The 71,921-nt window shown below is 45.0% G+C and overlaps 4 protein-coding genes across 4 annotated transcripts; 1 reads left to right on the top strand and 3 right to left on the bottom strand.

Annotated features, from left to right (window-relative positions):
• Positions 1–20,732: 20,732 nt before the first annotated feature.
• Positions 20,733–25,455, bottom strand: LOC147976647 (tRNA (5-methylaminomethyl-2-thiouridylate)-methyltransferase). Its single transcript, XM_087518952.1, has 10 exons — positions 25,014–25,455; positions 24,856–24,930; positions 24,691–24,744; positions 24,515–24,593; positions 24,286–24,413; positions 24,030–24,113; positions 23,862–23,945; positions 23,600–23,751; positions 23,293–23,443; positions 20,733–22,850 (listed from the first exon to the last, which is right to left on the bottom strand). Exons 1-10 carry the CDS (start codon positions 25,344–25,346, stop codon positions 22,533–22,535), a joined length of 1,458 nt encoding a protein of 485 aa, XP_087375078.1. The 5' UTR covers positions 25,347–25,455; the 3' UTR covers positions 20,733–22,532.
• Positions 25,456–28,965: 3,510 nt separating this feature from the next.
• On the top strand, positions 28,966–32,243 carry ADSS (adenylosuccinate synthase). Its single transcript, XM_087518950.1, has 4 exons — positions 28,966–29,297; positions 30,425–31,117; positions 31,191–31,502; positions 31,750–32,243. The coding sequence occupies exons 1-4, from the start codon at positions 29,010–29,012 to the stop codon at positions 31,918–31,920; spliced, it is 1,464 nt and encodes a 487-aa protein (XP_087375076.1). The 5' UTR covers positions 28,966–29,009; the 3' UTR covers positions 31,921–32,243.
• Positions 32,244–32,392: 149 nt separating this feature from the next.
• On the bottom strand, positions 32,393–33,971 carry LOC147976645 (Integrase-type DNA-binding superfamily protein). Its single transcript, XM_087518951.1, has 2 exons — positions 33,728–33,971; positions 32,393–33,621 (listed from the first exon to the last, which is right to left on the bottom strand). Exon 2 carries the CDS (start codon positions 33,601–33,603, stop codon positions 32,641–32,643), a length of 963 nt encoding a protein of 320 aa, XP_087375077.1. The 5' UTR covers positions 33,604–33,621; positions 33,728–33,971; the 3' UTR covers positions 32,393–32,640.
• Positions 33,972–47,491: 13,520 nt separating this feature from the next.
• On the bottom strand, positions 47,492–52,551 carry LOC125552794 (exostosin family protein). Its single transcript, XM_048716477.2, has 14 exons — positions 51,817–52,551; positions 51,642–51,735; positions 50,697–50,883; positions 50,339–50,594; positions 50,021–50,233; positions 49,843–49,929; positions 49,590–49,724; positions 49,403–49,516; positions 49,072–49,319; positions 48,911–48,991; positions 48,602–48,833; positions 48,395–48,493; positions 48,123–48,314; positions 47,492–47,888 (listed from the first exon to the last, which is right to left on the bottom strand). The coding sequence occupies exons 1-14, from the start codon at positions 52,135–52,137 to the stop codon at positions 47,793–47,795; spliced, it is 2,355 nt and encodes a 784-aa protein (XP_048572434.2). The 5' UTR covers positions 52,138–52,551; the 3' UTR covers positions 47,492–47,792.
• Between the last annotated feature and the right edge of the window lie 19,370 nt (positions 52,552–71,921).

Below are 71,921 nucleotides of genomic sequence, written 5' to 3'. Positions count from 1 at the left end.
ACGGCTGACATGCTTCTTCAATCTCTGATCTTCCTGCTCCAGCCACCTAAACTAGCGCCGGCGGGACTGCCTGCTCCCTCCTCTTGTGGCCCGCTGTGATGCCGCGCAGGCTTTCCCGGCCCACCCTACTCCCTCCGCTGGCCTAGCCGCACGCAATCAACTGCCTCCTTATTACGCAAAAAAAAGATTCCTCCCACTGACATCTAGGGCGCACCGGTTGGGAGGCTGACCTGTGGGCCTACTAAGTTGACGCGTACGCAGGGCTTGTCAACTTAGTCAACAAACAATTCTAGCAGCAGTAACCATTGGATTTGAATCGAACGGTCCTGTTGCTTCTTCAATCGCTGCTCTTCTTGCACCATCCGCCCAAACCAGCGCTGGGGAGACCGTCTGCTCCTGCCTCCAGTGGCCGGCTGTGCTACCGTTGAGGCCTCATCGCCCCCTACTACTCCCACCGCTAGCCGGGCCCTGCGGCGACGGCAGCCTCATACCGCAGCCGAACCAGTGAACCCTCATACTCCTCTCCGCGTGGCATCCACTGCCCCGTCTTCCCTGGCTCCGCGTCGTCCCCTCCTAAGCCTCGCCTTCGTCCACCGCCTTGGTGCTCTCGGCGCGGCGTGGTCAACGTGGTCAACGACATTCCATCAGAAGAGTACTGTACGTGGAGAGGCTGGCAGCTGGGTCCACGACCATAGCCCAGTTTTTTTGTGATTTGCCAAGTAAGTCGCTTTGTCAGGCCTGTTGGGCTGCAAATCTTTCAAGACGAGGAGAGCTTTCATTCGGCTGGCCGACAAAATGGCCCATCAGTAATGAGAAATGGGTTGTACATTTTTAAAACACATCAAACCGGCAACTATTTTCAAATATCTTTATTTTTCATTTCGAGATTTTAAATTACATTAATTTTTATGCATGGATAATTTGTTGGATTTATATTGATATACATTTATTTTTAAAATCAGTTTGAATGTGAGTCGAAATTTTGGGATTAAAAACAATTCGGACCGCACCGAAATATGCAAAATTTCGTATAATTTTTTAACCGTGGCCACAATATAGGCTGTAATGCTAACAAAAAGAATATGGGCTCCAAAAAAACCTTAATAATTAGCAAGTGGGCTGTAAATTATTAGAAATAATGGCAGATGGGTTGTATGCTGTTTTCCACAGATTTGAGGCTTTCCTAAGAAAAGGTTGACGCACAAGCAGTGACTGTTGGATGGCCATCCAACGGCCGTCGTGCTTCTTCAATCTCTGCTCTTCCTGCTCCAGCCGCTCAAACAAGCGCCAGCGGGACTGCCTGCTCCCTCCTCCCCGCGGTCGTCTGTGCTGCCGCGCAGGCCTCACCGCCCCACCGTACTCCCATCGCAGGCCTAACCATCCCTCTACTCACCCACACCTGTTGTTATTCTTCGGCAACGGCAGACGAACCAGTAAACCCTTGTACAATCGTACTCCCCTCCACGTGGGAAACAACTGCCGAGTCTTCCCTGCCTCCGTGTCGTTCCCTTCCTAGGCCTCGCCATCGTCCACCGCCCTGGTGCTCTCGGTGCGGCCTGGTCAACGTGGTCAACGACCGACATGCATCTGAAGTGGACTGTACGTGGAGAGGCCGACAGCTGGGTCCACATCCACACGCAAGGAAATACCTCCTTATTACGCGCAAAATAATGATTACTCCACCTGACATCAGGGACCCACCGAAAGGGCCTCTCTATTTCACGAAAAAAATGTTACCGCCGCTGACAGCTCGGACCCACCAGCTATATCTTCGCACGCAAGGAAGTGTCTCCTTATTACGCACAAAAAATGAATACTCCCCCTGTTAGCTGGGACCCAGTATAGTGGCAGGCTGACTTGTGGGCCTACTAAGTTGACAGGGACGGAGGGCTTTGTCAACTTAGTCAATATGCACGATTCTAGCTCCAGTGACCGTACGATGTCCATCCAATGGTCGTAGTGCTTCTTCAACCTCTGGTCTTCTTGCTCCAGCCGCCCAAACCAGCGCCGGTCGTGCCTCGTGCTCCTACTTCCCATGGCCGGCTGCGATGCGGCGGAGGCCTCACCGCCCCCTACTACTCCCACCGCTGGCCAGACCATCCCTCTACTCACCCACACCCCCTGTTATTCTGTGGCGACGGCAGCCTCACACCGCAACGAACCAGTGAACCCTCGTACTCCTCTACGCGTGGGCATCCACTGCCGCGTCTTCCCCGGCTCCGCGTCGTCCCCTTCCTAGGCCTCGCCATCGTCCACCGCCCTGGTGCTCTCGGCGTGGCATGGTCAACATGGTCAAGGAACGGCTTCCATCGGACGTGGACTGAACATGGAGAGGCTGACAACTGGGTCCACCGGCCGCAGCAAGGAAGTGCCTCCTTATTACGTGCAAAATAACTATTCCTCCACCTGACAGCGGGGACCCACCGGACGGGCCATCGTATTTTGCGAAAAAAATGTTTGCCCCTGACTGATGTGACCCACCAGCTACATCTTCACACGCAAGGAAGTGCGTCCGGGCAAAAAAATGATTCGCCCCCCTAACTGCTGGGACCCACTAGCTACATCTTCGCAGGCAAGGAAGTGCCTGACAGTCGGGACCCACCTGGTCGAAGCGTGCGTAGCGTTGTCATTCTGGTCGTGAACGTATACTGGTGGATGTAGAGGTGCGCACGTGTCGTAGTAGAGGCACGCACGTAACATGTACATGTACGTACAGCGGCTAGGGTGCAAGAAAGAAAATACAGCCACGTATGAGTACATACGGGCGGGGTCTCGAACGCCTACTCGCGCATATGTACGGCCAGGGCTCGTGTACATGGCTGGGTCAGAACGGAGAAACAGCGTCGTCGTCGTGTTCATGGGGAGGCAACGGAATGCGTCGTGTTCATGGGGAGGCAACGGAATGCGTCGTGTTCATTGGGAGGCAACGGAACGCGTGGGAGCCAACCGGCTGGGTCGGAACGGAATGCGTGGTCGTGTTCATCGGGAGGGCTTGGATGGAACAGGCGATGGAAACGAGGCCTGGCGTACCGCAGAACAGAGGAAACGGACCTCCTACGGTCGAAACGGGGGTCCTGTTGATCGGGAGGGGTGTGGCGTACCGCAAAATGGAGGAAACGCACCTCCTATGGTCGAAACGGGGGTCCTGTTGATCGGGAGGGGTGTGGCGTACCGCAAAACGGACGAAACGGACCTCCTACGGTCGAAACGGGGGTCCTGTTCATCCTGAGGGTGTGGCATACAGCAAAACGGGACTCCACGGGATATTGTTCATCTCCAGCGTCGACCTCCTCCAGCCTCCACGGGCTACCGTCGATCTCCTCCAGCCTCCACGGCCTCCTGTTCATCCAGCCTCCACCGCGCGCTACTCCACCGACTACTGTTCAACCACCCCTCCACGGGCACCCCTCCACCGTCTACTGTTCATCCAGCCCTCCACACCACGGGGTCCTGTTCAACCACCCCTCCACGAGCACCCCTCCAGCGTCTACTGTTCATCCAGCCCTCCACCACACCACGGGGTCCTGTTCATCCAGAGGCAACGCCACCGCTCACTGTTCATCTAACCCCCCCCCCCCGCACAACACTCACTGTTCATCCAATCGATCGGTGTTAGTTAGCAGCAGTAGCAAAGGAATCGCTCGATCGGGTTCAGTTAACAGCCATCGATCGATCACTTTCAGTAACACGTAGCCTGCAGTGCAATCGCTCGGGTTCAGTTAGAGCCAACGCCTCGCACACACGCGCGTACGTGTACGAGAGAAACGCGCATCGCTCGGCCCCCGACCTCCCACCGTAACTGGGAACTCCCCGAAATTTTCCTCGCCCTCTCTTCTACCACGGTTTTTTCCTTCATGGACGGCCCAAAGAATGTCATGCAGCTGCGTCTCCGGCCCGCCCAGGACGAAAAGCCCATTTTCTGTCATGATTTTTTGTCATAGAAGTAGGAGCCCACCACATCTATGATGATACCGGGTTTTGTCACAATTATCGTCATAGAAGTGTCATATGTATGACAGAAAAAAATTCGTTCGGCCCAAAATGTCACGGATGTGTCTTTTTTTGTAGTGCCCTTGGGGCGCGCCTAGAGAGGCCGGGCCCCTCCCCCTCCTCCACTCCTTTATATACGGGGGAGGGGGCACCCCATAGACACAAGTTGATCATTGATCTTTAGCCGTGTGCGGTGCCCCCCTCCACCATAGTCCACCTCGGTAATATCGTAGCGATGCTTTGGCGAAGCGCTATTCCGGTAGCAACATCATCACCGTCATCACGTCGTCGTGCTGACGAAGCTCTCACTCAAAGCTCTACTGGATCGTGAGTTCGTGGGACGTCACCGAGCCAAACGTGTGCAGATCGCGGAGGTGCCGTATCTTCGGTACTAGATCGGTCGATCGTGAAGATGTACGACTACATAAACCGCGTTGTCATAACGCTTCCGCTTACGGTCTACGAGGATACGTAGACGATACTCTCCCCTCTCGTTGCTATGCATCACCATGATCTTGCGTGTGCGTAGGATTTTTTTTGAAATTACTGCGTTACCCAACAGTGGCATCCGAGCCAGGTTTATGCGTAGATGTTATATGCACGAGTAGAACACAAAGGAGTTGTGGACGTGGGTATATACATATTGCTTGCCGTCACTAGTTGATTCTTGATTCAGCGGCATTGTTGGATGAAGCGGCCCAGACTGACATTACGTGTACGCTTACGCGAGACTGGTTCAACCGACGTGCTTCACACACACGTGGCTAGTTGGTGTCTGTTTCTCCAGCTTTAGTTGAATCAGATTCAATGAACAGGGTTCTTTATGAAGATCAAAAAGTAATCACTATACCGCGTTGTGGTCTTTGATGCGTAGGTAAGAACGATTCTCGCTCAGCCCATAGCAGCCACGTATAACTTGCAACAACAAAGTAGAGGACGTCTAACTTGTTTTTGCAAGGCATGTTCTCATGTGATATGGTCAAGACATGATGCTAAATTTTATTCTATGAGATGATCATGTTTTGTAAACATAGTTATCGGCAACTGGCAGGAGCCATATGGTTGTCGCTTTATTGTATGAAATGCAATCGCCATGTAATTGCTTTACTTTATCACTAAGCGGTAACGATAGTCGTAGAAGTAATAGTTGGCGAGACGACAACGATGCTTCGATGGAGATAAAGGTGTCAAGCCGGTGATGATGGTGATCATGACGGTGCTTTGGAGATGGAGATCAAAGGCACAAGATGATGATGGCCATATCATATCACTTATATTGATTGCATGTGATGTTTATCCTTTATGCATCTTATTTTGCTTAGTTCGGCGGTAGCATTATAAGATGACCTCTCACTAAATTTCAAGGTATAAGTGTTCTCCCTGAGTATGCACCGTTGCTACAGTTCGTCGTGCCGAGACACCACGTGATGATCGGGTGTGATAAGCTCTACGTTCACATATAGCGGGTGCAAGCCAATTTTGCACACACAAAATACTCAGGTTAAACTTGACGAGCCTAGCATATGCAGATATGACCTCGGAACACTGGAGAGCGAAAGGTCGAGCGTGAATCATATAGTAGATATCATCAAAATAGTGATGTTCACCATTGAAAACTACTCCATCTCACATGATGATCGTACATGGTTTAGTTGATATGGATCACGTGATCACTTAGATGATTAGAGAGATGTCTATCTAAGTGGGAGTTCTTAAGTAATTTGATTAATTGAACTTTAATTTATCATGAACTTAGTGCCTGATAGTATTTTGCATGTCTATGTTGTTGTAGATAGATGGCCCGTGATGTTGTTCCATTGAATTCTAATGCGTTCCTAGAGAAAGCTAAGTTGAAAGATGATGGTAGCAACTACACGGACTGGGTGCGTAACTTGAGGATTATCCTCATTGCTACACAGAAGAATTACGTCCTGGAAGCACCGCTAGGTAACAAACCCGCTGCAGGAGCAACGCCAGATGTTATGAACACCTGGCAGAGCAAAGCTGATGACTACTCAATAGTTTAGTGTGTCATGCTTTACGGCTTAGAACCGGGACTTCAACGACGTTTTGAACGTCATGGAGCATATGAGATGTTCCAGGAGTTGAAGTTAATATTTCAAGCAAATGCCCAAATTGAGAGATATGAAGTCTCCAATAAGTTCTATAGCTGCAAGATGGAGGAGAATAGTTCTGTCAGTGAACATATACTCAGAATGTCTGGGTACCAGAACCACTTGACTCAACTGGGAGTTAATCTTCCTGATGATAGTGTCATTGACAGAGTTCTTCAATCACTGCCACCAAGCTACAAGAGCTTCGTGATGAACTATAATATGCAAGGGATGGATAAGACGATTCCTGAGCTCTTCGCAATGCTAAAGGCTGCGGAGGTAGAAATCAAGAAAGAGCATCAAGTGTTGATGGTCAACAAGACCACCAGTTTCAAGAAAAAGGGTAAAGGGAAGAAGGGGAACTTCAAAAAGAACAGCAAGCCAGTTGTTGCTCAAGTGAAGAAACCCAAGTCTGGATCTAAGCCCGAGACTGAGTGCTTCTACTGCAAAGGAACTGGTCACTGGAAGCGGAACTGCCCCAAGTATTTGGCAGAGAAGAAGGATGGCAAAGTGAAAGGTATATTTGATATACATGTTATTGATGTGTACCTTACTAATACTCGCAGTAGTGCGTGGGTATTTGATACTGGTTCATTTGCTAACATTTGCAACTCAAAATAGGGGCTACAGATTAAGCGAAGATTGGCTAAGGACGAGGTGATGATGCGCGTGGGAAATGGTTCCAAAGTCAATGTGATCGACGTCGGCACGCTACCTCTACATCTACCTTCGGGATTAGTTTTAGACCTGAATAATTGTTATTCGGTGCTAACTTTGAGCATGAACATTATATCTGGATCTTGTTTCATGAGAGACGGTTATTCATTTAAATCAGAGAATAATGGTTGTTCTATTTATATGAGTAATATCTTTTATGGTCATGCACCCTTGATGAGTGGTCTATTTTTACTAAATCTTGATAATAGTGATACACATGTTCATAGTATTGAAGCCAAAAGATGCAGAGTCGATAATGATAGTGCAACTTATTTGTAGCACTGTCGTTTAGGTCATATTGGTCTAAAGCGCATGAAGAAACTCCATTCTGATGGACTTCTGGAATCACTTGATTATGAATCACTTGGTACATGCGAACCATGCCTCATGGACAAGATGACTAAAACTCTGTTCTCCGGAACAATGGAGCGAGCAACAAAGTTAGGAAATGATATATACTGATGTATGTGGTCCAATGAACATTGAAGCTCACGGCGGATATCGTTATTTTCTCACCTTCACAGATGATTTGAGCAGATATGGGTATATCTACTTGATGAAACATAAGTCTGAAACATTTGAAAAGTTTAAAGAATTTCATAGTGAAGTGGAAAATCATCGTAACAAGAAAATCAAGTTTCTATGATCTGATTGTGGAGGTGAATATTTGATTATGAGTTTGGACTTCATTTGAAACAATGCGGAATAGTTTCGCAACTCACGCCACCTGGAACACCACAGCGTAATGGTGTGTCCGAAAGTCGTAATCGTACTTTACTAGATATGGTGCGATCTATGATGTCTCTCACTGATTTACCGCTATCATTTTGGGGTTATGCTTTAGAGACAGTTGCATTCACATTAAATAGGGCACCATCTAAATCCGTCGAGACGACACCTTATGAACTGTGGTTTGGCAAGAAACCCAAGTTGTCGTTTCTTAAAGTTTGGGGCTGCGATGCTTCTGTGAAAAAGGTTCAACCTGGTAAACTCGAACCCAAATCGGAGAAATGTGTCTTCATAGGATACCCAAAGGAGACTGTCGAGTACACCTTCTATCACAGATCCAAAGGCAAGATATTTGTTGCTAAGAATGGATCCTTTCTAGAGAAGGAGTTTCTCTTGAAAGAAGTGAGTGGTAGAAAAGTAGAACTTGACGAGGTAATTGTACCTTCTCCCTTATTGGAAAGTAGTTCATCACTGAAATCAGTTCCAGTGATTCCTACACCAGTAAGTGAGGAAGCTAATGATGATGATCATGAAACTTCTGATCAACTTACTACCGAACCTCGTAGGTCAACCAGAGTAAGATCCGCACCAGAGTGGTATGGTAATCCTATTCTGGAAGTCATGTTACTTGACCATGACGAACCTACGAACTATGAGGAAGCGATGATGAGCCCAGATTCCGCAAAATGGCTTGAGGCCATGAAATCTGAGATGGGATCCATGTATGAGAACAAAGTATGGACATTGGTTGACTTGCCTGTTGATCGGCAGGCCATAGAGAATAAATGGATCATCAATAAGAAGACTGACGCTGACGGTAATGTTACTGTCTACAAAGCTCGACTTGTTGCAAAAGGTTTTCGACAAGTTCAAGGAGTTAACTATGATGATACCTTCTCACCCATAGAGATGCTTAAGTCCGTCTGAATCATGTTAGCAATTGCCGCATTTTATGATTATGAAATTTGGCAAATGAATGTTAAAACTGCATTTCTTAATGGATACCTTAAAGAAGAGTTGTATATGATGCAACCAGAAGGTTTTGTCGATCCAAAAGGTGCTAACAAAGTGTGCAAGCTCCAGCGATCCATTTATGGACTGGTGCAAGCCTCTCGGAGTTGGAATATACGTTTTGATAGTGTGATCAAAGCATATGGTTTTGTACAAACTTTTGGAGAAGCCTGTATTTACAAGAAAGTGAGTGGGAGCTCCGTAGCATTTCTGATATTATATATAGATGACATATTGTTGATCGGAAATGATACTGAATTTTTGAATAGCATAAAAGGATAATTGAATAAGAATTTTTCAATGAAATACCTCGGTGAAGCTGCTTATATATTGGGCATCAAGATCTATAGAGATAGATCAAGATGCTTGATTGGACTTTCACAAAGCACATACCCTTATAAAGTTTTGAAGAAGTTCAAAATGGATCAGGTAAAGAAAGGGTTCTTGCCTGTATTACAAGGTGTGAAGTTGAGTCAGACTCAATGCCCGACCACTGCAGAAGATAGAGAGAAAATGAAAGGTGCTCCCTATGCTTCAGCCATAGGCTCTATCATGTATGCAATGTTGTGTACTAGACCTGATGTGTGCCTTGCTATAAGTTTAGCAGGGAGGTATCAAAGTAATCTAGAAGTGGATCACTGGACAGCGATCAAGAACATCCTGAAATACCTGAAAGGACTAAGGATATGTTTCTCTTATATGGAGGTGACAAAGAGCTCGTCGTAAATGGTTACGTCAATGCAAGCTTTGACACTGAACCGGATGACTCTAAGTCACAAACCGGATACGTGTTTTTATTAAATGGTGGAGCTGTCAGTTGGTGCAGTTCCAAGCGGAGCGTCGTGGCGGGATCTACGTGTGAAGCGGAATACATAGCTGCTTCGGAAGCAGCAAATGAAGGAGTCTGGATGAAGGAGTTCATATCCGATCTAGGTGTCATACCTAGTGCATCGGGTCCAATGAAAATCTTTTGTGACAATACTGGAGCAATTGCCTTGGCAAAGGAATCCAGATTTCACAAGAGAACCAAACACATCAAGACACGCTTTAATTCCATCTGTGATCAAGTCAAGGAGGGACACATAAAGATTTGCAAGATACATACGGATCTGAATGTTTCAGACCCGTTAACTAAGCCTCTCTCACGAACAAAACATGATCAGCACCAAGACTCCATGGGTGTTAGAATCATTACAATGTAATCTAGATTATTGACTCTAGTGCAAGTGGGAGACTGCAGGAAATATGCCCTAGAGGCAATAATAAAGTTGTTTATATTTCCTTATATCATGATAAATGTTTATTATTCATGCTAGAATTGTATTAACCGGAAACTTAGTACATGTGTGGATACATAGACAAACAGAGTGTCACTAGTATGCCTCTACTTGACTAGCTCGTTGAATCAAAGATGGTTAAGTTTCCTAGCCATAGACATGAGTTGTCATTTGATTAACGAGACCACAACATTAGAGAATGATGTGATTGACTTGGCCCATTCCGTTAGCTTAGCACGATGATCGTTTAGTTTGGTTCTATTGCTTTCTCCATAACTATACATGTTCCTATGACTATGAGATCATGCAACTCCCGAATACCGGAGGAACACTTTGTGTGCTACCAAACGTCACAACGTAACTGTGTGATTATAAAGGTGCTCTACAGGATTCCCCCCTTTCCTAGTTGGAATAGGATTCGGGAAGGGGGAAAGAGGAGAGAGAGAAGGAAGGGGGGGCGCCGCCCCCCTCTCCTTGTCCTATTCGGACTAGGGGGGAGGGGCGCGCGGCCTAGCCCTGGCCACCTCTCCTCTCTTCCACTAAAGCCCACTAAGGCCCATATACCTCCCGGGGGGTTCCGGTAACCTCCTGGTACTCCGGTAAAATCCCGATTTCACCCGAACACTTCCGATATCCAAATATAGGCTTCCAATATATCAATCTTTATGTCTCGACCATTTCGAGACTCCTTGTCATGTACGTGATCACATCCGGGACTCCGAACAAACTTCGGTACATCAAAATGCATAAACTCATAATATAACTGTCATCGAAACCTTAAGCGTGCGGACCCTACGGGTTCGAGAACAATGTAGACATGACCGAGACATGTCTCCGGTCAATAACCAATAGCGGAACCTGGATGCTCATATTGGCTCCTACATATTCTACGAAGATCTTTTATCGGTCAGACCGCATAACAACATACGTTGTTCCCTTTGTCATCGGTATGTTACTTGCCCGAGATTCGATCGTCGGTATCTCAATACCTAGTTCAATCTCGTTACCGGCAAGTCTCTTTACTCGTTCCGTAATACATCATCTCACAACTAACTCATTAGTTGCAATGCTTGCAAGGCTTATGTGATGTGCATTACCGAGAGGGCCCAGAGATACCTCTCCGACAATCGGAGTGACAAATCCTAATCTCGAAATACGCCAACCCAACATGTACCTTTGGAGACACCTGTAGAGCACCTTTATAATCACCCAGTTACGTTGTGACGTTTGGTAGCACACAAAGTGTTCCTCCGGCAAACAGGAGTTGCATAATCTCATAGTCATAGGAACATGTATAAGTCATGAAGAAAGCAATAGCAACATACTAAACGATCGGGTGCTAAGCTAATGGAATGGGTCATGTCAATCAGATCATTCATCTAATGATGTGATCCCGTTAATCAAATAACAACTCTTTGTCCATGGTTAGGAAACATAACCATCTTTGATTAACGATCTAGTCAAGTAGAGGCATACTAGTGACACTCTGTTTGTCTATGTATTCACACATGTATTATGTTTCCGGTTAATACAATTCTAGCATGAATAATAAACATTTATCATGATATAAGGAAATAAATAATAACTTTATTATTGCCTCTAGGGCATATTTCCTTCAGTCTCCCACTTGCACTAGAGTCAATAATCTAGATTACACAGTAATAATTCTAACACCCATGGAGCCTTGGTGCTGATCATGTTTTGCTTGTGGAAGAGGCTTAGTCAACGGGTCTGCTACATTCAGATACGTATGTATCTTGCAAATCTCTATGTCTCCCACCTGGACTAGATCCCGGATGGAATTGAAGCGTCTCTTGATGTGCTTGGTTCTCTTGTGAAATCTGGATTCCTTTGCCAAGGCAATTGCACCAGTATTGTCACAAAAGATTTTCATTGGACCCGATGCACTAGGTATGACACCTAGATCGGATATGAACTCCTTCATTTGCTGCTTCCGAAGCAGCTATGTATTCCGCTTCACACGTAGATCCCGCCACGACGCTTTGTTTAGAACTGCACCAACTGACAGCTCCACTGTTTAATATAAACACATATCCGGTTTGCGATTTAGAATCGTCCGGATCAGTGTCAAAGCTTGCATCAACGTAACCATTTACGATGAGCTCTTTGTCACCTCCATAAATGCGAAACATATCCTTAGTCCTTTTCAGGTATTTCAGGATGTTCTTGACCGCTGTCCAGTGATCCACCCCTGGATTACTTTGGTACCTCCCTGCTAGACTTATAGCAAGGCACACACCAGGTCTGGTACACAGCATTGCATACATGATAGAGCCTATGGCTGAAGCATAGGGGACATCTTTCATTTTCTCTCTATCTTCTGTAGTGGTCGGGCATTGAGTCTTACTCAACTTCACACGTTGTAACACAGGCAAGAACCCTTTCTTTGCTTGATCCATTTTGAACTTCTTCAAAACTTTGTCAAGGTATGTGCTTTGTGAAAGTCCAATTAAGCGTCTTGTTCTATCTCTATAGATCTTAATGCCTAATATGTAAGCAGCTTCACCGAGGTCTTTCATTGAAAAACTCTTATTCAAGTATCCCTTTATGTTATCCAGAAATTCTATATCATTTCCAATTAGTAATATGTCATCCACATATAATATCAGAAATGCTACAGAGCTCCCACTCACTTTCTTGTAAATACAGGCTTCTCCAAAAGTCTGTATAAAACCAAATGCTTTGATCACACTATCAAAGCGTTTATTCCAACTCCGAGAGGCTTGCACCAGTCCATAAATGGATCGCTGGAGCTTGCACACTTTGTTAGCTCCCTTTGGATCGACAAAACCTTCTGGTTGCATCATATACAACTCTTCTTCCAGAAATCCATTCAGGATTGCAGTTTTGACATCCATCTGCCAAATTTCATAATCATAAAATGCGGCAATTGCTAACATGATTCAGACAGACTTAAGCATCGCTACAGGTGAGAAGGTCTCATCGTAGTCAATCCCTTGAACTTGCCGAAAACCTTTTGCGACAAGTCGAGCTTTGTAGACAGTAATATTACCGTCAGCGTCAGTCTACTTCTTGAAGATCCATTTATTCTCAATTGCTTGCCGATCATTGGGCAATTCAACCAAAGTCCATACTTTGTTCTCATACATGGATCCCATCTCAGATTTCATGACTTCAAGCCATTTTGCGGAATCTGGGCTCACCATCGCTTCTTCATAGTTCGTAGGTTCATCATGATCTAGTAGCATGACTTCCAGAACAGGATTACCATACCACTCTGGCGCGGATCTCATTTTGGTTGATCTACGAGGTTCAGTAGTATCTTGTTCTGAAGTTTCATGATCATTATCATTAGCTTCCTCACTAATTGGTGTAGGTGTCGCAGAAACAGGTTTCTGTGATGTACTACTTTCCAATAAGGGAGTAGGTACAGTTACCTCGTCAAGTTCTACTTTCCTCCCACTCACTTCTTTCGAGAGAAACTCCTTCTCCAGAAAGTTTCCGAATTTAGAAACAGAAGTCTTGCCTTCGGATCTGTGATAGAAGGTGTATCCAATAGTTTCCTTTGGATATCCTATGAAGACACATTTCTCTGATTTGGGTTCGAGCTTATCAGGTTGAAGCTTTTTCACATAAGCATTGCAACCCCAAACTTTCAGAAACGACAACTTTGGTTTCTTGCCAAACCACAGTTCATAAGGCGTCGTCTCAACGGATTTTGATGGTGCCCTATTTAACGTGAATGCGGCCGTCTCTAGAGCGTATCCCCAAAACGATAGCGGTAAATCAGTAAGAGACATCATAGATCGCACCATATCTAGTAAAGTATGATTACGATGTTCGGACACACCATTACGCTGTGGTGTTCCGGGTGGCGTGAGTTGCGAAACTATTCCACATTGTTTCAAATGTACACCAAACTCGTAATTCAAATATTCTCCTCCACGATCAGATCGTAGGAATTTTATTTTCTTGTTATGATGATTTTCAACTTCACTCTGAAATTCTTTGAACTTTTCAAACGTTTCAGACTTGTGTTTCATTAAGTAGATATACCCATATCTGCTTAAGTCATCTGTGAAGGTGAGAAAATAACGATATCCGCCACGAGCCTCAATATTCATCGGACCACATACATCTGTATGTATGATTTCCAACAAATCTGTTGCTCTCTCCATAGAACCAGAAAACGGTGTTTTGTCATCTTACCCATAAGGCACGGTTCGCAAGTACCAAGTGATTCATAATCAAGTGGTTCCAAAAGCCCATCAGTATGGAGTTTCTTCATGCGCTTTATACCGATATGACCCAAACGGCAGTGCCACAAATAATTTGCACTATCATTATCAACTCTGCATCTTTTGGCTTCAACACTATGAATATGTGTGTCACTACTATCGAGATTTAATAAGAATAGACCACTCCTTAAGGGTGCATGACCATAAAAGATATTACTCATGTAAATAGAACAACCATTATTCTCTGATTTAAATGAATAACCGTCTCGCATCAAACAAGATCCAGATATAATGTTCATGCTTAACGCTGGCACCAAATAACAATTACTTAGGTCTAATACTAATCCCGAAGGTAGATGTAGAGGTAGCGTGCCGACTGCGATCACATCGACTTTGGAACCGTTTCCCACGCGCATTGTCACCTCGTCCTTAGCCAATCTTCGCTTAATCCGTAGTCCCTGTTTCGAGTTGCAAATATTAGCAACAGAACCAGTATCAAATACCCAGGTGCTACTGCGAGCATTAGTAAGGTACACATCAATAACATGTATATCACATATACCTTTGTTCACCTTGCCATCCTTCTTATCCGCCAAATACTTGGGGCAGTTCCGCTTCCAGTGACCAGTCTGCTTGCAGTAGAAGCACTCAGTTTCAGGCTTAGGTCCAGGTTTGGGTTTCTTCTCTTGAGTAGCAACTTGCTTGCTGTTCTTTTTGAAGTTCCCCTTCTTCTTCCCTTTGCCCTTTTTCTTGAAACTAGTGGTCTTGTTGACCATCAACACTTGATGCTCCTTCTTGATTTCTACCTCCGCAGCTTTTAGCATTGCGAAGAGCTCGGGAATAGTCTTATTCATCCCTTGCATATTATAGTTCATCACGAAGCTCTTGTAGCTTGGTGGCAGTGATTGGAGAATTCTGTCAATGACGCAATCATCTGGAAGATTAACTCCCAATTGAATCAAGTGATTATTATACCCAGACATTTTGAGTATATGCTCACTGACAGAATTGTTCTCCTCCATCTTGCAGCTATAGAATTTATTGGAGACTTCATATCTCTCAATCCGGGCATTTGCTTGAAATATTAACTTCAACTCCTGGAACATCTCATATGCTCCATGACGTTCAAAACGTCGTTGAAGTCCCGATTCTAAGCCGTAAAGCATGGCACACTGAACTATCGAGTAGTCATCAGCTTTGCTCTGCCAGACGTTCATAACATCTGGTGTTGCTCCAGCAGCAGGCCTGGCACCCAGCGGTGCTTCCAGGACGTAATTCTTCTGTGCAGCAATGAGGATAATCCTCAAGTTACGGACCCAGTCCGTGTAATTGCTACCATCATCTTTCAACTTTGCTTTCTCAAGGAATGCATTAAAATTCAACGGAACAACAGTACGAGCCATCTATCTACAATCAAACATACATAAGCAAGATACTATCAGGTACTAAGTTCATGATAAATTTAGGTTCAATTAATCATATTACTTAAAGAACTCCCACTTAGATAGACATCCCTCTAATCCTCTAAGTGATTACGTGATCCAAATCAACTAAACCATGTCCGATCATCACGTGAGATGGAGTAGTTTCATTGGTGAACATCACTATGTTGATCATATCTACTATATGATTCACGCTCGACCTTTCGGTCTCCGTGTTCCGAGGCCATATCTGTATATGCTTGGCTTGTCAAGTATAACCTGAGTATTCTGCGTGTGCAACTATTTTGCACCCGTTGTATTTGAACGTAGAGCCTATCACACCCGATCATCACGTGGTGTCTCAGCACGAAGAACTTTCGCAACGGTGCATACTCAGGGAGAACACTTCTTGATAATTAGTGAGAGATCATCTTATAATGCTACCGTCAATCAAAGCAAGATAAGATGCATAAAAGATAAACATCACATGCAATCAATATAAGTGATATGATATGGTCATCATCATCTTGTGCTTGTGATCTCCATCTTCGAAGCACCGTCGTGATCACCATCGTCACCGGCGCGACACCTTGATCTCCATCGTAGCATTGTTGTCGTCTCGCTAATCTTATGCTTCCACGACTATCGCTACCGCTTAGTGATAAAGTAAAGCATTACAGCGCGATTGCATTGCATATAATAAAGCGACAACCATATGGCTCCTGCCAGTTGCCGATAATTTGGTTACAAAACATGATCATCTCATACAATAAAATTTAGCATCATGTCTTGACCATATCACATCACAACATGCCCTGCAAAAACAAGTTAGACGTCCTCTACTTTGTTGTTGCAAGTTTTACGTGGCTGCTACGGGCTTAAGCAAGAACCAATCTTACCTACGCATCAAAACCACAACGATAGTTTGTCAAGTTGGTGCTGTTTTAACCTTCGCAAGGACCGGGCGTAGCCACACTTGGTTCAACTAAAGTTGGAGAAACTGTCACCCGCTAGCCACCTTTGTGCAAAGCACGTCGGGAGAACCGGTCTCGCGTAAGCATACGCGTAATGTCGGTCCGGGCCGCTTCGTCCAACAATACCGCCGAACCAAAGTATGACATGCTGGTAAGCAGTATGACTTATATCACCCACAACTCACTTGTGTTCTACTCGTGCATATAACATCAACACATAAAACCTAGGCTCGGATGCCACTGTTGGGGAACGTGGTAATTTCAAAAAAATTCCTATGCACACACAAGATCATGGTGATGCATAGCAACGAGAGGGGAGAGTGTGATCTACGTACCCTTGTAGACCGACAGCGGAAGCGTTAGCACAACGCGGTTGATGTAGTCGTACGTCTTCACGGCCCGACCGATCAAGCACCGAAACTACGGCACCTCCGAGTTCTAGCACACGTTCAGCTCGATGACGATCCCCGGATTCCGATCCAGCAAAGTGTCGGGGAAGAGTTTCGTCAGCACGACGGCGTGGTGACGATCTTGATGTACTACCGTCGCAGGGCTTCGCCTAAGCACCGCTACAATATTATCGAGTACTATGGTGGAAGGGGGCACCGCACACGGTTAAGAATATGATCACACGGATCAACTTGTGTGTCTAGGGGTGCCCCTTGCCCCCGTATATAAAGGATCAAAGGGGGGGTGTGGCCGGCCAGGAGGAGGGCGCGCCAGGAGGAGTCCTACTCCCACCGGGAGTAGGATTCCCCCCTTTCCTAGTTGGAATAGGATTCGGGAAGGGGGAAAGAGGAGAGAGAGAAGGAAGGGGGGGCGCCGCCCCCCTCTCCTTGTCCTATTCGGACTAGGGGGGAGGGGCGCGCGGCCTAGCCCTGGCCACCTCTCCTCTCTTCCACTAAAGCCCACTAAGGCCCATATACCTCCCGGGGGGTTCCGGTAACCTCCTGGTACTCCGGTAAAATCCCGATTTCACCCGAACACTTCCGATATCCAAATATAGGCTTCCAATATATCAATCTTTATGTCTCGACCATTTCGAGACTCCTTGTCATGTACCTGATCACATCCGGGACTCCGAACAAACTTCGGTACATCAAAATGCATAAACTCATAATATAACTGTCATCGAAACCTTAAGCGTGCGGACCCTACAGGTTCGAGAACAATGTAGACATGACCGAGACATGTCTCCGGTCAATAACCAATAGCGGAACCTGGATGCTCATATTGGCTCCTACATATTCTACGAAGATCTTTTATCGGTCAGACCGCATAACAACATATGTTGTTCCCTTTGTCATCGGTATGTTACTTGCCCGAGATTCGATCGTCGGTATCTCAATACCTAGTTCAATCTCGTTACGGGCAAGTCTCCTTACTCGTTCCGTAATACATCATCTCACAACTAACTCATTAGTTGCAATGCTTGCAAGGCTTATGTGATGTGCATTGCCGAGAGGGCCCAGAGATACCTCTCCGACAATCGGAGTGACAAATCCTAATCTCGAAATACGCCAACCCAACATGTACCTTTGGAGACACCTGTAGAGCACCTTTATAATCACCCAGTTATGTTGTGACGTTTGGTAGCACACAAAGTGTTCCTCCGGCAAACGGGAGTTGCATAATCTCATAGTCATAGGAACATGTATAAGTTATGAAGAAAGCAATAGCAACATACTAAACGATCGGGTGCTAAGCTAATGGAATGGGTCATGTCAATCAGATCATTCATCTAATGATGTGATCCCGTTAATCAAATAACAACTCTTTGTCCATGGTTAGGAAACATAACCATCTTTGATTAACGAGCTAGTCAAGTAGAGGCATACTAGTGACACTCTGTTTGTCTATGTATTCACACATGTATTATGTTTCCGGTTAATACAATTCTAGCATGAATAATAAACATTTATCATGATATAAGGAAATAAATAATAACTTTATTATTGCCTCTAGGGAATATTTCCTTCACGGCCCCCTCCCCCTCCTCCACTCCTTTATATATGGGGGAGGGGGCACCCCATAGACACAAGTTGATCATTGATCTTTAGCCGTGTGCGGTGCCCCCCTCCATCATAATCCACCTCGGTAATATCGTAGCGGTGCTTAGGCGAAGCCCTGTTCCGGTAGCAACATCATCACCGTCATCACGCCGTCGTGCTGACGAAGCTCTCCCTCGAAGCTCTACTGGATCGTGAGTTCGCGGGACGTCACCGAGCCGAACGTGTGCAGATCGCGGAGGTGTCGTATCTTCGGTAGTAGATCGGTCGATCGTGGAGACATACGACTACATCAACCGCATTGTCATAATGCTTCCGCTTATGGTCTATGAGGGTACATAGACAATATTCTCCCCTCTCGTTGCTATGCATCACCATGATCTTGCGTGTGCGTAGGAAATTTTTGAAATTACTGCGCTACCCAACACTAAGTGAATGGCTTTTTAAACTAGTAAATGAGGAGGGAATATGGTATAATTTACTTAGGAGGAAATTAAACACATTAAGGTGCACTAGAATGGTGGCCAACTAGCTACGCCATGTGGCACATGCTGGTTGGTCACAGTGAGAAAGTTTTCTTTAGAGTTTTTAAAATGGTAGGGAGATTTCTTTTTTGAGAAAAGTTTTTCTAGGTTTTTTCTTTTTTTTTCCTTTTAAGATGATTGCGATGTCCACGTGACACGAGAATATTTTTTAAAAATTTCGATATGATGGTGAGGTGCGCATAGCTTCTTCTCAAGCGGCCCGCAATGGCGGGCCCCAACCACTAGTACATTAAAAACAAGACTACAACCCAAATGGAGAAGAAACCAGGTGAAACTCAGTTTGAACTAGTTTAATGAAAGTTATAGATTTGTTCTTAGGTATATTATTTCTGGTGTTCGTTGTACTGCCATGATTGAAGATGGATAGATCAAAAGTTTTCTTGCAAAAAAAAACCTCCATGTACAGAGCTGTTATTGATGTTGGACATGTGGAACAACAAGACACTATGGAAACTAAAAATGTTGTTAAAAATCAAGATCTTTATGTGGTATTTAATCAAGGGAGTTGTGTTGACTAAATATAATCTAACTAAACAAAACTTGGAATGGCATTTAAAATGTAGTTTATGCAGTAACTTAGAAACTATTCATCACTTCTTCTTTGACTGTTGCTATGCTAGATTCATTTGTAGACTTATTTACTTCAAGTTTGGCATAAAACCTCCTAGAAATGTCAATCGTATGTTTGGATCTTGGCTTAATGGCTTTGACATGAGACTAAAAAATTCACATCTTAGTAGGTGCATCAACTATGTTTTGGGCTATCTTTCTAACTCATGATGACATTGTTTTTGACAAATCTCCTATGAAAACATGCATGCAGGTGCTCTACAGGGGCACTCCCTGGTTACGCTTCTGGGCACAACTATTGAGGCGTGATGAAGGTAGATACTTGATCCCCAAGGTATGACGTGATCCAAATAAGCAGGTCGTAGCCTGCCAGGGTGAAGGTCGAATACTTTTCATTTCCATTATCTAAAATCGAGAATTCAAGCCAATCCTGGTTGTTGCTTGGGTTCTTCGAGCATCAAGCTCTAGCGACGGCTGGGTGAAAGGGTTGAGGATGAAGACTAGAGGTGGTGGCGATCCAATTGCCGCCCAAGTCGCCCATGCGACGGTTGAGTCAAATTTAGAGAGAGTCTTGTATTTACTAATTGGAGACTCCTAACTTTGAGCCCCCCACATTAATCAGGCTAAAATCCTAAAAATTCTCAAAAAAAAAAAGCAAAACATCCAACCATTTGTTTTGATGTCCGGAAATCTTAACCATTGATCAAGAACTAGACAAATTCGTCAAGAGATTCGATGCACATGGAAACATTTTACTGTGAAACAACAGTAGTCCTAATTTTGAGCAACGGATGGGCTCTTCATAAAGTGACATCGTAGTTTTTTTTTCGGGAAAAACTTTCAATCTATTCATCTTCAATCATGGTAGTACAACGAGCACTCGAAATAATGAAAATTACATCAAGATCCGTGAACCACTTAGCGACGACTACAATCACTGAAACGAGCCGAAGACGAAAGAGGCGCTGTAGTTGGTAATGACCTCTTGTTAGCTCATTGATTGCTTGACTATTAACTTATGATGCATACTTATAATTCCGAAGTGATAGCTATACCTTGAAGCAGTGGGATCCTCCAAAGCGGAATGCAGTGCAAACATAAATATTTATAATTCCGAAGTGATAGCTCGGTATTGCTTGAAATAAACATTATAACTACAACTTAAATATAATTTGTATTTAGAGTTGGATGTTGATAACAGACCACCAATACCAATACTGCAGGAAAATAAAGAGAAGCAAGGACGCTGGTTTCTCCGCGCGGATCGGTGACCCTATCCCAACAAATCCCGACTCAATCCGCAACAGTCTTGCACACATCCTGCAACAAACCTAGACTCGACCAACAACTTGAACCCGACTTACTCAAAACGATGCGCCACGAACAGACTCGGCGCGACACACACAGACTCGCTCGCTCATGCCTGGGACTCACCCATGGCGTGATTATTCTAGCGCAGGGCACGTGATGGTTTCAGTTGAGCATCAACATCCTTTGGCCGCCGGCTGGCTAGCAGCATGCGGGCCAGCAGGGGCACAAGGGTTCGCCATTGGCATCCGTCAGGACGGCGGTGGTTCCGGGCTGCTCTTGTGGTCCGACTACGAGCCTTGCGTCCACCGGTAAGCCCGGTTTCGTGGAGAGACTATTGTGCTCTGCGAGCAGCCGTCGAGCGTCCTGGTGGTGCGGAGACGCATCGGTGGCGGCCATCAGGTGCCCTAGGGCCAGGACCAGCAGGAACACGGCGGCCGTCGTCTTGAGAACCGGTGCAGAAGCCATGGGAGCTGCTTGCTAGCCTGAGATCGGCAGGAGATCAGGCTATAGGTAAAGGTATTGATCGGAGGTGAGAGGTATGACTAAATGGTATCACCGTTTATATAGAGAGATAATGTACTAGGTGATGACAACGGTTGAGGACAAAAAGGCCATAAACCTGCACTCACGAATGACGTATACAATATTGGCGTGTGCAACAGCCAAGGTCAGTCCAGATCAGTCTCTCTGCTTCTTCAAGGTTGAGACCAGGAACATTATCATGGATATGCCCTCGGTAAAATCGCCAGGCCGAGGTGGCTTTGATGGCCTTTAATTTGGAGTACAAAACTAGTACGTACGTGCTGCTACTCCTGGTCCGGCATCTCTTACCCCAGAATCTCTCCATGTGCTGCTCCAGGAGGTCTCACAGCTGCCGACACATGCCCCGGGAAAAAAGAGTACATTCTACTCCCTCGGTTCCTAAATGCAAGTCTTTTTAATGATTCCAATAAAAGACTACATACGAATGTATATAGACATATTTTAGAGTGTTGATTCACTCATTTTGCTCCGTATATAGTCACTTATAAAAATCTCTAAAAAGATATTTAGAAACGGAGGGAGTAGTATACAATCAAGCGCGCAACCAGTTTAGATTCCAGAATACCACCATGCAAAAAGGAGGATGATTTCGTGATAAACCATCCTGGTTTAGTCTAGAACCATGTTGATTGATTGATTATTCAACATTGGTGTTGCCGTATCATAACTTCACAGGGTACAGTTAGAAGTGGTACCGCTGACTAACTCTTAATAATAATCTACGTACACATTTTGGCTCCAAGAGAGAACAACATGCCTACCCATTCGCCTGCTTGCCTTTCCTGCTTAGATCGGCAACTACGTCAGGCAAGGTCAGCTCTTGCATGCGCAATCATGCGTTGATTGATGCTTCACCACCTCTTTTATCCGGTGGCAAAGCATTTCTTCTCCCAAACGCAAAGTCACCAATGGAGATGCCACCTTTTCAAGAACCACCTGTATGGAGCCCCTGACTGGAGCAGCATAACGATGATGGTTTCTGGAACTTCCCCAATTCTCGCATTTGCAGGGCGTGCCAACTCTCACACTGTCAGATGAATATATCTTCACATGATCACAGATGTACGACAAGACAAAGGGACAAGAACCCGGTGATGTCTGTCAAGCGACCTTGGCCGGCTCCGGCTCTGGTTTCACCAGGTGCTCCAGGTTCATGATCCTTACGGGCTTCCCCAGCTTGGACTTGTCCTCCATCCTAGCGGTTTCTAGCGCCTTTGCGCACACAGGGAAGCTCATTTCGTCCCAGGAATCCAGGATTATGCCTGACCCCAGGCACACACTGTCACGGTAGAACGCTGCAAACTGGCCAGCTGCTAAACCCTGGTCGTCTTCGGACAGACGCACCGCCAAAACGTCTCCGTTCTCTTCGGTTTGCTCTTTTGTCACGGTGCAATCATGGAAATCAGGACTGTGCCGTACCTGGTATTGAAAGTAGCATCAATGTCAGATAACTGACATAATAAAGTACAGCACATGACAAAAGCAGAGCCACGGCTGATCTAAATGCTAAATAGATACAAGTACAAAAAAGGAGATAGATCAAGCAAGAGATATGTGGCATCGGTTAGATTGAAAGCTGCAGTGGTAGGTTCCTATAATCACAAATTAGAAATTAAAGACCATTGGTCATGGTAGAACTGATCGGTTTCAGAATTGCCTAACTACCCGAGGATCAACAGGATTTATGAACCACTCTCCTATCCCAGCACCTAAACGAGTCCAAGTATACAGCTGGTACCATGTGCGTGTTTTGAAGGGGGGAAATGGACTGATGATGATTATTTAACCCTTGCAGATGGTACAAACGTCAAAATTCAAATATGCTATGCTACCACAAGGGCTAATTGTGTAACTCTGGTACCTTGCATCTGAGGAATTCATTGTCTGCTGGTCCAGAATCGCTAAACCAGTTTAGCGATCCAACACGAAACGTTCGCCTCCTCTTATCCAGTGAATAGTAATTCCTTGATACAAAAACCACATTATTTTGCACATCTTTCTCCACAACATACCTGCGTAAGGAACAAGTCATTTGATGAATCTATGGATAAATAGATATGTGCTACATGAGGGCAGATCTTCCTTGAACTGCATAATACTTCAGGCAATACACATTTAATTTAGCTGATGTTATTGCACCAAAAAAGAGGCTAGTAAACAGTGCGTACCAAGGTCCTCCAGAAAGTCGCAAACCTTGTCGCTGACCAATCGTATAGAACCAAAACCCACGGTGTGTCCCTAGGTAATCTCCAGTTTCAGCCTCAAGAAGTATACCCTCCATTTCTCCTATATGTCTTTGAACAAACTCGCTAAATTTGACCTAGAAAGAGAGACTTTTTAAGCTTAAAATAAGACAACACAAGGAGAAAGGACAGAACTATATTTTGCACAAAACATGTGCATTATTAACAACTATGTTAAAGCAATTACCTTTCCAAGAAAACATATCCCTTGGGAATCCTTTCTAGCTTGGTTAGGAAGGCCCATCTGAACAGCCAGACTGCGAACTTCATCCTACAAAAGATGACTCAATTTACAAAAAATACACCGGCAGCTCCTGAAAAAACTTAACTATCCTTATCTGATAAAATATGTCACCTTTGTTATACACCCCAGTGGAAAAAGAAGTCTTCTAAGCTGGGGCTGAGAGAGATGTGAGAGGAAATAAGTTTGATCCTTGATCTGAAACAAGAATCAGAGTCTGAAAGGTGGTTTCGACTAACCAATATTTATTTAAACAAAAGAACCATCTATTTGTTTCACTGTATCACAATTTTCCTTCCAGGATGAATAATAGAACTCAATTGACATCAAATTCAATAACACTGAAGCTAAGCAAGCTATTTTAAAGCACCTCGTCTTTCGAAAGTTGGAGCACCGATGGCCCTTCAGCATTCTCAACGGGTGGATGGACTACATGTGCATAATGTCCTGAGGCTATGTAATCAAACCCCAAGTTTTCAATTGCTTCTAGGAAAGCTCCTGCAGAAAATGAGTGAAAAGAATAAGCACATGAAGACAGCTCAAAAATTATACCTCGATGCACAATCAAATTTCAGTAATAGAAGCGCGCACATCCATACCAAACTTTATCCTTGTGTTGCAAAGAACATCAGGGTTCGGTGTGCGTCCGTTGCGGTACTCATTAATCATGTGAGATACCTAGATATATAAAATCCATGATAGTTTCTCAGAATGCAGAACAACATATGGGATATCTGCGAGAGGAACGGGTGCAAAAGGTTTGAATGAAGCTTACCACATGGTTCCAGTACTCATCAGATAGATGTACCACCTCTAATGGTACGTCAATCTACAAAAGACAGCCATTGGATCAGTCAGTCCATGCAGCCAGAGCTAACATATGCTGCACACTGGCTATTCAATGAAACAGCATGCACCGGATGAATTTTCTGGAATATACCTTGTCACACACGCCCTGTGCATACTTCAAATCGTCGTCCCACGGGCACTCGGACCAGAAGTTCCTGAAATCTTCCTACAGATTAACCACACAGAGCTTATTAAGCGATCCCGTGGTGTAGCATCGCAGAGCATGGCAACAGGGGAGTGTGTACGGACCTGGAACCAAATCTTGAGGTAGAAGGCGGTGCAGCTGTGCCCGGCTGCGTGGAGGAGGCGGAGCGCGACGCTGCTGTCGACCCCGCCGCTCACCAGCACCGCCACCCGCAGCGGCGCCCTCCTCGCTGCCGCGCACCGGATGAGGTGCTCCTCGCTGATCTCGACCTCCCCGGGCGCGGGCGCGGGCGCGCTGGGCGGGGAGGCTGCGAGCGGCGCTGCGGACGAGAGGGCGCGGAACGGCCGCGGCGGCCGGCGGGGGCGGGGGAGGGGTTTAGGGCCCGGGAGGAGGGGGCTCCGGAGGAGCGGACGGAGGGTGGAGACGACGCGCAGCATGGGTGGCGGCGGCGGCGGCCGGCCGGCCGGCGTGGCGGCAAGAGGTATCGGCCGCTGTACTGGATTGGGTTTTTCGGCTAGAGCGTCGAGAGTTTCGTGTCGTTTCAGAGCTTCAGACTTGAGCTCACGAAGGGGGAGGACGAATGCGTATTTTGGGCTGCCCCGAAAATACGTCTACCCGTGTGGTTTACACACTTAGAAAAGCGCGTTAGTTTGTCAATATCAAAGTGCCCCTTGAGTTTCATAATCGATTGATCAAAATACAAATGGAGATCAAATGAGGTTCGAGGTATTGTCACAGGAATCTTGCAAAGTTGGGTTGCTTCCCCGTAGTCTCTATACTTCTCCACACGGTTTGTGCACCGAAAAAGCGAAACGCCTCGTGTAAAAGAACTCATATGTTGCTAAGAACATCTTGATATTGTCCAGAGTCCAAACTGGTAGGGTGTTGTTGCAAATAAGCAAAGAAATGAACAAAGTCGGAGCTATTGATGTCGATGAGGAAAAGTTTTCCACTTGTAAAATGAGCATCTCTTTAAAGAGACATGGGTACTGTTGCTTATAGATTTGTAGTCATCATGTAATTAAATTGTCCACCTTCTAAATGCGCAAATGTACTCGTGTAAAAGAAATATCCATTTTAGAAGAGGCACCCCAAGCAGACATGGTGGATTAAATGATAAATAGTCGGACTACGACACTAGTCCTGTGAAAATAAGGTGGAGCCGTGTACGTGTGTTGCCACGAAATCACTCAACTAGCTAAGTTTACATCATACTTGTTATTTTGGCATTTGCAGGTTTTGATTTCTGTCAGCAAACTAGTATGTAGAGTTGTTACTGAATAATCAACATAACTTTCTTTTTCCCTGCATAAAACATCGAAACCCACTAAAATATATTTAGATAGCTTGAATTAGTTAGGTGGATAATTGTGGACAGAGCGAAGGGAGATAAGAGTGCTTCTTTGTGACCACTAGTCAATATGTAAGTGCAATACACGTTAATTTGAAAGTATATTAAGTGCATGCGGATATTAAGTAGGATATTATTTACGTGTTATTATGTGATTAGAACTATGTGGGTGTTTGTTTCAAGGACTTTTTTGTGTAAGGACTAGAAAAAGTCCCTTTTAGAGACTTTTTTACCAAACGGGAGGGACTTTTTAGGGACTAAAATAGGCATTTGGGACTAAATGAAGAAGACTCTCAAGGAAAATCTTTTTAAGACTTTTTGAGACTTTTCCAACAATGCCCCTCCATACACCCATTGGCCCGCCACCCCATGGTGTTGTTTAATTTTTATTTTTGTATATACTAGCGGCAACATGGTCATTTAATAATCTCTAGGAAGGGACTAGAGACTTTTTAGTCTCTGGAAACAAACAAGGAATGACTTTTTAGGGACTAGAGACTTTTTAGTTGGGACTAGAAAAAATCCTAAGACTAGAGAACCAAACACCACCTATATTTGGCATGTAATTAACTGCGCGCTAAACGTATTAAGCGCTCAACATTGAAGCAGTCTAGGTTAGGGGTGGGCATATTACCCGATGACCGAACTCCCGAACCGAAAGAACCGGGGCCGAAGCCGAATAGACCGAACCCGATAATTACGGTCATAAGTTCGGTCCTGTAGTCTAGAAAATCAAATTAATTTCAGGTATTTCGGTTTCAGACATCAGGTACCCGAACTGACCCAAAAAAACCGAACATGGGCCAATACTGTAGAAAGTCTCAGCCCATTATCTAAGTTGGGCCATAACCATTTGATGACCACGAGTCCAGGACCCCACGGCCTTGTGCTCAAAAGAAAAACGACACCACAACCGTTCAGTCGCACGTGCCTCATCCCCACGACCGCTCTGTCCCTCCCTTCGGCCATAACCCTAGCCGTCGCCGCTCCTAGTAGCCAGCGTCGATGGTCCGGCAGCCAACAACCGGAAAATGCCAACGGAGGCCGAGCTCCAATGAGTTCGTTTTCAAATTTTATTTTTTAGAGTGCAAAAAATTCCAAATTTATTTTTTGAACACACATGCACATATATGCTATGTATATGCAAAATTTCACAGCATTATACGTTTACGTGTGGCGTAGAGAAAAAGGACAAATACACATTTTTTAATGGGCCTTTTATTTTTGTTATTGGGCCAGAAATTTGTTATTTTTGTACAGCCTACAAATCACAGCATTTTTCGACGAAACTTAACACGTTCTTGCGGAATACATATATGTTTTCATGGAATTTTTTTCAGATTTTTTTCAAACTTTTAAATACACTTTTTGATTTTTTCAAAATACCGAACTTACTGGAGCTCGGCCTCCAAAAATCCGCACTTAGCCAACAACCCGCTACCTCCCCTCCGCCTCCCTCCTTCCATGCGACCTGCGCCGTAACAGCTAACAGCCGGCGGCAGATCCGGCCAGCATCGGGCGACATCTCCTTCCCCTCCCTCCCTCCTCCTCCTCCTCCTCCTCCTCCTCTCTCTCTCTCTCTCGCTCTCTCTCTCTATGTGACCTTGATTTCTTAGCTGTAGATTGTTGTTGCTCGGTATTAACCGATGACCCGAACCGAATTCTCAATGGACCGAATTCTCGGTTACTGTTTTTCATAAGCACCGATCGGTTAGCATATTTAGAAAACCGAAATGTTTTAAAACCCGAGAAACCGAACCGATCGGTTCGGTTAAACCAAACGCCCAGGCCTCTAGGTCGTTGGATTGACATGATTTGATGGCCGAGATTAATTGAATCTGCCCTTTAGATCTTTTTATATTGGTATAGATATAGATATATATGCATTATTTTTTAACATCAAAGTGACCGATACATGACATAATGATATAAGAGGCAAGGAACATCACGCTAATGCCATCTTGTCTATCCCGCCTTTTTAGTATGGTCTTCGTTAAGCCTTTGTTGTTAGGCTCTTGTGGCCGCGCTATTGGTTGTTCTTCCTCGCATGGGGCACAATATATTCGCTTCCCAACCTTTTTGTTAGCGGTGGAGCTAGTACTTCAAATATCGCACGTATTAAAAGGCCAAGTACTTAACTATAGCATGTTAAGAATTACAAAAGCACATAACATCTCGAAACAAATCTTTTAAATATAAACACTAAGATCAGAAAAACAAAAAAGAACCACGACAATAAAAAACCAGATATGATGCATCACCTACATAACCTCAAAATTCATGCTAATTAATTAACAAGGCATAATGTCGCTCATGCAGCTGCAAAACCACAGCAAATAATTAACCCGACACAATGAATCACACATGTAAATGTCCATAAAATGTAAATAAAAGCACAAGAGGCAGAATAACAAATGAGCAGACAATCGATTTACCATGTGAAAACGTAGCCATCGAAAGGACATCAATGGCTGTAAAAATTCCATTTTCTCTTCTAAAATACCCAAATGTGTAAAAAAAATATCAGACGGCCAAGATTGGTGCACGGTGAAATCTCTCTTTGGTCGACAGCAAACGAGGCCAAGAGGATCCAATTCCCTTGTGAAAATACAAGAGGATCCAATTCCCCATCATTTTCTATCCCTCGAAATAAAAAAAATCCCCACCGTTTATTACACGTGCCAACGGGATACTTAAACGGAAAGCAGCGGCTTCCCCACTGACCGCCGCATCCTAAAACCCTCGCCCCATGTCGCTCTCCACCCTCAACCACCCCGCCGCCGCCGCCGCCGCCGCCGGGCGGGGGAGGTCCTTCTCCCCGGCCGCCCCGGCGCCGTCGTCGGTGCGCCTGCCCGGGAGACAGGCCCCCGCCCCCGCCGCCGCGTCCGCGCTCGCGGTGGAGGCGGACCCCGCCGCCGACAGGGTCTCGTCGCTGAGCCAGGTCTCCGGCGTGCTCGGGTCGCAGTGGGGCGACGAGGGGAAGGGGAAGCTCGTCGACGTGCTCGCCCCCCGCTTCGACATCGTCGCGCGTTGCCAGGTGAGGAGATGCGGCTCGGTCTTTGTCGTGTGCTCTGGTTTGAGTCCTGTGCCAATCATTGTCGATTGAAGCTGCTTGGCAGCACCACTGCGCGTTCCAGTTGAAATTTTTGATATCGTATACGCTTGTAGGATGGCGTGGTAAGAGTTGTTTTGGTGGATTGATGCCTGATCCGGATGTTAGAGTAATCTGCGTGTAGAATTCCCCTTCCCAGGGCCTGTTTGGAAGAGGTGTGTTTCTCTGTAGAGTTTTGGTACCGAAGCCCGTACAAGAAAAAATACCCCCATCCCCAAAGATGTTAATTCTGGGATCGCTTTGGTTAAAAAATATGTATAGTGGAGCTCATGCACAAAGGGGATAAAATTGTAAATCTTTTAGCTCGATTTTGTTTAATATTGGGTTGCTTATATGATGATATTTCTTCTTTTTACATTTTGTGGATCCCGGCTGGAACATTGGGCTGGTAGTTACAAAAAATTCTGGATATTTGATCCTGATAGCCACAGTGAACTGTCAAATTTGTGGCCTTCTGAATCTGGTAGGATGAAGGATGGATGTTAACTTCATGTCCAGTGGCTCCTAAATGAAATGAATTGACTCGACATCTGGCCGTAAACGGTAGTGTGGCGATAAAAGCAGTAAAGCATGATTACCACTTTGTTTTGGTTGGTAAACAATCTGATTTGTTCGACTCACTTAGGCTTGAGGGTTTACCATAATCTGCATCAGACCTCTGTACTTTGGTTGTTTTGCATACTCTTTCGATTTTTGTACCAGTAGTGTATCGCTTGTATTGTAGCAATCTTTTAACTTGCAGTTTGTTTATAATAAGAATAAGATGCTATTACTACTGCTCCTAAAAGGTCATTTCTGCATTTTTGTGAGTTTAATATGGTTAGCCATTGTCATTCCTTTGATTAGTTTAGATTTCCCTTTCCTGGAATTTTCTTTGATGAATAATTTCTGAATTTTGAAGATTAACCTTTTGTATCTGCAATTATCATTTAGTGTTTATTTGTGAATTAAATTCTTGGGATGTAGCATCGGTACTTAATTTGGTCATTACCAGTTGGCCACTTCTCTTGAGTTTAGTAGCTTGTTTATCTGAGTTCCTACTTTGTTAACAGGGTGGAGCAAATGCTGGACACACCATCTACAACTCTGAAGGCAAGAAATTTGCCCTTCATCTTGTTCCATCTGGTATTCTCCATGAAGGAACACTCTGTGTTGTTGGCAACGGAGCGGTGATCCATGTTCCAGGGTTCTTTGGCGAAATTGATGGTCTTCAATCAAATGGAGTCAGTTGTGATGGAAGAATACTGGTGTCTGACAGGGCTCATTTGCTCTTTGATCTGCATCAGACTGTAGATGGACTTAGGGAAGCCGAGCTTGCAAATTCCTTCATAGGAACGACTAAGAGAGGCATTGGACCTTGTTATTCCAGCAAGGTCACTCGAAATGGGCTGCGAGTTTGTGATCTAAGGCACATGGACACTTTTGGGGATAAGCTTGATGTTTTATTCGAAGATGCTGCTGCGAGGTTTGAAGGCTTCAAGTACAGCAAAGGCATGCTCAAGGAAGAGGTTGAGAGGTACAAGAGGTTTGCAGAGCGTTTGGAGCCCTTCATCGCTGACACTGTTCATGTGTTGAATGAATCCATCAGACAGAAGAAGAAAATTCTGGTTGAAGGTGGTCAGGCAACTATGCTGGATATCGATTTTGGAACTTATCCATTTGTGACTTCTTCTAGCCCTTCCGCTGGTGGAATTTGCACTGGCCTTGGGATTGCCCCTAGGGTTATTGGCGACCTGATTGGAGTTGTAAGTCAAAAGTAGTGTAATCCAGCCCTCATCTATGATATATTGCTTGTCTAACTCACTATTTTACATGCAGGTAAAAGCTTACACAACAAGGGTTGGCTCTGGCCCTTTCCCAACTGAACTGCTTGGAGAGGAAGGTGATGTTCTTAGGAAGGCCGGAATGGAATTTGGAACGACTACAGGTCGCCCAAGACGTTGTGGCTGGCTTGACATCGTTGCACTGAAATACTGCTGTGACATCAATGGGTTTTCCTCTCTAAATCTAACAAAACTTGATGTTCTGTCCGGGTTACCAGAAATTAAGCTGGGTGTTTCTTATAATCAAATGGATGGAGAGAAACTACAATCCTTCCCAGGGGATCTTGACACCCTGGAGCAAGTACAGGTAAGTGTCATAGTTTGTTCATTGTGTTTACATGTCTGAGTAGTACATTTGCATAATTTATAATTATGTTGTATGTCAAAACTGTTGTTCTTTCTCTGGTTGTAAGATGTGATTTAGTTGCTAATGTACTGGCTTTAGTTCTGTGGTTTTGTAAACCGATGTCATTACCAGTTTGGTGATAACAACTTACACTTAAATGTGAGGATAGACACAATTCATCTCTCATATGCTTCGTCTTGTGTTTCAGGTCAACTATGAGGTGCTTCCTGGGTGGGACAGTGACATATCTTCTGTCCGAAGTTACAGTGAACTCCCCCAAGCTGCCCGCCGTTACGTGGAGAGGATAGAAGAGCTCGTCGGTGTTCCAGTCCACTACATTGGTGTCGGGCCTGGGAGGGATGCTCTGATATACAAGTAAAGGGCAAACTCGATTTGGTACTATTGTATCGGACGAAATAATTCAGTCTTAACTAGGCCGTTGTGAGCATTGCTGTGTCAGCACACCCTTGATTGCCAATCGTAGCGGGTAATACGATCGACAAGCTACTGGCGGGCGGGGTGATGTAATACCTGCAATAATGATTTCCGGGAAATGTCCCTATATATCACCATAAGGATGCAGTGTTAGAGTTTGGTGGTAACATTTTGTCTTTCGACTCCACCAATGGTTTGGTGGTATTATCACAATTCACCGTCATATTTTGCGCTGATTATGAATGCTGAATGCTTTCTTGTGGGCAAGTCTGATGTAAGTTTTCACCACGTTTATTTCGCTCGTTGGGGGCGTCTTTAGCTCCTTATGAGTTGTGATCGCATCGATCTTCTTGCTTTGGATAAAATCCTTTGACAGTGAGTGATTTCACAATGACGTTGATGCTATCTGGAGAAGATTTTTTTGAGAAGTCCAATGTATGTTGGTCTCATTTTCCTGGTTATGGCAATAGCTCATGCGCGCCAAGTTTATTGTGCTTATGCTATTACATGATTCTTCAGATGAAACAGATCTAAACCTTCATGCCGAGCTACATGAAGAACCTGGGAGCTAAACCTCGTAGATAATCCATCAGAGATCGAAGGTAGTAAATCAGCTAAGCAACGCTTAAGCATGGGCTAATTCAGAGCCTATAAGAATATAAGATCAGATGTCCCATACGGGGATGGGCACGCAGCCGAACTGGTCGAGATCGTCCATGTGGAACGCGCCGTTCACGCCCAGCGCGCCGCCGCCGCCGTGGCCTCCTGCCGCGATGTCGCTCATGTCGGCCGCCAGCGCGTCCCAGTCGAACTCTGCGGCATTGCTGTTGCCGCCCCCGAACCCGAACGCGTCCGCCACCTCGCCGTCGTCCTCGCCGACGCCCTGAGGCCCATGATGCTTGCCGGCCGCGCCGCCGTCGTCCTCCCCGAGCACGCCGATCTGCTGCAGGAACTCCTTGAGGTCGAGCTGGGGCCTGCCGCCCCCGAAGCCGTCGCACGGCGGCGCGCTCTCGGCCGCGGCGGTCATCGCCATGGAGTGCTCCAGCTGGGACTGGAAGCAGGACGCGGAGGGCGGCATGGCGCCGGTGGTCACCGTGGAGGAAGGGGACGAGGCGGCCGGAGGAGGCGGCGGCGGGGGAGGGGTCCTCCTGGACTGCTGCTGCTGCGGCTTGGCCGGCGAGGAGGAGGAGCTCTTGAGCTCCTGCAGCCTCTGGTGGATGACGTGCACGTTGTGCTGCGCGTTGAGGTTGAGGAGGCCGTAGGCGGGCACGGCGGCATGGCCCCTGGCGCCGCCGGAGGCGACCCCGGCCGCGGCGGCCGGGAGCCACCTGATCATGCGCTGCTGCGCGGTGGCGCCGGCGGCGGCGCGGAGGTGGGGCAGGTTGAGGAATGCGTCGGGGCCGTAGAGCCTGCGCGCGGCCTCGTCGTAGGCGAGCGCGGCCTCCTCGGCGGTGGCGAAGGAGCCGAGCCAGATGCGCGCGCGCTTGTTGGGCTCGCGGATCTCCGCCACCCACTTGCCCCACGTCCGCTGGCGCACGCCCCGGTACTCGCACGCCGCGTTCTGCGGCCCGCCCTTGCCCCGCGTCGGCCCCTTCTTCCACGACCGCTTCCGCACGTAGCTCTCCATGAACGACGGCCTCGGCTCCTGCATGCAGCACGACGGACGACGTGCGATGGATCAGAACGAGCCCAATATATCCAGGTAGCTCGCGCGCGCGGCTGGATGGATGGAAGAAATGCGCGGAACTTACGTGCGTGGGAGCGGGGGAATTCGAAGTTTGAAGTTGGAGCGAGGTTTTGGTTTTGGAGTGTGGGGTGTAGTAGTGGAGTGGGTGAGGAGAGTGTGACGACGGAGCTGATCGAGGGCGCGGGGGATAAGTAGGGTGAGATGCATGGCATGAGGTTTAAATGGTGTCACGGCCGGGAGATCGATGAATGGATGCATGTTGGCACGGCCGTGTCTCGCTTTTGCGAGACCTGTGAGCGTGAGTGAGCTCCCGGCGCATGTGACCGTTAGGGCATCTCTTGGATGCACGATGTAGGACGCAAAACAAAAAGGAAATGGTATTCTAATTAGATTTTCTTCTTCTTCTTCTTCTTCTTCTTCTTCTTCTTCTTCTTCTTCTTCTTCTTCTTCTTCTTACGTATTTGGGCATGATTAAGTTTAGGTTTTAAAAAATGAGCAAAATACTAGAGTACTACTTCCTCCGTTCTGAATTATATAAAATCTTTGTGGTATTTCAACATGAACTACATACGGACTGAGAAAACACGTCTATATACATTTGATTTGAAAAAAGGTTAGAACATCTTATAATTCGAAACAGAAGGAATAATTTTAGAGGATCCACAAAAGTTAGAACATGAATTCAAAATATGTCGTTGTCGCCGCCATCATCGTCGTCTACGTTGCGCGGATACTTCGGAAAGCGCGCGTATCCAGCCGGATACTGCCCCGATATGGCCTGATACGTATCCCGTAAGTATCCCTTGATTTTTTGATTTTAAAAAAGAAAATAATGTTTGATACTCCTAGGATACTTCTACGATACTTTTTAGATACCTGGAACCCATCGTTTGACTGAAATCCCCTCAATAGTAAAGGTACACCTTTTGCAGATACCCAACATGGGCGTGAGTTCATGCCAAAACATGACTACCAATGTTCTTATTCAATTGAAAGGTGAGCAAAAGAGAGTCGATGCACTGATTGGAACAAGAAATCCGGGAAAATCCCACTATCAATTAATGAAAGTGGACCAAGTGCAAGAAAACAAAGGAAATAATCCTATTGAGGCAAGCTTTGACTTAGAAGCTCTATGTTGTTTTCAATATTTTTAATAATTAATATATGTAATATCTATATATAAACGTATCGCCGTATTCATGTTTCCAGAAAATTGACGTATCAGGCGTATCCCCGTATCGCGTATCCGATACGTATCCAAGTATCAGTGCAACGTAGATCGCCGTCGTCGTGCCAGTTGATACGTCTCCAACGTATCTATAATTTTTTATTGTTCCATACTATTATATTATCAACCTTGGATGTTTTATATGCATTTATATGATATTTTATATGATTTTTGGGACTAACCTATTAACCCAGAGCCCGGTGTTAGTTTCTGTTTTTTCCTTGTTTTAGAGTATCGCGGAAAAGGAAAATCAAACGGAGTCCAATTGACCTGAAACTTCACGGAACTTATTTTTAGAAGGAAAGCAACCCGGGAGACTTGGAGTCCACGTAAGGGAAGCAACGAGGAAGCCACGAGGCAGGGGGTGCGCCCTCCACCCTCGTAGGCCCTCGTGGCTCCCCTGACGTACTTCTTCCTCCTATATATCTCCATATACCCTAAAACGATCGGGGAGCACAATAGATCAGGAGTTCCGCCGTCAGAAGCCTCCGTAGCCACCGAAAGCCAATCTAGACCCGTTCCGGCACCCTGCCGGAGGGGGCAATCCCTCTCCGGTGGTCATCTTCATCATCCCGGTGCTCTACATGGCGAGGAGGGAGTAGTTCTCCCTCGGGGCTGAGGGTATGTACCAGTAGCTATGTGTTTGATCTCTCTCTCTCTCTCTCTCTCTCGTGTTCTTGAGGTGATACGATCTTGATGTATCGCGAGCTTTGCTATTTTATTTGGATCCTATGATGTTTCTTCCCCCCTCTACTCTCTTGTAATGGATTGAGCTTCCCCTTTGAAGTTATCTTATCGGATTGAGTCTTTAAAGATTTGAGAACACTTGATGTATGTCTTGCCGTGCGTATCTGTGGTGACAATGGGATACCACGTGATTCACTTGATGTATGTTTTGGTGATCAACTTGCGGGTTTCGCCCATGAACCTATGCATAGGGGTTGGCACACGTTTTCGTCGTGATTCTCCGGTAGAAACTTTGGGGCACTCTTTGAGGTTCTATGTGTTGGTTGAATAGATGAATCTAAGATTGTGTGATGCATATCGTATAATCATACCCACGGATACTTGAGGTGACATTAGAGTTTTGGTTGATTTGTGTCTTAAGGTGTTATTCTAGTACGAACTCTAGGGCTGTTTGTGGCACTTATAGGAATAGCCCAACGGATTAATTGGAAAGAATAACCTTGAGGTGGTTTCGTACCCTACCATAATCTCTTCGTTCGTTCTCCGCTATTAGTGACCTTGGAGTGACTCTTTGTTGCATGTTGAGGGATAGTTATGTGATCTAATTATGTTATTATTGTTGAGGGAACTTGCACTAGCGAAAGTATGAACCCTAGGCCTTGTTTCAATACATTGCAATACCATTTGTGCTCACTTTTATCATTAGTTACTTTGCTGTTTTTATATTTTCAGATTACAAAAACCATTATCTACTATCCGTATTGCACTTGTATCACCATCTCTTCGCCGAACTAGTGCACCTATAGAATTTACCATTGCATTGGGTGTGTTGGGGACACAAGAGACTCTTTGTTATTTGGTTGCAGGGTTGCTTGAGAGAGACCATCTTCATCCTACGCCTCCTACGGATTGATAAACCTTAGGTCATCCACTTGAGGAAAATTTGCTACTGTCCTACAAACCTCTGCACTTGGAGGCCCAACAACGTCTACAAGAAGAAGGTTGTGTAGTAGACATCACCAGTCGTGAAAGCAGGCCAGTTACACGACATCTGTCCCCGACAACAGCATCATGCTCGCGGCACAAACGCTTGGCCTCCCCTGCCACCTTATGTTGCTCCTTTTCGGCCTTTAGGCGGAGCTCGCGCTCCGACTCGGCAAGTCCAGATACGGAGGTCCTGAGTCGGCAGCGACATCCGTCTCCTTGGTGGTTTTGGACCGATTGAGGGCCTAGGCCTCTGCGAGCGTGGGTCCTCCATGATGTGTAGCGGCGACATCCACATCTTCGTGAACACCGCCAAGTGTCGCGCACAGCGCCACTCTACCCCGGTGAGGTATTGTCAGCCCCCCAACAAGGACGAGGATGTGTTGTGTGACCCGCTGCTATCGAGGTAGTACTCGAGGCGGGTGCGCGGCTATGCCTGCTCTACCTTCACGACAGACAACGTCCGGTATGATGCCACAGCTCCACACCGGGGATGGCACCGCGGAGGTCCCTGGTCGACCAACAAGTTCTGCAGCGCGACCCGAGTTACTGGTCGAACTTGTTGTCTATCGTCACAGGCTGAAGCGGTTGGTCCTCATCCCCCCTCCGAGAGCTTGACCCAGTCGAGTGAAGGAAATATACCCTAGAGGCAATAATAAAGTTATTATTTATTTCCTTATTTCATGATAAATGTTTATTATTCATGCTATAATTGTATTAACCGGAAACATAATACATGTGTGAATACATAGACAAACAGAGTGTCACTAGTATGCCTCTACTTGACTAGCTCGTTAATCAAAGATGGTTATGTTTCCTAACCATAGACAAAGAGTTGTTATTTGATTAACGGGATCACATCATTAGGATAATGATGTGATTGACTTGACCCATTCCGTTAGCTTAGCACTCGATCGTTTAGTATGTTGCTATTGCTTTCTTCATGACTTATACATGTTCCTATGACTATGAGATTATGCAACTCCCGTTTACCGGAGGAACACTTTGTGTGCTACCAAACGTCACAATGTAACTGGGTGATTATAAAGGAGCTCTACAGGTGTCTCCAAAGGTACATGTTGGGTTGGCGTATTTCGAGATTAGGATTTGTCACTCCGATTGTCGGAGAGGTATCTCTGGGCCCTCTCGGTAATGCACATCACATAAGCCTTGCAAGCATTGCAACTAATGAGTTAGTTGTGAGATGATGTATTACGAAACGAGTAAAGAGACTTGCCGGTAACGAGATTGAACTAGGTATTGAGATACCGACGATCGAATCTCGGGCAAGTAACATACCGATGACAAAGGGAACAACGTATGTTGTTATGCGGTCTGACCGATAAAGATCTTCGTAGAATATGTAGGAGCCAATATGGGCATCCAGGTTCCGCTATTGGTTATTCACCGGAGACATGTCTCGGTCATGTCTACATTGTTCTCGAACCCGTAGGGTCCGCACGCTTAAGGTTTCGATGATAGTTATATTATGAGTTTATGAGTTTTGATGTACCGAAGTTAGTTCGGAGTCCCAGATGTGATCACGGACATAACGAGGAGTCTCGAAATGGTCGAGACATAAAGATTGATATATTGGACGACTATATTCGGACACCGGAAGTGTTCCGGGTGATTTCAGAGAAAACAGGAGTACCGGAGGGTTACCGGAACCCCCCGGGAGAAGTAATGGGCCATCTGGGCCTTAGTGGAGAGAGAGAAGGGCAGCCAAGGTGGGCCGCGCGCCTCCTCCCCCCTGGTCCGAATTGGACTAGGAGAGGGGGGCGGCGCCCCCCTTTCCTTCTCCCTCCCCACTTCCTTCCCCCTCCTAGTAGGAGTCCTACTCCTACTAGGAGGAGGACTCCTCCTTGGCGCGCCTATAGGGCCGGCCGGCCTCCTCCCCTTGCTCCTTTATATACGGGGGCAGGGGGCACCCCTAGACACACAAGTTGATCCACGTGATCGTTTTCTTAGCCGTGTGTGGTGCCCTCTTCCACCATAATCCTCGATAATATTGTAGCGGTGCTTAGGCGAAGCCCTGCAACGGTAGAACATCAAGATCGTCACCATGCCGTCGTGCTGACGAAACTCTTCCCCGACACTTTGCTGGATCGGAGTCCGGGGATCGTCATCGAGCTGAACGTGTGCTAAAACTCGGAGGTGCCGTAGTTTCGGTGCTTGATCGGTCGGGCCGTGAAGACGTACGACTACATCAACCGCGTTGTGCTAACGCTTCCGCTATCGGTCTACAAGGGTACGTAGATCACACTCTCCCCTCTCGTTGCTATGCATCACCATGATCTTGCATATGCGTAGGAATTTTTTTGAAATTACTACGTTCCCCAACAGTGGTATCAGAGCCTAGGTTTTATGTGTTGATGTTATATGCACGAGTAGAACACAAGTGAGTTGTGGGCGATATAAGTCATACTGCTTACCAGCATGTCATACTTTGGTTCGGCGGTATTGTTGGACGAAGCGGCCCGGACCGACATTACGCGTACGCTTACGCGAGACCGGTTCCCCCGACGTGCTTTGCACCAAGGTGGCTAGCGGGTGTCAGTTTCTCCAACTTTAGTTGAACCGAGTGTGGCTACGCCCGGTCCTTGCGAAGGTTAAAACAGCACCAACTTGACAAACTATCGTTGTGCTTTTGATGCGTAGGTAAGATTGGTTCTTGCTTAAGCCCGTAGCAGCCACGTAAAACTTGCAACAACAAAGTAGAGGACGTCTAACTTGTTTTTGCAGGGCATGTTGTGATGTGATATGGTCAAGGCATGATGCTAAATTTTATTGTATGAGATGATCATGTTTTGTAACCAAGTTATCGGCAATTGGCAGGAGCCATATGATTGTCGCTTTATTGTATGCAATGCAATTGCCCTGTAATGCTTTACTTTATCACTAAGCGGTAGCGATAGTCGTGGAAGCATAAGATTGGCGAAACGACAATGATGCTACGATGGTGATCAAGGTGTCGCGCCGGTGACGATGGTGATCACGACGGTGCTTCGAAGATGGAGATCACAAGCACAAGATGATGATGGCCATATCATATCACTTATATTGATTGCATGTGATGTTTATCTTTTATACATCTTATCTTGCTTTGATTGACGGTAGCATTTTAAGATGATCTCTCACTAATTATCAAGAAGTGTTCTCCCTGAGTATGCACCGTTGCGAAAGTTCTTCGTGCTGAGACACCACGTGATGATCAGGTGTGATAGGCTCTACGTTCAAATACAACGGGTGCAAAACAGTTGCACACGCAGAATACTCAGGTTATACTTGACGAGCCAAGCATATACAGATATGGCCTCGAAACACGGAGACCGGAAGGTCGAGCGTGAATCATATAGTAGATATGATCAACATAGTGATGTTCACCAATGAAACTACTCCATCTCACATGATGATCAGACATGGTTTAGTTGATTTGGATCACGTGATCACTTAGAGAATTAGAGGGATGTCTATCTAAGTGGGAGTTCTTAAGTAATATGATTAATTGAACTTTAATTTATCATGAACTTAGTCCTGGTAGTATTAGCATATCTATGTTGTAGATCAATAGCTCGCGTTTAGCTCCCCTGTGTTTATTTTGATATGTTCCTAGAGAAAATTGTGTTGAAAGATGTTAGTAGCAATGATGCGGATTGGATCCATGATCTGAGGTTATCCTCATTGCTGCACAGAAGAATTATGTCCTTGATGCACCGCTAGGTGATAGACCTATTGCAGGAGCAGATGCAGACATTATGAACGTTTGGCTAGCTCAATATGATGACTACTTGATAGTTTAGTGCACCATGCTTAACGGCTTAGAATCGGGACTTCAAAGACGTTTTGAACGTCATGGACCATATGAGATGTTCCAGGAGTTGAAGTTAATATTTCAAGCAAATACCCGAGTTGAGAGATATGAAGTCTCCAATAAGTTCTATAGCTAAAAGATGGAGGAGAATCGCTCAACTAGTGAGCATGTGCTCAAATTGTCTGGGTACTACAATCGCTTGAATCAAGTGGGAGTTAATATTCCAGATAAAATAGTGATTGACAGAATTCTCTAGTCACCATCACCAAGTTAGTAGAACTTCGTGATGAACTATGATATGCAAGGGATAACGGAAACGATTCCCAAGCTCTTCGTAATGCTGAAATTGACGAAGGTAGAAATCAAGAAAAACATCAAGTGTTGATGGTTGACGAGACCACAAGTTTCAAGAAAAGGGCAAAGGAAAAAAGGGGAACTTCAAGAAGAACAGCAAGCAAGTTGCTGCTCAAGTGAAGAAGCCCAAGTATGGTCCTAAGCCTGAGACTAAGTGCTTCTACTGCAAAGGGACTGGTCACTGGAAGCGGAACTACCCAAGTATTTGGCGGATAAGAAAGGATGGCAAAGTAAACAAAGGTATATTTGATATACATGTTATTGATGTGTACTTTACCAGTGTTCATAGCAACCCCTCAATATTTGGTACTAGTTCAGTTGCTAAGATTAGTAACTTGAATCGGGAGTTACAGAATGAACAGAGACTAGTTAAGGGTAAGGTGACGATGTGTGTTTGAAGTAGTTCCAAGATTGATATGATCATCATCGCACACTCCCTATACTTTCGGGATTAGTGTTGAACCTAAATAAGTGTTATTTGGTGTTTGCGTTGAGCATAAATATGATTTGATCATGTTTATTGCAATACGGTTATTCATTTAAGTAAGAGAATAAATTGTTATTCTGTTTACATGAATAAAACCTTATATGGTCACACACCCAATGAAAATGGTTCATTGGATCTCGATCGTAGTGATACACATATTCATAATATTGAAACCAAAAGATGCAAAGTTAATAATGATAGTGCAACTTATTTGTGGCACTGCCGTTTAGGTCATATTGGTGTAAAGCGCATGAAGAAACTCCATGCTGATGGGTTTTTGGAATCACTTGATTATGAATCACTTGATGCTTGCGAACCATGCCTCATGGGCAAGATGACTAAAACGCCGTTCTCCGGAACAATGGAGCGAGCAACTGACTTATTGGAAATAAAACATACTGATGTATGCGATCCGATGAGTGTTGAGGCTCGCGGCGGGTATCGTTATTTTCTGACCTTCACAGATGATTTAAGTAGATATGGGTATATCTACTTGATGAAACATAAGTCTGAAACATTTGAACAGTTCAAAGAATTTCAGAGTGAAGTGGAAAATCATCATGACAAGAAGATAAGGTTTCCACGATCTGATCGCGGAGACGAATATTTGAGTTACGAGTTTGGTCTTCAATTAAAACAATGTGGAATAGTTTTACAAATTCATGCCACCTGGAACACCACAGCATAATGGTGTGTCCGAATGTCATAACCGTACTTCATTGGATATAGTGCAATCTATGATGTTTCTTACCGATTTACCACTATAGTTTTGGGGTTATGCATTAGAAACAGCTGCATTCACATTAAAAAGGGCACCATCTAAATCCGATGAGACGGCACCGTAAGAATCGTGGTTTGGCAAGAAACCAAAGTTGTCATTTCTTAAAGTTTGGGGTTGCGATGCTTATATGAAAAAGTTTCATCCTGATAAGCTCAAACCCAAATCGGAGAAGTGCGTCTTCATAGGATACCCAAAAGAAAATGTTGGGTACACCTTCTATCACAGATCCGAAGCAAGATATTCGTTGCTGAGAATGGATCCTTTCCAGAGAAGGAGTTTCTCTCGAAAGAAGTGAGCGGGAGGAAAGTAGAAAACTTGATAAGGTAATTGTACCTTCTCCCTTATTGGAAAGTAGTTCATCACAGAAATTTGTTCTTGTGACTACTACACCAATTAGTGAGGAAGCTAATGATGATGATCATGTAACTTCAGATCAAGTTACTACCGAATCTCGTAGGTAAACCAGAGTGAGATCCGCACCAGAGTGGTACGGTAATCATGTTCTGGAGGTCATGTTATTTGACCATGATGAACCTACGAACTATGAGGAAGCGATGATGAGCCCAGATTTCGCAAAATGGCTTGAAGCCATAAAATCTGAGATGGGATCCATGTATGAGAACAAAGTATGGACTTTGGTTGACTTGCCCAGTGATCGGCAAGCAATTGAGAATAAATGGATCTTTAAGAAGAAGACTGACGCTGACGGTAATATTACTGTCTACAAAAGCTCGACTTATCGCAAAAGGTTTTCGACAAGTTCAAGGGATTGACTACGATGAGACCTTCTCACCCATAGCGATGCTTAAGTCTGTCCGAATCATGTTAGCAATTGCCGCATTTTATAATTATGAAATTTGGCAGATGGATGTAAAAACTGCATTCCTGAATGGATTTCTGGAAGAAGAGTTGTATATGATGCAACCGAAAGGTTTGGTCGATCCAAAGGGAGCTAACAAAGTATGCAAGCTCCAGCGATCCATTTATGGACTGGTGCAAACTTCTCGGAGTTGGAATAAACGCTTTGATAGTGTGATCAAAGCATTTGGTTTTGTACAAACTTTTGGAGAAGCCTGTATTTACAAGAAAGTGAGTGGGAGCTCTGTAGCATTTCTGATATTATATGTAGATGACATATTACTAATCGGAAATGATATAGAATTTCTGAATAGCATAAAGGGATACTTGAATAAGAGTTTTTCAATGAAAGACCTCAGTGAAGCTGCTTACATATTGGGCATTAAGATCTATAGAGATAGATCAAGACGCTTAATTGGACTTTCACAAAGCACATACCTTGACAAAATTTTGAAGAAGTTCAAAATGGATCAAGCAAAACAAGGATTCTTGCCTGTGTTACAATGTGTGAAATTGAGTAAGACTCAATGCCCGACCAATGCAGAAGATAGAGAGAAAATGAAAGATGTTCCCTATGCTTCAGCCATAGGCTCTATCATGTATGCAATGCTGTGTACCAGACCTGATGTGTGTCTTGCTATAAGTCTAGCAGGGAGGTACCAAAGTGATCTAGGAGTAGATCACTGGACAGCGGTCAAAATAATCCTTAGTGGAATAAGGATATGTTTCTCGATTATGGAGGTGACAAAAGGTTCGTCGTAAAGGGTTACGTCGATGCAAACTTTGACACTAATCCAGATGATTCTAAGTCTCAATCTGGATGCATATTGAAAGTGGGAGCAATTAGCTAGAGTAGCTCCGTGCAGAGCATTGTTGACATAGAAATTTGCAAAATACATACGGATCTGAATATGGCAGACCCGTTGACTAAACCTCTCTCACAGGCAAAACATGATCACACGTTAGTACTCTTTGGGTGTTAATCACATAGCGATGTGAACTAGATTATTGACTCTAGTAAACCCTTTGAGTGTTGGTCACATAATGACGTGAACTATTGGTGTTAAATCACATGGCAATGTGAACTAGATTATTGACTCTAGTGCAAGTGGGAGACTGAAGGAAATATGCCCTAGAGGCAATAATAAAGTTATTATTTATTTCCTTATTTCATGATAAATGTTTATTATTCATGCTAGAATTGTATTAACCGGAAACATAATACATGTGTGAATACATAGACAAACAGAGTGTCACTAGTATGCCTCTACTTGACTAGCTCGTTAATCAAAGATGGTTATGTTTCCTAACCATAGACAAAGAATTGTTATTTGATTAACGGGATCACATCATTAGGAGAATGATGTGATTGACTTGACCCATTCTGTTAGCTTAGCACTCGATCGTTTAGTATGTTGCTATTGCTTTCTTCATGACTTATACATGTTCCTATGACTATGAGATTATGCAACTCCCGTTTACCGGAGGAACACTTTGTGTGCTACCAAACGTCACAACGTAACTGGGTGATTATAAAGGAGCTCTACAGGTGTCTCCAAAGGCACATGTTGGGTTGGCGTATTTCGAGATTAGGGTTTGTCACTCCGATTGTTAGAGAGGTATCTCTGGGCCCTCTCGGTAATGCACATCACATAAGCCTTGCAAGCATTGCAACTAATGAGTTAGTTCCGAGATGATGTATTACGAAACGAGTAAAGAGACTTGTCGGTAACGAGATTGAACTAGGTATTGAGATACCGACGATCGAATCTCGGGCAAGTAACATACCGATGACAAAGGGAACAACGTATGTTGTTATGCGGTCTGACCAATAAAGATCTTCGTAGAATATGTAGGAGCCAATATGAGCATCCAGGTTCCGCTATTGGTTATTGACCGGAGACATGTCTCGGTCATGTCTACATTGTTCTCGAACCCGTAGGGTCCGCATGCTTAAGATTTCGATGACAGTTATATTATGAGTTTATGAGTTTTGATGTACCGAAGTTAGTTCGGAGTCCCGGATGTGATCACGGACATAACGAGGAGTCTCAAAATGGTCGAGACATAAAGATTGATATATTGGACGACTATATTCGGACACCGGAAGTGTTCCGGGTGATTTCGGAGAAAACCGGAGTACCGGAGGGTTACCGGAACCCCCCTAGGAGAAGTAATGGGCCATATGGGCCTTAGTGGAGAGAGAGAAGGGCAGCCAAGGTGGGCCGCGCGCCTCCTCCCCCTTGGTCCGAATTGGACTAGGAGGGGGGGGGGGGCGGCGCCCCCCTTTCCTTCTCCCTCCCCACTTCCTTCCCCCTCCTACTAGGAGGACTCCTCCTTGGCGCGCCTATAGGGCCGGCCGGCCTCCTCCCCTTGCTCCTTTATATACGGGGGCAGGGGGCACCCCTAGACACACAAGTTGATCCACGTGATCGTTTTCTTAGCCGTGTGCGGTGCCCCCTTCCACCATAATCCTCGATAATATTGTAGCGGTACTTAGGCGAAGCCCTGCAACGGTAGAACATCAAGATCGTCACCACGCCGTCGTGCTGACGGAACTCTTCCCTGACACTTTGCTGGATCGGAGTCCGGGGATCATCATCGAGCTGAACGTGTGCTAAAACTCGGAGGTGCCGTAGTTTCGGTGCTTGATCGGTCGGGCCGTGAAGACGTACGACTACATCAACCGCGTTGTGCTAACGCTTCCGCTGTCGGTCTACAAGGGTACGTAGATCACACTCTCCCCTCTCGTTGCTATGCATCACCATGATCTTGCGTGTGCGTAGGAAATTTTTGAAATTACTATGTTCCCCAACATCGAGGCCATCATCATCTTCATCAACTGGCTCCTCCTTGATGACGGATGAAGTGACTGAGGATGACGACTTCGGAGACCTGTGGCGGCGAGACGCAGCCGCAGGGCGAGTTTGCGGCAATGATGTGTCTCCACGCATCAAAAGCTCCTCCTGAATCCATGGTCCTGGCGTGGTAGCGACTGGTGGCTAGGGGTTTGGTAGGGAAGTGAAGTGAGAGTGAGATGGGTGGGGTGTGAAAAAGGATGGTGGGGGAGGGGCCGTCAGGCCGAGGTGGTGGACGTCCGAACTCCCCCTACAACCGCCCCTCAATTTGAGGCTGGACTAGGCGATTTTGGACGACGTGTCTGGCCCAAAATAGGGGCCCATGTTGGACGTCTAAATATTGTTAGGACCGTCTGGTCGATTTTTTAGAACAACTTTCATTGAGTCTCTCTGCACATATCCTTTTTGTTTGTATTCTAGTTCGAGAACCTTGTTTAATTACAAGGTTTCTCCAAAAAAAATTACCACTTAGCAAGTTTCCATATCAAGGCTAGACATTTGAGGGCAAAAGTAGAGGTCCACGAAGAAGATGCCCTTAGGCTGGACAACTTACTGTTATATGCGTTTAGTCGATGCAAGTATGGTGCTATGATCCGAAATGACGGAGGTAATTTTGATGGTGAAGCATTACTTGTTGAATCTGTCTATTAATTAAGATACTAAGCTCTCTAAATTTGGAGCCTCCTGGTGCATCGGAGCCTATGGGTCATTGTGTGCCTCGCGTGTAAGGGTGTGCGCTGCTGGCTGATAGTAACACACACCTATATAGATGTAATGGGTTGGTCGGTTTTCTTGGTTTTGAAAAGGTATTACCTATTTTTTCAAATGTTTTTGTCGGTTTTAATTGTTTTTCTTTTGGCGTTTTCCTTTCTTGTTTTTTATTTTCAGATTTCATTTTAATTCATGAATATTTATTAAAAATCATGAACATTTTAAAAAATTCATGAACATTATTAAAACATTCTGGATATTTTTATAGTTCACAAACATGAATAATAGAACAGGGTTGCACATAGTGTAGCTTAATTACGGTAGAACGGATGTGAGTACCACGTGTTGGTTGCATCATGATCTTCTCATTGTAATCCTTCAACTGCTAAATAAATCCTATCACTACCGGGCTGCAAGTCTGGCCAACTATCCTGTATAAAGAAAAGGACAGACCATTCTAAAAAAAGACAGACCCAATGCTTGAAACTCCATACTAGGTGGGGTCTGGGGAGGAATATACAAAGGTAAACCATTCCCCTGCACAAGGCAATGCAGAGAGGGCGCGTCAAACCCAGGACCTTTTGGCACAAGTGAGAAGTACTTCCTGAAACCAACAATATATAAAATAGAAAAATGAACTATCACTATCAACTTGGGTTTGTCTAATTCAAGTTAAGTGCTGGTTGTTTCACTACCGATGTGCATCGGCAAAATGAAAAAAAAAAGATCACAAAGCACCAAGCATATTCATCCGTGGAACGTACGTATGTACGTACGGCTAGGGCTTGCAGGACATGTATGTCGATGCAGCATTATCATCCATGCTGATAAGATGGAATGGCATGAATGCGAGATGGTATAAATAAAGATCCACCTCACAGCATTTGGGGCTCTCACGAGCGCGCTCTTCACATGCTTCTCGTCCACGTCGGACGGACGGGTGCAGCATGTGTCCATGTTTTTGCACACGCCGCGTGATTCCTGAGCCCTCCCTCCTATAGCTAGTTTGACCAGCTCTAGTAGCTTCCAGCGCAGGGACAAAAAGATACAGCCCGACAGCGGTACAAAATAAAATTACCATATACTACATCACATTTGCTTCCAATTTGTTTGGTGTATCAGTTTTGGCTCAACACACAAGGTTGCTGTGATCTATCCCTTTTTCCAGAGAATGGTCTGGATTATCTTCTGTCAAAACAGCAATAATCTGTTCAAAGGAAACCAAAAATGAAAAGGCGAGTCCCATTTCCATTATCAGATCATCCCTTTGGAGGACCATATGTACCGAATTTTTTTCACATGGGATCAAGAGAGTGAGTACGCCTATCCTAAGCCTATCGCCACAGCCGCAACATCCGCGGAGCACTTCAGGAAGCCTTTGAGCAGATGCTCGGCAAACCGGTTTCCTTTTCTAGGAGGAGACCTTGCCGCCATGGGTCATTGTATAACTTGTAATGCAATACCTGTAAAAAAGACATTCCTCCTCAGCAAATCAGGAATGACGACAGAACGACTGGCTCTAGTATGATCCGGCAATGTGAGCACACAATGCATAATGCTTTGCCTCGGGACGAAAATGAAAATTACAAATATTGCTTATGGTAATGAATGTGGGATTGACGCCAATGATCATTATCATGAGGTTTCCACCATAAAAACTAAATGGAGAAGCTTTGCTCGGAATTTTCAGAAGTTACCTGTATGAAAGTTGCAAAGACATCATCACCATCTTCTAGTTTCGAAACCTCGACTGACCAGGCCGCCTCCTCTTCAGCAAACAGTTTTTTCTGCCTCTCTGCCTCTAGCAACATGGTGTCGCGATAAAAGAATCTCTGCCAGATCTGGCGAACATTTCCTAACATAAAATCTATCTGTGTATCGTTTATTCCCTGGTGAGATGAAAACGGTGAGTACACTGCACAGGTAACGCACATAAGAAGAGAAAAGGAAAGCAAAAAATAGAACCTACTTGGAGGACTCTCATGAGGTTGGGGATCTCATCTTCTTCTATGCGGACTGCAAAACTGTTGTAATTAAGCACATTCTCGTACGGAAGAAATATTCCATCCTACAGTGTAAGCAATGGAAGCAGATAGGTATGATCACACAGTTAGTTGCTCTGTTGTTAAGTCTTGTCAGATACACATCATAGGACTATAGGATGGCGTTGTAGCACCTGTATTATGACAGGAATGCATCCTTGAAGCATGCTGTCTTCCATGCGCCCACTCCAGCCATCCCCTGGCAGGACACCACAGAAAATGGAGCTTGCTAGTTCCTCATAATACATCTCAGATTTTACGTACGTAACTGTTACGTTGGCTGTATGCTGCCTTCCAAGCTTCCCTTGCTTGTTTGGTGTTGAACCGAATTCAGCTGCCAGCTTTTGCCTAATCCCCATGCTATACCTGTGTTATACAGAGGAAGCAGATTAATATACAATTTGGTCACATATATTGACAGACACATATATATATATACATACGTGTCTTCACGGCGACCCTCTTCATAGGCTGGTCCTAGATTACCATTGAAATAAAAAAGTGTTGTACGATTGATCCTTGGCCTGCAAAAAGTTGTACAGTGAGGGTCTAAACATTCCAGTAGTTAAAAGGCACATCTCTAAGTTCAGGCATTGAGACATACCTTGCCCATAGTTTTAACCAGATGGCCCCTGGGTTAGGCTCCTTCCATGCTGGAAGCACGAGGTCCTTTCTCGGATCGAAACATGGATGGTTGCCTCTTCTATCCAAAGGAATATCATCCCAGTTGTCAGCCCAATAAGCAGTCGTTGATTTTTCATGTTTTGTGTTGGTATTTCCCCAGTGGACAAGCATCATGCTGTTCCAGATCTCCTTTGGAGCATAGCAGGCACCTTCATCCCACGAAAAGAACTGTTTTTTTTTTTGTAAGTTGAAAGTACAGGTTATTGGTTATGCAAGGATCATTGTACTATCAATTTCATGTAAACACCCACCCAAATATGGTCTCTTCCAGAAGTGCGGTTCCAGTAAGGATACCTCTGAGCTATGTGATCATAAGCCTTTCTGTAGTACTCAAGAGTATGGTAACTCCTGAGGCGCAGGTCCTCCTAAAATTAGAACTCAATTACTGAAGGAGAAACATTGCCAACTATAGTACAACATCTTGATGATAATGGTTACCGGCATCTGCAGGTGTGGGGCATCATCGGATCTAGTTATTAGACAAGAGTCAAGAACCGGCACATAGAAATAATCAGCTTCATCCCCATTCAGTGTGCGGTGAGGGCTAGCAAGAATGCTCTCATAGAGTGCCATCTATATGAAAAATAAAACATGTCTCAGATCTTCTTGTGCCCTTGTAAACGCGATTGTTGTTACTATAAACATGGAGCTACCAACATTCCATATCTGCTAGTTGACAAGTTTAGCAAACCTGAGCACCATACAGTTGCCGCGTCCATATAGTTCTGTTCTTTTCATCATATATTCTGTTCACACACTCTAACTTGTAATGTCGTCCCTGCAATAGAACATATCCTGCGATGTCAAAGCTGCAGCAAAACTTCATGAAGAGAAGAAAACAGGGAGCAAAACTTGTGGTCTAGACTTACTTCAAGAAGATGACTGTCAAACTCAGCTGGCAAATCGTACACATATATTAGTGGTCTTTTTTTCTCAACAACAGCATTGACATTGATGGGGATATTGCTTAAATTTTTTAGGTCTGGTAGGTTCACTGGTGCTTGGAGCCATGAGGGCCATTCATATGCAACTGAATAAGCCGATGGGATGCTGCAATCAATCCCAAAATATCCACTGTCGCACTGAAAGAAATCCTCAATTAGATCATAACACAGGTTACGAATACAGAACAGCATGTCACGGTATTTTCATGATAAATACCACAAAAAACTTTGCCCAAGACATACCTGACAGAAACCACCACGACAATGTCCATGTCCGGAACACTGGTTAATACAAATGCATTCAACATGTGTCTCACAAAACTGCCCCCAGAGTCCATCATATTTGCAATGACATTCTTCTTTAAACTTCACTTTGGAAGAATATGCATCCTCAGGGTCCACATTGCACCATCCTAGCTTACTGCTGTTTGTTGTGAATACATCTGGATCAGGTGTTGTCCAGTCGGTAAGCTTCGGGTCATCAGGTTTTGCAGGCACGCTAGAAGGATGAACTAAAGGTGTTCAATAATACTACAGTATCAATGGTACACATTCTGAAGCATAAAAAAATAATCAAAATCAGTGCATATGATACTCTTACATTGTTTTAAAGCCGCAAGCTTCTGCCACAGGGCGATCCGGGTATTTTGTTCCTGGTCCACAAAAGCACATTGTCCTGGTTGTGTCACACTGGGCTGGACATATGGAAACTATCCAGGGTCCTACAGGCCATTCTGGGGAACTTGGGAGGTTGCACTCCAACTTCAGAACCCTCTCACATCCTTTTCCTGTATTAACAAAGCCATATGGTTACTTGATAAACAAAATTGTTATAATTAAAATGTTAGAAGGGAAAGGTTGACAAAAAACAAATCAATACGACCAAGGGAACAGTAGACAACCCCACCTTGCCATAGCACATAATGCATATGCTCCTTCCTTTAGAAACAAAAGAGTTGCCTTTTTTGTTAACTATTACTAAAAAAACGAACATGCCATTAACTGCTTATATTCCACAAAAAGGTAGACAAGTAAGACAATAGCCCTCTAACTAAAATGTAACAGCTTATTAATGCACAAGTTCATTCCCGATTCAAGCATATCTGATAATGGTCACAGAACAGATTAAATATTTGAGACTTAATGCAACATTCCTACAATCCTACATTGATGACCGCGAAAACTGAACATTATGTATCCTTTTGCAGAAGCACAGGATGCCCTCAACCGCTTAACTACAGACCAGGGATGTGCACTCTTTTATTACATAAGCCCACTCGCAGATGTATATGGCTAGTGAGATATGTAAGTGTTATTATTATGTCCAATATAAACACCCGGAGCTAGTCTCTCGTGCTTTCGGCCCTATGAAGTAACCTCTTTTTATCATTTTTCTCGCTCGCCTTTGTTTCCATACCAAGTTTGTCCAGGTCCAAAGAACTATCAGATCTACAAAAATCCCCTATCAAAATGAGATGCGATGGACAACAAGTGACCAGTGAGCAAGACTACCAGCATTAGTTGGGCCTGACAAAGTAAGACTAACCAGCATATCCATGGAAGCATCTGCATTCCCCCAGGTCATAGTTGCACACACCATTTCCACTGCAGTCTTTCTCGCACCTCTTTGTGCCAATAGCCTGTCCAGAAATAACAACAAGATTAACCCAAGGCAAAGCTAAATCGGAGTACACTGATGAGTGAAAAAGCCTAGTGCACACTTCAGTAATGTTGACAGCTGATGATTCGGCATGGCACCCAGCGAGCCACCTCCCGATCTCGGCCTTCCACGGCGCGGCACGGAACGTCACGGCTTCGTATGAATCGGCAGGAAACCGAGCCCTGAGGCGTGAGTCCACAACCCCAGCGCCCGGGAGCACGTTCCTCGGCCGGTGGTGGACGCTGCGGCGAGCGCCCGAGAAATCCAGGGACGAGGGGAGGATCGGCACCATGAATACATGGACGGCGGTGACGAGCATCACGAGGGCGCCGGCCGCGCCGACGGACGCCCAGGGGCATTTCGCCGAACGGATTTTGAGCATGGTCAGACTACCGGACGAGCACCGTTTCTTTCGCCATGACGGCCGCGGGCATCAGTAAATCGATGCGAACAGAGCCGGAGGTCGGAGCCGGCGCGCGTCTCCTCCGCGCGGCGCTGCCGGCTAGCGCGCGTCCCCGGTGGCGCGCGCCAAGGCGGACGAGGAGAGACGCAAAGGCGCTGCCTTTGCTCCTAATTTCGATCCAGGATCTGGGGATTTGTGGGTTTTGAAGGAGTCGGGGGATTGGAAATGGAAGAATCGATGGATTCGGGCGTTGTTAGGTTCAATTCAATCAAGCGTCGCAGGAATGGAATGGAATGGAGACCGAAGGAAGGGAAGAATCTATCGTGCTCGGAAATGGAGTTCAGGGGGCATTTCTGTCTTCTCTCCGGTGTAAGTGGATTGTGGTGTCGCTTTCATTAACTCGTTAATTCGGTTGCAGTGACGGCCGGGCCAGACATAGTAGTGGCACACACATCTAAACATAATTTAACTTTGGCACACATAAAGAGAGAAGTAGTACTATGCTCCGTTCCAAAATATACTCGCAGGGTTGATTGCCTCCACAAAACTTGCATCTACATTAATCTTATAGCACTCCTCGTTGAGAGGTTGACAACCAACAGAACTCCTCTTCATACTTATTCAAAGCCCGAATGTTATCCCCCAGTTCCTTGCCTTTATTACTTATCACTCCCTGCGGTTTTGCGTGGCAAGAAGAAAAGGAAGCCCAGTAATTTTGTACAAAATTCACAGAAGCTGAGATAGGTTCTTCTTTACCTTTACCAAAAATCAGATCATTTCTTAAATGCCAAGCTCTCCACAACATCAATATAGTTTGCTCACGCGCCAACGAATTTAATTGATCCGGTAAAATAAGGAGCCAATCTGGCCCCGTATTTTTGAGAAGCCCTTCGGCTGGTAAATTCCACACGTTTCTCAAAGCCATCCAAAATGCACAAGCCTTTGGACAACTCACCAAGGCATGAAAAGTGCATTCATCCTCCACACCACATATTGTACATGTACTCAGGATGGTTTGATGATGCTTAACTTTGTTAACTTGAACTACCAAACTGTTTGAAGCAACTCTTCAGGCAAAAATTCTAATCTTCTGAGGAACATTAGCTCTCTAGATAATATTCCAGATCCTCCTCTCTACATTAACTTCTCCACTAGAATTCCCCAAACTAACTGTTGAGTCCCTGATATTCAGTGCGAGCCTATACGCACTCTTTGTAGAAAATATGCCACTTTTCTCACAATGCCAAGCAATAAGGCCCCCTTCACCCAAATCCCGAGTACGTAGCTTTAAGATTTCATCTGCATCATGAGGATAAAATAAGTGCCTGATCAAATTCTCATCTCACCTCCTAGAATCTGTCATGAATAACTCAGACACCCATTTAATCCTCGTTCTATTTTTCTTAGCGGTAATCTTTAGGCCAGACTCCCTAGGGATCCAATTATCTCTCCATATGTTTATACTGGCCCCATCGACAACTCTCCAAATTACACCTTGTTTCAATAAGTCGAGGCCATCATTGTGGAGAAGTTGTCATCTCCTCTTGGGATTATATTGGAGCTTGCTATATCGCCGAGGAAGCGGAACTTAGGGCGGCACTCTCCGGATTGTATATCGGTATTACCCTGCATTAATCCATCATTTTAGAAACTGATTGTTTTTTTGTGGTCGGTGCTCTTGGAAATGACAGTTGTGACAGATCTCCCCTTGTTGACCTAAAGAAACAAGCTTTGAGTATTTCGAAGATGCCGGCGAATGTTAAGATTTCCAAGATTAGCAGAAAAGCTAATATGGTGGCGCACAAGTTAGCTAAGTTTAGTTTTATTAATAGACGTGATGGTGCTCTTATTAATAGTGTTCCGGCCTGTGTGGCTGATGCTGTAATGAATGATTGTATGAACATTCTATTTTAATTAATATATGGGCTGGGTTTTTCAAAAAAAATACTACAGTCATCTTATGAAAAGCAAATAATCCCAAAACACTTAGGCGCGATACCTTAACTCCTACATCATTTCTTGTTTCTTGACATAAATAAAGGAATTGACCAATAAGAGACGTGGGGCTGTATATTTTCAATGACTTGAGACTATCAAACACGACATGCAGTAGTCAGTTCATGGCATGCAATTCTATTAATTAGCAAATAAACATTAAGTTCTCTTGTTTTCCTCTCCGCCTTGGTCGCGGTGCATAACCTAAGAGCATGGTTAATAGTATATCCAATAATTGGCTATAAGAAAGTGACATATCATCTATAGCCAACCTTGTAGCTAACATGTATAACAATTAGCTATAAATAGGTGCTACTTTATTAATACATGACTCACCTTCCACTCTCACATACTCCCTCCGTTCCGAATTACTTGTCTTAGATTTGTCTAGATACGGAGGTATCTAGCACTAAAATGAGTCTAGATACATCCATATCTAGACAAATCCAAGACAAGTAATTCGGAACGGAGGGAGTAGTACCTAGGAGCACGTGCTACAGCTAGCTCTTGCATGAGAGCCCGCTTACATTCTCTCTCCTATCTTCTCTCCTCCAACTAAGCACAAAAATATTATTTTACTCCTTACAGCTTGCTGACTGTACCTTATTGTACTTGCTCTAAGATGACTTATGCACCTGGACAGAGGAAGTGCGTTTTGGTAGGCTAGTTAAAACCGAGATAGTACTACTGAATAAGTATTTATCCTGTCCTGATGTAAAAAAATTATCCTATCATATGAATGGTTAAGGGCTCCTTTGATTCACATGTTGGGGAAGCGTAGAAATAGGATACGTTCATGAATGGAATGCACTATCCACTGAAATCCTACATCGAGTAGACGAGTAGCAAAACAGAGAAATTTTTCCATGAAGTCTAACCTCGTGCTTGTTTTCATGTGAAGATGATAAGGACATCCCAACCAACGGTCCAATCACAAGAAGCCGTGCAAGCAAATATGTGATCAGGTGAACGCTAACTTAAGTTTATCATTTGACCTTAAAAATATGGTTGAGCCTTCACCTCCTTCATTGCTGGTTGAACTCGGGTGCAACATCAAAGAAGACCAACAACATTTTTAGTCCGAGCCGAGACAGTGTTTTATGACAAAGAAACAGAGTTGCGAAGAAATAGGCTGTTTGCTGAAGAAACAATGTTTTGGCGCTGGTGAAACAATGTTTTTCACGAGTTTGGATATCTCAACTTGCGAAAGGTTTCCATAACTCAAGTTTGCTGCTGAAGGAAACATTGTTTCACTCCAGTAAACCATGTTTGACCGAGAACCACCAACCTGTTGGGGAACGTAGTAATTTCAAAAATTTCCTACGCACATGCAAGATCATGGTGATGCATAGCAACAAGAGGGGAGAGTGTTGTCTACGTACCCTCGTAGACCGTTCGCGGAAGCGTTATATCAACGCGGTTGATGTAGTCGTACGTCTTCATGATCCGACCGATCCAAGTACCGAAAGCACGGCACCTCCGAGTTCTGCACACGTTCGGCTCGGTGACGTCATCACCTTCTCGATCCAGCAAGAGGGGCGAAGTAGTAGATGAGTCCCGGCAGCACGACGGCGTGGTGACGGTGTTGGTGAAGAATAATCTCCGCAGGGCTTCGCCTAAGCACTACGAAAACTAGGACGGAGGATAAACTAGAGGGGACGGGGTTGCCGGCACATGGCTTAGTGTTTCTTGATGTGTCTTGGGTGCTAGCCCTACCCCTCTATTTATATGTTGAGCCTTGGGATCGAAACTTGGAGTAAAAGCCTCCACAAAGTTGGTTTCACCCGAAAGGTAAGAGTCCTTCTCGGACTCCAGGGCCAGATGCCAGGGTTCCCGGCGTCTGGACCCAGACGCCAGGGACCCTGGCGTCTGGCCCCTGGACTCCGCAAAACTTCCTTTTGCGCTTTCCAAAAACCTTATGGGCTTTCCCCTTTGGCCCAAATAAAGTGTTCTCGTACCCAAACATTTCGGGAAACATCCGGAACCCCTTCCGGTGAATTCCGGAACCCTTCCGGTGACCAAACAGTATTATCCCATATATCAAACTTTATCTCCGGACCATTCCGGAGTTCCTCGTCATGTCTGTGATCTCATCCCGGACTCCGAACAACATTCGGTCACCAACATACATAACTCATATAGTACTATATCATCAACGAACGTTAAGCGTGCAGACCCTACGGGTTCGAGAACTATGTAGACATGACCGAGACACCTCTCTGGTCAATAACCAATAGCGGGACCTGGATGCCCATATTGGCTCCTACATATTCTACGAAGATCTTTATCGGTCAGACCGCATAACAACATACGTTGTTCCCTTTGTCATCGGTATGTTACTTGCCCGAGATTCGATCGTCGGTATCTCAATACCTAGTTCAATCTTGTTACCGGCAAGTCTCTTTTCTCGTTTCGTAATACATCATCCCGCAACTAACTCATTAGTTGCAATGCTTGCAAGGCTTATAGTGATGTGCATTACCGAGTGGTCCCAGAGATACCTCTCCGACAATCGGAGTGACAAATCCTAATCTCGAAATACGCCAACCCAACAAGTACCTTTGGAGACACCTGTAGAGCACCTTTATAATCACCCAGTTACGTTGTGACGTTTGGTGGCTCACAAAGTGTTCCTCCGGTAAACGGGAGTTGCATAATCTCATAGTCATAGGAACATGTATAAGTCATGAAGAAAGCAATAGCAACAAACTAAACGATCAAGTGCTAAGCTAACGGAATGGGTCAAGTCAATCACATCATTCTCCTAATGATGTGATCCCATTAATCAAATGACAACTCATGTCTATGGTTAGGAAACTTAACCATCTTTGATCAACGAGCTAGTCAAGTAGAGGCATACTAGTGACACTCTGTTTGTCTATGTATTCACACATGTATTATGTTTCCGGTTAATACAATTCTAGCATGAATAATAAACATTTATCATGAAATAAGGAAATAAACAATAACTTTATTATTGCCTCTAGGGCATATTTCCTTCAGTCTCCCACTTGCACTAGAGTCAATAATCTATATTACACAGTAATGATTCTAACACCCATGGAGCCTTGGTGTTGATCATGTTTTGCTCGTGGAAGAGGCTTAGTCAACGGGTCTGCAACATTCAGATCCGTATGTATCTTGCAAATTTCTATGTCTCCTACCTGGACTAAATCCCGGATGGAATTGAAGCGTCTCTTGATGTGCTTGGTTCTCTTGTGAAATCTGGATTCCTTTGCCAAGGCAATTGCACCAGTATTGTCACAAAAGATTCTCATTGGACCCGATGCACTAGGTATGACACCTAGATCGGATATGAACTCCTTCATCCAGACTCCTTCATTTGCTGCTTCCGAAGCAGCTATGTACTCCGCTTCACACGTAGATCCCACCACGACGCTTTGTTTAGAACTGTACCAACTGACAGCTCCACCGTTTAATATAAACACGTATCCGGTTTGCGATTTAGAATCGTCCGGATCAGTGTCAAAGCTTGTGTCAACGTAACCATTTACGATGAGCTCTTTGTCACCTCCATAAACGAGAAACATATCCTTAGTCCTTTTCAGGTATTTCAGGATGTTCTTGACCACTGTCCAGTGATCCACTCTTGGATTACTTTGGTACCTCCCTGCTAGACTTATAGCAAGGCACACATCAGGTCTGGTACACAACATTGCATACATGATAGAGCCTATGGTTGAAGCATAGGGAACATCTTTCATCTTCTCTCTATCTTCTGCAGTGGTCGGGCATTGAGTCTTACTCAGCTTCACACCTTGTAACACAGGCAAGAACCCTTTCTTTGCTTGATCCATTTTGAACTTTTTCAAAACTTTGTCAAGGTATGTGCTTTGTGAAAGTCCAATTAAGCGTCTTGATCTATCTCTATAGATCTTGATGCCCAATATGTAAGCAGCTTCACCGAGGTCTTTCATAGACAAACTTTTATTCAAGTATCCCTTTATGCTATCCAGAAATTCTATATCATTTCCAATCAGCAATATGTCATCCACATATAATATCAGAAATGCTACAGAGCTCCCACTCACTTTCTTGTAAATACAGGCTTCTCCAAAAGTCTGTATAAAACCAAATGCTTTGATCACACTATCAAAGCATTTATTCCAACTCTGAGAGGCTTGCACCAGTCCATAAATGGATCGCTAGAGCTTGCACACTTTGTTAGCTCCCTTTGGATCGACAAAACCTTCTGGTTGCATCATATACATCTCTTCTTCCAGAAATCCATTCAGGAATGCAGTTTTGACATCCATTTGCCAAATTTCATAATCATAAAATGCGCCAATTGCTAACATGATTCGAACAGACTTAAGCATCGCTACAGGTGAGAAGGTCTCATCGTAGTCAATCCCTTGAACTTGTCGAAAACCTTTTGCAACAAGTCGAGCTTTATAGACAGTAACATTACCGTCAGCGTCAGTCTTCTTCTTGAAGATCCATTTATTCTCAATTGCTTGCCGATCAACGGGCAAGTCAACCAAAGTCCACACTTTGTTCTCATACATGGATCCCATATCAGATTTCATGGCCTCAAGCCATTTTGTGGAATCTGGGCTCACCATCGCTTCTTCATAGTTCGTAGGTTCGTCATGGTTTAGTAACATAACTTCCAAAACAGGATTACCGTACCACTCTGGTGCGGATCTTACTCTGGTTGACCTATGAGGTTCAGTAACAACTTGATCTAAAGTTTCATGATCAGCATCATTAACTTCCTCACTAATTGGTGTAGGTGTCGCAAAAACCGTTTTCTGTGATGAACTACTTTCCAATAAGGGAGCAGGTACAGTTACCTCATCAAGTTCTATTTTCCTCCCACTCACTTCTTTCGAGAGAAACCCCTTCTCTAGAAAAACTCCGAATTTAGCAACAAAAGTCTTGCCTTCTGATCTATGATAGAAGGTGTACCCAATAGTCTCCTTTGGGTATCCTAAGAAGACACATTTCTCCGATTTGGATTTGAGCTTATCAGGTTGAAACTTTTTCACATAAGCATTGCAACCTCAAACTTTAAGAAACGATAGCTTAGGTTTCTTGCCAAACCATAGTTCATACGGTGTCGTCTCAACGGATTTAGATGGTGCCCTATTTAAGGTGAATGCGGCTGTCTCTAATGCATAACCCCAAAACGATAGTGGTAAATTGGTAAGAGACATCATAGATCGCACGATATCTAATAAAGTACGGTTATGACGTTCGGACACACCATTACACTGTGGTGTTCCAGGTGGCGTGAGTAGTGAAACTATTTCACGTTGTTTTAACTGAAGCCAAACTCGCAACTCAAATATTTTTCTTCTGCGATCATATCGTAGAAACTTTTATTTTTGTTACGATGATTCTCCAGTACACTCTGAAATTCTTTGAACTTTTCAAATGTTTCAGACTTGTGTTTCATCAAGTAGATATACCCATATCTGCTTAAATCATTTGTGAAGGTGAGAAAATAACGATATCCGCCACGAGCCTCAACATTCATTGGAGCACATACATCTGTATGTATGATCTCCAACAAATCTGTTGCTCTCTCCATAGTTCCGGAGAACGGCATTTTAGTCATATTGTCCATGAGGCACGGTTCGCAAGTACCAAGTGATTCATAATCAAGTGGTTCCAAAAGTCCATCAGTATGGAGTTTCTTCATGCGCTTTACTCCGATATGACCTAAACGGCAGTGCCACAAATAAGTTGCACTATCATTATCAACTCTGCATCTTTTGGCTTCCATATTATGAATATGTGTATCACCACTATCGAGATTTAGCAAAAATAGACCACTCTTCAAGGGTGCATGACCATAAAAGATATTACTCATATAAATAGAACAACCATTATTCTCCGATTTAAATGAATAACCGTCTCGCATCAAACAAGATCCAGATATAATGTTCATGCTCAACGCTGGCACCAAATAACAATTATTTAGGTCTAATACTAATCCCGAAGGTAGATGTAGAGGTTGCGTGCCGACCGCGATCACATCGACTTTGGAACCATTTCCCACGCGCATCGTCACCTCGTCCTTAGCCAATCTTCGCTTAATCCGTAGCCCCTGTTTCGAGTTGCAAATGTTAGCAACAGAACCAGTATCAAATACCCAGGTGCTACTACGAGCATTAGTAAGGTACACATCAATAACATGTATATCACATATACCTTTGTTCACTTTGCCATCCTTCTTATCCGCCAAATACTTGGGGAAGTTCCGCTTCCAGTGACCAGTCTACTTGCAGTAGAAGCACTCAGTCTCAGGCTTAGGTCCAGACTTGGGTTTCTTCTCCTGAGCAGCAACTTGTTTGCTGTTCTTCTTGAAGTTCCCCTTCTTCTTCCATTTGCCCTTTTTCTTGAAACTGGTGGTCTTATTGACCATCAACACTTGATGCTCCTTCTTGATTTCTACCTCTGCGGCCTTTAACATTGCGAAGAGCTCGGGAATAGTCTTATTCATCCCTTGCATATTATAGTTCATCACGAAGCTTTTGTAGCTTGGTGGCAGTGATTGAAGAACTCTGTCAATGACACTATCAACAGAAAGATTAACTCCCAGTTGAGTCAAGTGATTATGATACCCAGACATTTTGAGTATATGTTCACTGACGGAACTATTCTCCTCCATCTTGCAGCTATAGAACTTATTGGAGACTTCATATCTCTCAATCCGGGCATTTGCTTGAAATATTAACTTCAACTCCTGGAACATCTCATATGCTCCATGACGTTCAAAACGTCGTTGAAGACCCGGTTCTAAGCCGTAAAGCATGGCACACTGAACTATCGAGTAGTCATCAGCTTTGCTCTGCCAGACGTTCATAACATCTGGTGTTGCTCCTGCAGCAGGCTTGGCACTTAGCGGTGCTTCCATGACGTAATTCTTCTGTGCAGCAATGAGGATAATCCTCAAGTTACGGGCCCAGTCCGTGTAATTGCTACCATCATCTTTCAACTTTGCTTTCTCAAGGAACGCATTAAAATTCAATGGAACAACAACACGAGCCATCTATCTACAATCAACATAAACAAGCAAGATACTATCAGGTACTAAGTTCATGATAAATTTAAGTTCAATTTAATCATGTTATTTAAGAACTCCCACTTAGATAGACATCCCTCTAATCCTCTAAGTGATCACGTGATCCATATCAACTAAACCATGTCCGATCATCACGTGAGATGGAGTAGTATCAATGGTGAACATCACTATGTTGATCATATCTACTATATGATTCACGCTCGACCTTTCGGTCTTCGTGTTCCGAGGCCATATCTATTATATGCTAGGCTCGTCAAGTTTAACCTGAGTATTCTGCGTGTGCAACTGTTTTACACCCGTTGTATTTGAACGTAGAGCCTATCACACCCGATCATCACGTGGTGTCTCAGCACGAAGAACTTTCGCAACGGTGCATACTCAGGGAGAACACTTATACTTTGATAATTTAGTGAGGGATCATCTTATAATGCTACCATCAATCAAAGCAAGATAAGATGCATAAAAGATAAACATCACATGCAATCAATATAAGTGATATGATATGGCCATCATCATCTTGTGCTTGTGATCTCCATCTCCGAAGCACCTTCATGATCACCATCGTCACCGGCGTGACACCTTGATCTCCATCGTAGCATCGTTGTCGTCTCACCAATCTTATGCTTCCACGACTATCGCTACCGCTTAGTGATAAAGTAAAGCATTACAGGCGATTGCATTTCATACAATAAAGCGACAACCATATGGCTCCTTCCAGTTGCCGATAACTCGGTTACAGAACATGATCATCTCATACAATAAAATTTAGCATCATGTCTTGACCATATCACATCACAACATGCCCTGCAAAAACAAGTTAGACGTCCTCTACTTTCTTGTTGCAAATTTTACGTGGCTGCTACGGGCTTAGAAAGAACCGTTCTTACCTACGCATCAAAACCACAACGATAGTTTGTCAAGTTGGTGCTGTTTTAACCTTCGCAAGGACTGGGCGTAGCCACACTCGGTTCAACTAAAGATGGAGAAACTGACACCCGCCAGCCACCTGTGTGCAAAGCACGTCGGTAGAACCAGTCTCGCATAAGCGTACGCGTAATGTCGGTCCGGGCCGCTTCATCCAACAATACCGCCGAACCAAAGTATGACATGCTGGTAAGCAGTATGACTTATATCGCCCACAACTCACTTGTGTTCTACTCGTGCATATGACATCTACGCATAAAACCTAGCTCAGATGCCACTGTTGGGGAACGTAGTAATTTCAAAAATTTCCTACGCACACGCGAGATCATGGTGATGCATAGCAACGAGAGGGGAGAGTGTTGTCTACGTACCCTCGTAGACCATTCGCGGAAGCGTTATATCAACGCGGTTGATGTAGTCGTACGTCTTCACGATCCGACCGATCCAAGTACCGAAAGCACGGCACCTCCGAGTTCTGCACACGTTCGGCTCAGCGACGTCCTCGCCTTCTCGATCCAGCAAGAGGGGCGAAGTAGTAGATGAGTTCCGGCAGCACGACGGCGTGGTGACTGTGTTGGTGAAGAACAATCTCCGCAGGGCTTCGCCTAAGCACTACGAAAACTAGGACGGAGGATAAACTAGAGGGGACGGGGTTGCCGGCACACGGCTTGGTGTTTCTTGATGTGTCTTGGGTGCTAGCCCTACCCCTCTATTTCTATGTTGAGCCTTGGGGTCGAAACTTGGAGTAAAAGCCTCCACAAAGTCAGTTTCACCCGAAAGGCAAGAGTCCTTCTCGGACTCCAGGGCCAAACGCCAGGGTTCCCGGCGTCTGGACCCAGATGCCAGGGACCCTGGCGTCTGGCCCCTGGACTCCGCAAAACTTCCTTTTGCGCTTTCCAAAAATCTTGTGGGCTTTCCCCTTTGGCCCAAATAAAGTGTTCTCGTACCCAAAAATTTCGGGAAACATCCGGAACCCCTTCCGGTGAATTCCGGAACCCTTCCGTGACCAAACACTATTATCCCATATATCAAACTGTATCTCCAGACCATTCTGGAGTTCCTCGTCATGTCCGTGATCTCATCCCGGACTCCGAACAACATTCGGTCACCAACATACATAACTCATATAGTACTATATCGTCAACGAACGTTAAGCGTGCGGACCCTACGGGTTCGAGAACTATGTATACATGACCGAGACACCTCTCTGGTCAATAACCAATAGCGGGACCTGGATGCCCATATTGGCTCCTACATATTCTACAAAGATCTTTATCGGTCAGACCGCATAACAACATACGTTGTTCCCTTTGTCATCGGTATGTTACTTGCCCGAGATTCGATCGTCGGTATCTCAATACCTAGTTCAATCTCGTTATCGGCAAGTCTCTTTTCTCGTTTCGTAATACATCATCCCGCAACTAACTCATTAGTTGCAATGCTTGCAAGGCTTATAGTGATGTGCATTACCGAGTGTCCCAGAGATACCTCTCCGACAATCGGAGTGACAAATCCTAATCTCGAAATACGCCAACCCAACAAGTACCTTTGGAGACACCTGTAGAGCACCTTTATAATCACCCAGTTACGTTGTGACGTTTGGTGGCTCACAAAGTGTTCCTCCGGTAAACGGGAGTTGCATAATCTCATAGTCATAGGAACATGTATAAGTCATGAAGAAAGCAATAGCAACAAACTAAACGATCAAGTGCTAAGCTAACGAAATGGGTCAAGTCAATCACATCATTCTCCTAATGATGTGATCCCGTTAATCAAATGACAACTCATGTCTATGGTTAGGAAACTTAACCATCTTTGATCAACAAGCTAGTCAAGTAGAGGCATACTAGTGAAACTCTGTTTGTCTATGTATTCACACATGTATTATGTTTCCGGTTAATACAATTCTAGCATGAATAATAAACATTTATCATGAAATAAGGAAATAAATAATAACTTTATTATTGCCTCTAGGGCATATTTACTTCACAACCACCTCCAACAAGAGTTTTCCATAAGCTGCCTCATTAAGTCTCGAAGCCATTTAGTTAAACCAAAGTTGGTTCTCTTTCAGACCTAAGCATGTTCCCGAAGCTAGTTCAGTTTCACACCTTTCCAGGGAGGTGTCCCTATTATAAATAGGCTAGCTCTTCCCTTCGTTGGGGACTTTTGTCATTTCTATCAAAGACCAAAGACATAGACTCCTCCTGAGATTGGAGAGCTCTTGTTATCCTTATTCTCGTGATTCCTTGGGAAATTGCTCCTAATTAGTGCTCCATGACTAGATCGTGTTGTGTGGGTTAGAGTTCGTGGTTTCCCTTGCGAATTGCACCTATCTCGTGCTCCACGACTTGAGTGTGGTTGTGTGGGGTAATACTGCGGGTTGTGGATCGGTGAATAATCAGATTGCAAGCTTCGGTGAGCATCCTCCTCGTCGGGTCATAATATCTTATTTTCCATTTTTTGCTGCTTCCAGCTAGTTACCCCCATCCGTTATCGATCCTACGCCGTGAATATCGGACCTCCCCTTGTACACCCTCTTCTCCGAAGACGGTGTCGCATCAGCTGGTATTCAGAGCAAGGTTTACATGGTAGGATCTATATCCTTGTAGCTAGATCTATCCTTTTTAGTTTGCTTTTCCCACCCTGGAGTCCAAAGCCAAAAAGCGGCAGAAAAATCTGAGCCTTCGTTTGCTTTCCTCTTTGTGTTTGCACCAAGTTCTATCCAAAGTTGCTGCTGTTTTTCTTTGAGTCTTGTTGTTGGATCTTTTGTGTTGCATAAAAAAGAGGGGAAAAAGAAGCAAAAAAAAGAGAATATAAAGTCTTGAGCAAGTGTGCAATCATATTCAGTTGGGTGAGAAACTTCAGAAGTTGTAGTGGCAAGTGTTGCAGCTCAAACATGGTGCAAGGATCTACAAATTTTTTTCTTGTTCATTTGGTTTGCATCGATTGGATCTCAGCACTAGCCCTCCCCATTTTACCCCCACCTAGATCCACCTACAAACCGTTAGCTTCTTTCCTTTCATTCGCCTGTCCACTCCTGAATTTCTGCCACCGCACAACCGCCAAGGAATCATTAGAATTTGGGTAAGCAAGAAGGTGAGCTGAGTGTTTTCCACATATATATTTTTTCTTTTGTCCACTTCTTTCCAAGAGATAACATGTCAGGTTCCAACTCGAGTGTACATGGACATCAAAATGTGGAAGATTGACATCCCAAGAATCGTGCGACGCTTGGTGCGGAGATTGAAGACAGGGTGATTGCGGCGATGCAAAGGTTGTTCAGAGATCAGCTTCATATGGCGGGCAATGGGGATCTACCTCAGCACAGCCCCGCTACCTCGCTGGCTTCCGACAACCGACAACGTCGCGAAAACGAGGACCGCCACGATGGTTGTGGAAGAGCTGCAGGGGTTGCTGCCCACGACGCCCCTGCTGTTGGTGCTAAAAGGAGGCGTGCCAACTTTGCTACCCCTGTGAGGGTGGGCTGCATGGAGGAGAATCTCGCAGGCGAGGCCGTGAGCCCCGCGGGTTTGCTGCTGATTACCGGCGATGAGTTGCACATGATGGTGATGACATCTCCCATGAAGATATCTCCGAGCATGATGACTGATACGTCTCCAACGTATCTACTTTTCCAAACACTTTTGCCCTTGTTTTGGACTCTAACTTGCATGATTTGAATGGAACTAACCCGGACTGATGCTGTTTTCAGCAGAACTGTTATGGTGTTATTTTTGTGCAGAAATAAAAGTTCTCGAAATGACCTGAAAACCCACGGAGACACGTTTTGGAATTAATGAAAAAATACCGGCGAAAGAATCAGCATCAGGGGGCCCACACCCTGTCCGCGAGGGTGTAGGGCGTGCCCCCCTAGGGCGCGCCCCCTACCTCGTGGGCCCCCTGGGAGTCCACCGACCTCAACCCCAACTCCATATATTCGCTTTCAGGGAGAAAAAAATCAGAGAGAAGGATTCATCGTGTTTTACGATACAGAGTCGCCGCCAAGCCCTAATCTTCCTTGGGAGGGCTGATCTGGAGTCCATTCAGGGCTCCAGAGAGGGGAATCCGTCGCCATCGTCATCATCAACCATCCTCCATCACCAATTTCATGATGCTCACCACCGTGCGTGAGTAATTTCATCATAGGCTTGCTGGACGGTGATGCGTTGGATGAGATTTACCATGTAATCGAGTTAGTTTTGTTAGGATTTGATCCTTGGTATCCATTATGTTCTAATATTGATGTTGCTATGACTTTGCTATGCTTAATGCTTGTCACTAGGGCCCGAGTGCCATGATTTCAGATCTGAACCTATTATGTTTTCATGAATATATGTGAGTTCTTGATCCTATCTTTCAAGTCAATAGTCACCTACTATGTGTTATGATCCGGCAACCCCGAAGTGACAATAATCGGGACCACTCCCGGTGATGACCGTAGTTTGAGGAGTTCATGTATTCACTAAGTGTTAATGCTTTGGTCTGGTACTCTATTAAAAGGAGGCCTTAATATCCCTTAGTTTTCAATAGGACCCCGTTGCCACGGGAGGGTAGGACAAAAGATGTCATGCAAGTTATTTTCCATAAGCATGTATGACTATATTCGGAATACATGCCTACATTACATTGATGAACTGGAGCTAGTTCTGTGTCACCCTATGTTATAACTGTTGCATGAGGAATCGCATCCGACATAATTATCCATCATTGATCCATTGCCTACGAGCTTTTCACATATTGATCTTTGCTCAGTTACTTTTCCGTTGCCATTGTTATGATTGCTACAAAAACTGCTACGGTTACTTTTGCCACCGTTACCGTTACTTCCATACTACTTTGCTGCAGATATTAAGTCTTTCAGGTGTGGTTGAATTGACAACTCAACTGCTAATACTTGAGAATATTCTTTGGCTCCTGTGACGCCCCGATTCAATCGTACACTAATCATACACGCAAACATGTACAATCAAGATCAGGGACTCACGGGAAGATATCACAACACAACTCTAAAATAAAATAAGTCATACAAGCATCATAATACAAGCCAGGGGCCTCGAGGGCTCGAATACAAGTGCTCGATGACAGACGAGTCAGTGGGAAGCAACAATATCTGAATACAGACATAAGTTAAACCAGTTGCCATATGATGGCTAGCACAAATTGGGATACAGATCGAAAGAGGCGCAGGCCTCCTGCCTGGGATCCTCCTAAACTACTCCTGGTCGGCGACGACGGCCTGCACGTAGTAGTAGGCACCTCCGGTGTAGTAGCAGTCGTCGAAGGTGGCGTCAGACTCCTGGGCTCCAACATCTGGTTGCGACAATCAAGAAGAATGGAAAAGGGGGGAAAGAGGGAGAAAAGCAACCGTGAGTACTCATCCAAAGTACTCGCAAGCAAGGATCTACACTACAAATGCATGGGTATCAGTGTAAAGGGGCAATATCGGTGGACTGAACTGCAGAATGCCAGAATAAGAGGGGGATAGCTTGTCCTATCAAAGACTACGCTTCTGGCAGCCTCCATCTTGAAGCATATAGAAGAGAGTGGATGGTAAGTTCACCAAGTAGCATCGTATAGCATAATCCTACCCGGCGATCCTCCCCTTGTCGCCCTGTGAGAGAGCGATCACCGGGTTGTATCTGACACTTCAAAGGGTGTATTTTATTAAGTATCCGGTTCTAGTTGTCATAAGGTCAAGGTACAACTCCAGGTCGTCCTTTTACCGAGGGACACGACTATTCGAATAGATCAACTTCCTTGCAGGGGTGCACCACATTTCCCAACACGCTCGATCCCCTTTGACCGGACACACTTTCCTGGGTTATGCCCGGCCTCGGAAGATCAACACATCGCAGCCCCACCTAGGCACAACAGAGAGGTCAGCACGTCGGTCTAAATCCTATGGCCCAGGGGTCTGGGCCCATCGCCCATTGCACACCTGCATGTTGCGTGGGCGGCCGGTAAGCAGACCTAGCCTCCCTAATACAAGAGCAGGCGTTCCAGTCCAATCCGGCACGCGCCGCTCAGTCGCTGACGTCACGAAGGCTTCGGCTGATACCACGACGTTGAGTGCCCATAACTGTTCCCGCGTAGTTGGTTAGTGTGTATAGGCCAGTGGCCAGATTCAGATCAAACACCAAGATCTCGTTAAGCGTGTTATCTTGAAATGACCGTGGACGCCGACCAGGGCCAGGCCCACCTCTCTCCTAGGTGGTCTTAACCTGCCCTGTCGCTCCGCCACAAGTAACAGTCGGGGGCCATCGGGAACCCAGGCCCACCACTACCTGGATGGAACCACCTGTCCCTTTAGCCCCCACATCGAAATCACATGTGGGTACTCTACGAGCCGACCCGACTTTAGTCACCACCTTTATAGTGTATGTATGTATATACCCGTGATCACCTCCCGAGTGATCACGACTTGATAGTATAGCATGGCAGACGGACAAGAATGTAGGGCCACTGATGATAAACTAGCATCCTATACTAAGCATTTAGGATTGCAGGTAAGGTATCAACAATAGTAGCAAGGATAGGCTATGCATCAGAATAGGATTAACGGAAAGCAATAACATGCTACACTACTCTAATGCAAGCAGTAGAGAGAAGAATAGGCGATATCTGGTGATCAAGGGGGGGGGGCTTGCCTGGTTGCTCTAGCAAGTAGGGGTCGTCAACAACGTAGTCGACCGGGGCACCAGCAGTGGTGTCAGTCTCGTAGTCTACCAGAGAGAAGAGGGGAAAGAAACAATGAATACAATGCAAACAGATGCATATCGATGCATGACATGACAAGTAACGGTGCTAGATGTGCCCTAACGCAGTAGGAGGTGATATCAACGAAGGGGGAAAACATCCGGTAAAGTATCCCCGGTGTTTCGTGTTTTCAGACAGATGAATCGGAGGGGGAAAGTTGCGTGTTTGCTATGCTAGGGATGTGTGGCGGACGCACGGTCTGCGTGTCCGGTTTCGTCTCGTCGTTCTGAGCAACTTTCATGTACAAAGTTTTTCCATCCGAGCTTCGGTTTATTTTATATTAATTTTAAAAGATTTAAATCATTTTTAGGATTTATTTAATTATTTTAATTCAACATTATCCAGAATTGTGCTTGCTGATGTCAGCATGACGTCATCAGTCAACAGGGGTGTTGACTGGGTCAAACTGACAGACGGGGCCTGTTTGTCATAGACTGTTTACTAATTAACCAATTTAATTAGTTTAAATAACATATTAGTTAGCTTAATTATTTAATTGGGCTAATCTAATCAGGATTAATTAAGTAAGTTAATTAGTTAATTAATTAAATTTATTTATTATTATTATTATTATTATTATTTTTAAATCTAATTAATTAATTATTATTATTATTTTTCAACATTTTTTAAAATGTTCCGGGCAGGGCCCCACTATCATAGGGCCGGGGGGGCACTGGCCAAGTGGCCAGTGGCCCAGGCCACAACGGGCACGGGCGCACGGGCGCTAGCCCGACTAGGGCAGTGGCCCAGGCCAGCCACGACGAGGCTCGCCGGCCGAAGCAGCAGCAGTCAGCAGTTGCGGCACAGCGGGAGCAAGGGGGCGAGGCCGCAGAGCGAGGGCGGCGAACGCGGGAAGCGCTGGCGAGCGCGAGGCGCGGTTCGGAGGCTTTCGGCCGCAAGCGGCGGTGCAAGCGGAGCACGACGGCGGGGGCTACATGGGAGGGGCCGCAGGCGGGCGCGGGGGCACGCGGGTGCGGGACGGCGTGCACGGCGACGTCCGACATGGGAGAAGGGGAGTGCGAGGAGAGGGAGGAGGCGGTGCTCACGGCGGAGCTGTAGGGGTCTGGCAACGGGCTTGTGGAGGAGTCGGGGAGGTCCGGCAATGCGGCACCGTCGACGGAGAGGACGGCGCGGGGCTGCAGCGGTGCAGGGGAGGTCCGAGACGGCTGGATCGGGCGCCGAAGGACGTGGAGGCGCGAGATCCTGCCAGTTCCTGGGTGAGGACGGCGACGCAAGGACGGTGGCGACGGTGAGCACCGGGGGCGTCAGGGACGGCACCGGCGACAGGGACGTGCGGCAGGGGCGGGACACGCGAAGGATGGCGGGGCGCCGATGGTAGGAGGTGGGGGCGCAGAGGATGGTGGGGCTTGGGGGCGCGGCGCGCTCACGCGGAGTTGGGCGCTGCCCTCTCCCTGGCGCGGTATGTGTGTGGCGGCGGTTGAGGGAAAGCGAGGGAGGGGGTGGGGATCGAGCAGAGGAGTGGGGGAGCGTGGGGGGTTAGGTCACGGGGAGGGGAGGATAAGGGGAGTGAGGGGGAAAGTGGGCCGGCCTGGCCGTCCGGTTGGATGGCCAGCTGGGCCGTGAGGCCCACTAGGGGGGTGGCCTTTCCTTTTTTTAGTTTTAGTTTAGTTATTGTTTTCTATTTTCTATTTTCTCTTTTCTTTTATTTCTTCTTTTCTGTTTTATTAAAATTTTGTTTTTATGAAATACCCAAGTTGTGCCTAAAATATTATTAATACTTATGCCACTACCACAATTAACTTGGCACTTAATATAAAATAGTTTGTAATTGTTTATTATTTTATAATCATTTACCTAATTGTTTTTGCTACTATTTTATTCATTCTTGATTATTTACACATTTTATTAAATTATGGTTTCTCCACCATTATTACCTAGGACTTATTTGTCCCAGTTTGAACATTTTAGTTTTAATGCTTGAAAACTTTTGATGTTTGTCTTTATTTTAAATTTGAATCTGAATCGTTTTTAACTAGCGCGAGATTAGCGATAGTAACGGAGGTGACGTGGCATCATTAGCAGAGGTTACTGTAGCTTGATTATCCGGGCGTCACAACTCCCCTTGTGTCGGATCAATACATTTGGGTTGAATACTCTACCCTCGAAAACTGTTGCAATCCCCTATACTTGTGGGTTATCAAGACTATTTTCTGGCGCCGTTGCTGGTGAGCATAGCTCTATTCTTTGAGTCACTTGGGATTATATCTGTTGATCACTATGAGGAACTTGAAAGATGGAAGAATCAAGATTTTTCCCTCAACTACGAGGGGAGGTAAGGAACTGCCATCTAGCTCTGCACTTGATTCACCTTCTGTTATGAGTAAATTTGCGACACCTGCACATGTTATTGATTTTGATATGTCGCATGTTATTGATGATGCCACTTCTGCTATGCATGATGCTTATGATGAAACTACTTCTATGCTTGATAATACCGTGCCATTAGGTGAATTTCTTGATGAACAACTTGCTAGGGTTAGAGAAAATGAAATTATTGAAACAGATAATATTGATGAAAGTGATGATGAAGATTCTCCCCCTATGAATTGCCTGATGTGCCGGAGGGTTATGTTATGGATGAAGAAACTTCTAGAGACCTTTTTGCTTGCAAAGATAGATATGATCTTAAGAAACTGTTAGCTAAGCTGAAAGAAAAGTCTTTGAATGCTAGAATGAAATATGACCCTGCTTTTGCTACTTCACCTATCTATATTTCTGATAAGGATTATGATTTCTCTGTCGATCCTGAGTTCATTACTTTGGTTGAATCTGATCCTTTTTATGGCTATGAATCTGAAACTGTTGTGGCACATCTTACTAAATTGAATGATATAGCCACCCTATTCACTCATGAGGAAAAAATTCGTTACTAATATATCCTTAAGTTATTTCCGTTCTCATTAAAGGGTGATGCTAAAACATGGTTTAATTCTCTTGCTCCTGGTTGTGTGCGTAGTCCCTAGGATATGATTTATTACTTCTCTGCTAAATATTTCCCCGCTCATAAGAA

The sequence above is a fragment of the Triticum urartu genome, chromosome 4A (genome assembly GCF_056163025.1).
Source record: "Triticum urartu cultivar PI428250 chromosome 4A, HENAU_Tu73, whole genome shotgun sequence".
In the NCBI taxonomy this organism is placed as follows: Eukaryota; Viridiplantae; Streptophyta; class Magnoliopsida; order Poales; family Poaceae; genus Triticum; species Triticum urartu.
This window is presented reverse-complemented; position numbering and strand designations above follow the sequence as displayed.

Excerpts from the sequence above, each read along its gene's own strand:
- LOC125552794 (XM_048716477.2), bottom strand. The coding sequence starts at position 52,137 with ATGCTCAAAATCCGTTCGGCGAAATGCCCCTGGGCGTCCGTCGGCGCG. Across the intron at positions 48,494-48,601 it reads GCATTCCTGTCATAATACAG|GATGGAATATTTCTTCCGTA; the intron begins GTGCTACAACGC and ends CTTACACTGTAG. Across the intron at positions 47,889-48,122 it reads TCTTTGCAACTTTCATACAG|GTATTGCATTACAAGTTATA; the intron begins GTAACTTCTGAA and ends TCTTTTTTACAG.
- LOC147976647 (XM_087518952.1), bottom strand. The coding sequence starts at position 25,346 with ATGCTGCGCGTCGTCTCCACCCTCCGTCCGCTCCTCCGGAGCCCCCTC. Across the intron at positions 24,745-24,855 it reads CACAGGGCGTGTGTGACAAG|ATTGACGTACCATTAGAGGT; the intron begins GTATATTCCAGA and ends TGTCTTTTGTAG. Across the intron at positions 24,414-24,514 it reads CAACACAAGGATAAAGTTTG|GAGCTTTCCTAGAAGCAATT; the intron begins GTATGGATGTGC and ends CATTTTCTGCAG.
- ADSS (XM_087518950.1), top strand. The coding sequence starts at position 29,010 with ATGTCGCTCTCCACCCTCAACCACCCCGCCGCCGCCGCCGCCGCCGCC. Across the intron at positions 29,298-30,424 it reads ACATCGTCGCGCGTTGCCAG|GGTGGAGCAAATGCTGGACA; the intron begins GTGAGGAGATGC and ends CTTTGTTAACAG. Across the intron at positions 31,503-31,749 it reads ACACCCTGGAGCAAGTACAG|GTCAACTATGAGGTGCTTCC; the intron begins GTAAGTGTCATA and ends CTTGTGTTTCAG.
- LOC147976645 (XM_087518951.1), bottom strand. The coding sequence starts at position 33,603 with ATGGAGAGCTACGTGCGGAAGCGGTCGTGGAAGAAGGGGCCGACGCGG.